The 72089-nt window shown below is 42.1% G+C and overlaps 2 protein-coding genes and 1 long non-coding RNA gene across 4 annotated transcripts in view; 1 reads left to right on the top strand and 2 right to left on the bottom strand.

Annotated features, from left to right (window-relative positions):
* Positions 1–9400: 9400 nt before the first annotated feature.
* On the bottom strand, positions 9401–22824 carry LOC115914900. The gene is made up of 5 exons (XR_004061459.1): positions 22709–22824; positions 16287–16388; positions 14235–14308; positions 10304–10430; positions 9401–9802 (listed from the first exon to the last, which is right to left on the bottom strand). It is a non-coding gene; the product is annotated as an uncharacterized LOC115914900 (long non-coding RNA).
* Positions 22825–48235: 25411 nt separating this feature from the next.
* On the bottom strand, positions 48236–57269 carry IDS (iduronate 2-sulfatase). 2 transcript variants are annotated; one of them, XM_030967611.1, is made up of 9 exons: positions 57117–57269; positions 56276–56412; positions 54713–54890; positions 53727–53815; positions 52391–52591; positions 51622–51792; positions 50920–51046; positions 49244–49417; positions 48236–48844 (listed from the first exon to the last, which is right to left on the bottom strand). In XM_030967611.1, exons 1-9 carry the CDS (start codon positions 57229–57231, stop codon positions 48342–48344), a joined length of 1695 nt encoding a protein of 564 aa, XP_030823471.1. In that variant the 5' UTR covers positions 57232–57269; the 3' UTR covers positions 48236–48341. The 2 variants fall into 2 exon arrangements, with proteins under 2 accessions (XP_030823471.1, XP_030823473.1); XM_030967613.1 differs by having other exon boundaries at positions 49244–49330.
* Positions 57270–67333: 10064 nt separating this feature from the next.
* Positions 67334–72089, top strand: part of TMEM185A (transmembrane protein 185A) — a 9383-nt gene continuing 4627 nt past the window's right edge. The window contains exons 1-3 of the mRNA XM_030967309.1: positions 67334–67506; positions 69714–69890; positions 70686–70893. Of these exons, the coding sequence (XP_030823169.1) occupies positions 67469–67506; positions 69714–69890; positions 70686–70893 (423 nt within the window). The 5' untranslated portion in view covers positions 67334–67468. The remainder of the gene's footprint in view (positions 67507–69713; positions 69891–70685; positions 70894–72089) is intronic.

Raw genomic sequence — 72089 nt, 5'->3', positions numbered from 1 at the left:
TAAAGAGTAAGGAAAACTCCACAGATTTTACAGCAATAACGAGTCCTGCTTCAGGGCATATAAAAAGCAAGAATAATAGATTTTCCTTTTCTTATAAGAGGCCTATTTTATCATTTTTTTGCATCAGTCTGTTGATTGATGTATCAGTCAATGAAGGAAAAAAGCACTATTTTTGAGAAATACTAATTGCTGTCATTTAGGGTGTTGTCAGAACTGTGACTTATAACTTCCAGCTTAATGTACATACAAGTCTAAAATGCTTAGCCTTCCTTCAGTGGTCAGGGCTGGTTAAGAACGGGGCAGAAGAAATGAGCCTTCTGACAGTTTGACAAGTGCATTTCTTACCTGGCACAGCTGTGTGGTATGGACTGGCCCTGGGCATTGATTGACATGCTTACCATAATCCAAGAGAAAGCAAAATAAGATTGCCTCTTGTATGGCTCAAATGAAATCAGCTGTCTTCTATAGCTGGGTAAATTCAGAGCAACTTGCTGAATTTATACCAGAGGGGGGAAAAGGAGGATTTTAGTACTGAATTTTTATGATTTGAAACAGCCATCACATTGTGAACTCCTTTGGGTGTGGAAGGAAAGCCACATCTGAGAGATTCAATGGCCAGTTTGTGTAACATTCCATGTTCTGCCTTCAGTTTGCTGAGCTCTTTCTCTTCTACAGCAACAACTTTGATTTCTTTTCATACAAATCTATGTGGAAAAAAGTATTATTCATCATGCTGCCCAGCCTGTAAGCAACAACCCCTTCACTGGAGATGTGGCTTCTTCAGGACCCAGAAGCAAGTTGACTGAATAGCCTCTCTTCCCAGGCAGGGGTGGAGGAGAAACGATGTATTAGGGAACAATAAATCAACACCCAGCTGGGGAGAGGAGAAAAAGGGGGAAGAAAATAGGAAAATTGAAAAGAAAAGAAGAAATGGATGGAAGAGAGAAAGAGAAAGGCAGAGAGAAATATAATATAGTATATAGTATATAGTATATAATATATAATATATAATATATTATATATTATATATTATATATTATATATTATATATTATATATTATATATTATATATTATATATTATATATTATATATTATATATTATATATTATATATTATATATTATATGATATATGATATATGATATATTATATATTATATATTATATATTATATATTATATATTATATATTATATATTATATATAATATACACAACATATAATTGTATAAAATATATAATATAATTGTAAAAAAATATAATTGACTTCAAAACTCCCAGCCTTTGTTAGACTTAAAGGGAAACCATTTGTGCTTCTCAGATTTCCCTTTTTAGATGATGAACGTATGGGGTGAGAAGAAGCCTGCAGAGGAAAACCCAGCACTCTTACCTTTGTGCACAGGTTCTGCAGGGCTGCTCTTTGTTGCCTTATGCTACAACACACTGTTACAGTGACCAGCATTGCTGACACTATTCCAGGTGGGATCCAATGCCTTTGCCAACCACAGACATATTGTCTCTTTTGGTTTTTTATCCTGTCCCTCCATTAATACAGCTTTGTTTCGTGCTTGCCCTTTTGCCGCAGATGTAATCTAGGCAGAGAGTTCCAAGGGTTTTTGCCAAGTAAACTAACACCAAACACATAAAATCCCCCTCTTCATCCCTCTGCTGAACGTTTGCTCTTTTCAGGCATATTCCCCAGACTGATCCCCCCCTTCAAGGTTAATTATTCTACATTTCTCCACACTGAACTCCATTTTAATTTGTTAGCAGAGTCATTGTAGAGATTGTGGCTCTGGTGAATCTGCTTAGGCTGTGCCCAGTCATGGGGAGAGTTTACACCAAATTATCTCCTCCCTCAGCCCCCTGCAAAGCCAGAGTAGCTCCTCAGACAGCAGCAGTGCATATGCACACAGTGCTCCTGAGGAGCAGGCTCCTCTTTGCAAGGTGCAGCAAACCCAGGCTGCTCTGACACACGTGGCAGCACAGCGAGGCTGGCAGCCCCTTGCACAGCCCCAGGGCACCCAGGACTCCTGACCTGGCTGACAGCTGCTCCCACCAGCAGAGACATGAAAGGACTCTGGGCTGGTCAGGCTGCGAAGTCAGAAGGGGGTCTTAGGATGCTTTGCTGCTGGTGGTGCCAAATCTGGGCTGCCTTAGAGACATAAGCATGGTGGGGTGCCTTCGTGCTGCCAGGATTATGCATCACAGAGATCCTGAAACAGTCCCAAGAACAGCCTTCTGCCAGCTTGAAAAGTTTTCATCTGTGCTTATTGTCTCATACCTGCCCTCGAGCTGGTTTTGATCCAACAGCCTCTATTACCTCCTCTTCCTTTACCTTTTGCCTTAGCTATTAATCTCTGATGTGGAACTTTGTGAAATGCTCTTTGAAACTCTAAGCACACTGCTGAATTCCCCTTATCTAGCCTGGCAGTAATATCTTCAAAGAACTCCAGGAGGTTAGTTAAGTATGACCTCCTCCAGCTTCAAGCTCAGCTTCCCAGCAAGCCCTTCACTCCTTTGCTAGAGATGAGAGGAAGAGGACAGGGAACTCTGGGACAAAGAGGCACATCACTGTCACAATGCCGCCAGCAGCAGACACAGCACCACTCCTGCTGCCCAGCACATTTTTAAATTACCTTGGTGACACCAGGCTCTCTGACTGCACCTTCTGTTCTGCCAGGACCCAATGCAAATCATGTCTCAAAGGCAAGCTGCCACTACCCACACAGGGGGAACTTCCAAAGGGGCACCAGGGATTTCTGCAATTAAGCTGAGGACCCAGCTGCACATTCTGCACCTTTGGGCATGGCTTCAAGTCCCTTTAATTTCTGCCTATTGTTCTCATCTTTCATGCCCTCCAACCATGGTGCCATTTCAGACTTATGTAATGTTACAGCAAATGTCTTCACCATGAAGTTGCCCAAATGCTAAAACAAGCCTTCCAAGAGAGCTATCTCCCTCCTTGAAGACAACTGAAAATCAGACTAAGTCCTGAGCAACACTGCCTAACTTGAAAGCCAGCCCTGATTTGAGCAGAGAGGTAGACCACAGGATTTATCACAATAAGGCTTATTGGGGATTTTTATCTTCCCTTTGGACACAGGTGCCATCTTCCAGCTCCTGACTAGTAAACTCAGGCACCCAAGCCTGACTGCAACCCAACCACTGCCCTGCCAGAACACTGGGTGGAGTTAGATATAGCTTGGCAAGTTCCCTCCCTTCTGCATCAGCCCAAGCAGTATTTAATGTTTATCTCTACAATGAAGTGAGTCCACGGTTTAATTTCACCTCCACTTGAAATGTGCAGAATTTCCCCTTGCACTGTGCTTCCTGCTCCCTCAGAGCACCTTGCTGTGTTTCCATTCACACATCATCTCTTGCTGGTTTCTCATTTACATCATAATACTGGAGTTGCTGTTTACACTGAGCTGCACAAAGGTATGTTTTACATCTTACTGTGGTGTGATCATTAACATCACACTGCTGGCCCCAGGGAGTTTCATGACTGGATTCAGATCCATCTGTCCTGTGTTCCCAACAGGGGTTCCCGCTGCAGGCCTGAATATTTGGCAGGAGACAATTCAAAATGTGCAAAACACTTCATGTCAGGCAGAATATGTTACCTTAAATGATGATCTATTATATGAATGCTCTTGTTGTTTTGTATCTCTCTTTAAAGAGCAGCCTCTTCAGAAATCATGGTGCAGTCTATGCTCCATCACAATAAAAGTGCTAGGTACACCTGCAGTGAGGTAAACTCCCTTAACATTCTCAATCTATAGATAAAATCCCCTCAAAAGAATAAAAAATACATGACATACCATTCCTTATTTACAACTGATACAAGGTTACAAGATTTTGGTGTATTCCCTTTATAGGTGTGCATCTCAAAGGTGTATATATAAAGTTTCTGCCACGTGTATCTGCATAGCTTGTCTGGAAACTAAAATACAGGCACACATGGCAATGCTGCAGATTTCACCCACAGAGCCACAGACAGCTCTGAGCATTAACCATGGGGGAGCCAGGTGTTTGAGAGTGCCAGCAGCCACGCTGCCCACAGGCAGTGGGATCCAGGCTGCGGGAAGGAGATATCTGCTTTGGAGGTAAACATCCACCTGGCAGCCTAGGTGAAAGCATGAGCCATAGAGAAAAATGAGAGGGTGAACATGTCTTTTCCTTTTAGAAGGTCCTGTGAGGTTCTGTCACTTTGAGGGTTGCCTTCATTGGGACATTGTCTTTTTTTCGTTTCTCTTCAGTTGTATTTACACCTAGGGCTTACTGCAGCTGCCCTTGAACTCGTCCCACCACATCTATCTACTGTTTGCTCAAGTACATTAGAAAAGATACCTCAAGATTAGATTTTAAGGAACATGTGTGTCTGGAGAAAATCTGACAAATTTTTATCTATAAGTGTGAGAACAGAATTTAGTTCACTTTGTGCCCTCTTCTCCTCTATATCCTTGAAGGGAAGCAATACTTTCATCTGCATTGGTGGGAAATGTCTCCTCAGCACTGAGGACAAAAAGTCATTCCTGACACTTAGCACAGAGTAAAACTACAGCCTGAAAGTGACTGGGTTCTCTGAAGAAAATATGAAAAAAAATTACTAACTGAATAATAAATATGACAGAACTTATCCTAAACAACAGCAATCTCTGTAGGCTTCTCAGAAGTTGCAAGGCACACATTTGCAAACAGAGGTGCCCTCAGGAGAGATCCACAACACAAACTGGGCCCCTAGGCTGGCTTTGGGCTGCACCCTTTCATCTGTAATACACAGCTCAGGCTGACCTTTAACTAGGAAAAATAAAAAAGGGAGGTGACTGTTACTGAGTCACAGAGAGGAGAAAGAAATAAGGTGTGAATTACGATGGGAACGAATGGAGAATATTCAGAAAATCCTAGGAGGCAGAGTATTTTGAAAAGGCTTCTGGATAGGGCAGACACACTGGCAGCACTGGCTTTGCAGAAGTAGTTACTTTGGTACAGGTTTGACAGTGGGTTTCCTTAGGTTTTCTCAGGATAGATCCCTGAAGTCTGAGATTTCAAAATCCACAGACACTTTTGAAAATCTTGGTCCCTTATGTGTAGCCTTGAATTTCCATAGCACTGAGTGCTAGAGTACAAGAGTCAAGACAGGTATTGCTGGGCCAAATCTAGCAGATTCAGCCCCAGGATATGGCAGGGGAAACTCCATCTCACTCTCTCTCCCCCACTGCAAGTAACAAGCCCAAAGAAAAGGAGGATCTTGAGCATTTTTCCCATGCTCACAGACAAAGAAGAATTTTAAAAATCTCCAAATCAATCTTTTTTCTTCAGTGTAGAACCACAAAGTCAATATAACCATATTGCATGGACACGCAGCCTGACTAGCACAAGCTGTGGTACAGCCAGCAGCACAGTGATGATGGAAGCACATTATCCACCAGAGGCTGGATAATAATCACCACCAATTCATCCACTTGCTTGGGAGAGCTTTGCAGCCAGTGGTGGCCACTGTCTAACCTGCACTTCTTTGCTCACCCTGCACAGGGTCCGTGGCTTGAAGTGACTTAAGCCACACTTGTATCTACTTATGGCTACAGGAGGAACAGAAGAACCCTCTCAGCTGGCTTATCTCCACATGTACCACCCACTTGGCCAACTCAGACAAGGCTCCAGGATCTTTGACCTCGCCAACCAGCCCAAAGCTGCCTTTACTTGGGCCAGCAGGGCAGAGCCCAGAGACTGAGCTGGCTGCAGTGTAACTTCGTGCCACTCAAAAGAGTCATGTGGAGGAAGATGGAGAAAAAAAATAACCTGAAAATTAATCAAGCCATCATCAGTGGCTCCAGGTGCAATAGCTGTACAAGAAAAACAAATAAATCAACCCATGGTTAAAAATAGCCTTTTTGATTACTGTCTTCAGTCTTCGTCTAAAGACAGAGTAACAACATAACATTCTCTCAGGAACTAACCCTTGGCCAATATTTTACGGCTCCTTCCCTTAGAGCAAGTCAATATGTGCAGAGGATAGTGAGGCAGATTGATGAGAGGTAAAAGATACCTGTACTGTACCGTGCACGTTTGCTCCTGCTGGGCCCAGGACACTGCCCATGGGGCACAGGACAAAGGTCCAGCGCCTCGATGGCCGTGCACAAGCCTCCATGGCCAAAAAGCCACATCAAGCGAGTTGAGCATCAGCCAAAGGCTGGGAGTGCTCGCTTTGGGGCACCAACCTCTTAGGAAATGTTTGTATGGACGCCGTGTCTCAAACAGGGGCTGCAGCCCCTCTGGGCACTCCCGGATCTTCCCTCAGCCCGGGTGTGTCCCTCCCTCCGGGACAGCCCTCGCTCCCAGCTGGCGCTGGGGGTCCTAACGGCGTTCATAAAATGGGACAGACATCAAAGATACACAGCAAGAGTACAAGTAACACATTGTTTATTTTAACTCCTTTATATGAATTGTTAAATGTCACCCTCAATAGAAAACCCACTGTCAGAGCGCTGGCGTTTGCAGCAGGTTCTCACTAAGGGTTCTATAGCCGCAGCTGAAAATCTGCCCTCAAAGCTCAATAAGGAACCGCCCCGCTCCCGGGATCCGCCCCCCGGGTCTCAGGATCGGCCCCGCGGCTCCCGGCCGCTCCTGGGATCGGGCCCACAGCTCCCGGCAGCTCCCGGGATCGGCCCCACGGCTCTCGGGATCGGTCCCGCGGCTCCCGGCCGCTCCTGGGAACGGGCCCACAGCTCCCGGGCCGTTCCCAGATCGGCCCCGCAGCTCCCACATCGGCTCCGCGGCTCCCGGCGCCCTCAGCCCGCGGGCGGCCCCGCGGCGGCACCGGCGGGGGACAGCGCCACCTGCTGACCGCGCGGCGCGCTGCAGCCGCGGCCCGCGGCCCGGAGCGAGTGCCGGGGCCTGTGTGAAATCGCCGGGGCCTGCCTCAAGCTGCCGGGCCTGAGCTCATCGGAGCCGCGGCAGCTTTCCCTGTCAGTGCCTCCTGGAGAAAGGGCAAACAGGAGTAACCACCGCCCGCATCTGTCTGGATGGTCCCTATTGTGATACAGTCCCTGTTGTATTTCCTTTCTTGATGATCATCTCAGTTAACAGTCATGGAATCATAGGACATCCTGAGCTGGAAGAGCCTGACAGGGATAATCAAGTCTGACTCCTGGCTCTGCACAGCACAGCCCCGAGAATCCCACTGTGTGCTTGAACTCTTTGAGGCTGGTGCTGTGACCACTTTCCTGGGAAGCCTGTTCCAGTGTCCAGGCACACTGTGGGTGAAGAATCTGCTCCTAATATGCAACGCCAACCTTCCCTGACACAGCTTCATGCCATTCCCTCGGGTCCTGTCACTGGACACCAGAGAGATCAGTGGCTACCCCTCCACATCTCCTTTTGAGACCATGATGAGGTTTCCCCTCAGTCTCTTCAACTATCCCAGACTTTTCAGTCTCTCCTCACACTAAAGTTTTCTCCTGAGCTTCTATTTAGAGAGGGAAAATCACTCTGATTATGCTTCTTGCTTTCAGTTTGTGTTTGATTGCTCTGGCATTCATCTGCAGCTCTGTGTTTACATGGGATATACAACCTGTAAGTCTAAGATTTAGTTATACAGAAAGATGTTCCAGGAATGTTACACATAAATACATGGACTCAGTGTAGTCTGATTCATTCAGATTAATTTTTTCAGAGTTTGACCTCACATCATTTGCCCAAGAATGTTCTCATTTGACCAAGAAGCACCATCATTGACAGCAAGAAGCCCTCATCCCATAATGATGGGCCCTCCTGCTGGCATCTGGCTCAATGAGTCTCCAACAATTATGAAGAATGAGAGCTGAAGCATTTCTGAGCCTGCAGGGAGAAGGTACGTGGACCTCAGTGGAAAATCCTGAAAACTGGGTAGCTCTTCTGAAATCATACTCCAAAACAGGTCCTCTGACTCACTGCATGTGAGTCACTGACCTGGCTCCACAGGAGGAGCCACAATGCTGCTCTGTCCAGAGCTTCTTCACTGGCTCAACACACCACAGCCACCCAACATCAGCAGCCACATCCAGCCAGAAGCTCACTGCCCAAAGGTCTCAGGACCTGTGCAGTGCAGTCTCCTCCCTTAGACCAGGTGGGTCATGGTTATAGGTGGTTCTGTGCTTCCGTCCATCCTCCATCCAGTGAGGACAGGGCAGTCTCCTGGGAAAAGTGCTGAATTCAGTGGGAGGGTAAGGGGAAAAAAATAAGTAACATTTGGATATTTCCACAACATAACAATTAATAGTGATTGTGTATCTCAACCATCTTGTGAACAAACAGCAATAAACATGCAGTTTGACCTGAGCATGTCAAAAAAGTCCCATCTCTGGTTACTTCTTGCTTTTTAATATATGCAGGTTCATATAATCCACCTCTGCTGTAAAAATCCACCAAGATGGCACATCCGTCTAGGGACTGACATCTCTACACACTTCTACTGTTGAAATAAAGACAGGAAAGAAAAGCATTTGGAAACATGTCTCAAATCTCAAACATAACTTGACAACTAGTGGGCAAAAGATAACAGGGTGACATTTCCAGAAACTTATACATGATGCAGGTGTATATGAGTCAAACCAGAAAAGGGACATTGTGGCAGCAGCTCTCTGGCCACAGAGAGCAACATATAAATTTCCCAGGCCTTTCTGGGAAGGGCTGTGAGAAGATCAGAGAAAAGAATGAGAAAAAATTCTTATCTTACCTTGCTGCACCTGTTATTGCGAACATGTGGAATGTGTTATGGAGATTTGTGTACCAAAGGATGGTTTCTTAATTAGCCAATGCTGATGGTGTTTGGATTGGAGGTCCAGGTGTATTGTAACTAAAAAAGCAATGGGTTTCTTAGTACTGTTATATTATAATAAAGATATTGATTAGCCTTCTGTGAATCATGGAGTCAAGCCTAGTTATTACCCAGCCAGGGGCCCATTGCAATGACAGGACATGGCTCAGCTCTTTTGTGTTCTCCTAGAAGACTTTGATGTCATTTAATGGGCCATGCTCCACCCACAAACCCATTTTCATAAGCCTGTGGTAGCTTTTACATTTTGTATATCTTAATTTAAGAGTTAGGCCCTCATGAAGGACCCAAGTGGTGCACAGACTGAAGCGCCTCTTCATTTCTGGAGGCAAATGACTCAGAGGTGACCTGCACACAACAGCCCCACTGGGCTTTGCCAAGCTGGATGCATGTCTTGCAGCAGCCTTCCCTCGCCTGGCTCTTCTGCCACACCTGCAGCAACACACTGCTTCCAGGGGCACTCCCATCTTCCTCACATTCAGATAACTTTGCTTCAACAGGAGAGGGTGAAGCCTGGGGATCAATGGCCTCAGCTGGCAGTTAATTCCTTCTAGCAAAGGCTTGATCATTCCCCATGGTGTCCATCTGTGGGTGGCACAGCAGCCCCCAAATGCTGATGTCACTGCCTGAGAGCGTGGGCCTCATTGAAAAGTGTGGGCCAACAGTGAGAAATGTAACCACAGCCTTGCAAAAGGCTGCTTAAAAACCATTGTCTGCTAAGTGGAGCTGGTGTGTTGCTGGGAAGGCCTTAGACTCCAGAGTTTTCTTGTAGTCAATGGTGCAGCTATGCACCACCTGGAATTTGTGAAAGTATTAAGGAAGTTGTTAGAAAAAATATACATTTCTTCTCAGAGGCTGTGTTCTCAAATTGTAAAATCCAGAAAGACTTCATTCTGCCTCACTAGGCTGCTGGGAAGAGAGATTCACTGAAATCTGTGATGCCATGGTAATGATTTTTGGCTACTTCCTTCATTAATGGGCTTATTACTGTAAAAAAATTAAAGAGAAAAAGAAAATACAAATATTTATAAGTGTTTCATTAAAAATTCAGAATATTACCAATATTTTTAACTATGTTAAAAACAGCATATATTTTAGAGAGGGATCACTTATCCATCTTTATTAATAATTCCCTATTGTGAACAGAAGAGTATCATTTTCCTTACACCTTTAGGGAACAAACAATTTTCCCATTTTCTACGACACTAATACACTTTTAATGGCTGTAAATTGTGCGCACATAAGAAGTGAAAGATTCGTATCATTTCAATCTACATGAAAATTTCAGCTGCAGCATTTACCTTATTCTGACTCACTGATTTTAAAATTACACTAATGCCCCCACCGATCTTTTGAATTAAAATAAGATACAGTTTCTGGTTTAGAGTGTGAAGTTAGCCTCCTGAGGTAGGCAAAGTAATACTGTACAAATCCCAATTCTAGCATTTTTTCCACAGCATTTCTTGAGAAAATCTGACTGATACTCACCCACAGCCCACAGGTATCAAATGACCTGATCTGGAACAGAACATTGATTCATCACCACATCAGGAAACAAATTTCCTTGGGCCACACCAGCAGCAAGGGTAGCTGAAACAGGGTCAGTTGAATGAACCTATCAACCAGTAGAAAGGAGAAAGCAGCAGCTTTGATCAGATTCAAGACTACACCAGTTTCTCTTAAGACCATTCACGCTGCAAAATAAAATCCACACTTTTCATCAGAATTTATATGGTAGTCAGAGGCCAGTTTAGTGTTAGCTTGTGAGAATAGATCTGCTGCTGCAGTCTGCAATCCACCATTAGCACATTTCTCTCTTTGCTGGCTTTCTGCAACCTAATCGTGAGACACCAACTGTCACTAATCAAATTATTAGTAGCTGGAATAAATGCACAGCAATGGCCCTCTTAAAATCTTTCTGTTAGACAGACCTTGCTGAAGATGAGAATAGGCAGCTGTGTGAGAAATTACAACAGCATGGACAAAGTGTCACTACTGAGTCTCAAACTTATGGTTTCCAAAGCTTCTTCCAACACCCTTTTTCAGCCTCCACATTGTGGAGTAAGAGGCACCTGAGATGTAGGAAGCAGGCATGGGATATTTGCACTCAGTGCTCAAGGAATGTGCCTCCACAGTGAACCTGTATCCTTTTATTAAAGGTCATTCATCAGGTGCAATGTCAAAACACAACTTGTCTTCTTTGTACTGGTGGTACAAAATGTCTCAGAGGTACCTGTGAAACCTCCCAGTAACTGGGGAGGAAGAGCACTTTCCATTTTGGGGGTTGGGAGAGGAGGAAGAGAGAGAGACAGAGCCAGATGTCACCACAGAGCAGATAAACTCAGAAGGTGCAGCTTCTGGAGGAGAACAACACATTGGTAATACAATTATGGCAGAATGGGTAAAAGACTGATAAACTAAATAGCCTTAACTCACTCCCCGAGTTCTAAGTGGTGATGTGTTCACTGGTTTAACTTTCCACCAAGATTGCAGCTGTGTGACATTGGAGCCTATGAATTTAGATAGCTCATTGGTTGTAGGAGACTAAACACGTACCCATATCAAGTATGTTTTCAGATCCTTCAGACATGAGGAGAATTAGGTAGGGTATCATGTGCTGCTGCTGCCTTGAGTCCCTGACACAACTCTGAATTTCTATTACAGCTTTTATACATAACTTTCAGACTTCATTAATTCTGGTGGAATTATGATTCGTCTTTCACTTTTTTTAAGGTTATGTGTGACAAAAAAATTATGCTTTCAATTTGTAAAACCAAATACCTACGTGGGACCTGTCGCCACCAACAGAAGCTCCAAACAATCACACTTATGGGGTTAATTGGCATTTTAAAATAAATCACTGCCTCCAGATTGATTTATCTTCCCCCCTCTCTTTACACAACATTACAGCATTTCTCTATAATTATTCAATGCTAAGTTCATGGGTTTGAGGCAGACGACTGCAGACTTAGGAAATGGTGTTTGATTTGTTGCCATGGAAACATCTTGCTGTAGATGTACTCTAATCCCATGACAACTCTGTCTCTCAAGAACCATTTTTTCTGACATAATAAAAATCTGATCAAGGTCAGATTTAATAACAATCTCAGTTCCCAGACTTTATTTCGTAAAGCTGTAGCAGAGGTGGTTTTTTTTTCTGAAGGGATTTTCTGGAAACTTTGTTTATTTTCATAGCCAGACTGGAATTTATGCCCTAAAATACATAAACCTGGTGTGGTGTCATGTTAATTTACAGTGCACCTTTTGTTATGGTTTAATTGCATCATTAAAAGAAAGTTACTTATAATTGTTTATATTGTCTTGACAGATGTTAACATTTTACCTAACATCGTTCCCACTAATACATACATTTGGGATATCAATAATGCTTATTGTTTCCTAACAACTGGTGTTTACATAGTAGCAAATGCCAATGTAGCTTAACTTTTTGTTGAGATACACTTTTCATACTATAACGTTTTTTCTTAACTATTTATCATGGGCACATTCAAACCTGCAGGACTGGAGACAAGCACCAGTGCTTTATGTGTTCCACCAAAAAATAAAACCAACATACACACAGGAGAGTCATATTAACATGAAAGAAAATGTGACTTGGCAGAGGGGAACTTGTCAAGAACTCAGGCATGAGTCTGGGAATGTTTTCCCCCTTTGCCACAACTGCATTTGTCCTTTGGCAGTTGGGTACCACTGACACCTTTGAGCAGTTACAGCTTCCTGGGAAGAGAGACTCAGCTAAAGCAGCTCAGCCTCACACTCAAGTCTGGGCTTCCAGAAGACTGGAAATGCTGAAAAACAAAAATGTCTCAGAAACACCTTTTTATCAGCTTCAGTCCAGCCTCTAGGCAGCTGGGTCCTGAGGATTATATGGTCCCAACAGGTGGGGGAGGAACCAAACTTGGACTGCCAGTGGGGACTTCTCCATTCATGCTACTTGTCCAGTATGACTTTATAGCCCCTAGAGAGAAAGACCCTCTGTCCCAGAAGCATTGCCTGCAAACCAGATCTGAGACAGTAAAGAGAATTTTTAGAAAAAATACATCCTTCCTACAGCAAAAATTTATTTTGCCATGTCTATGTAGTCTTACACTTATCAATGGTTGTATCAAAGAAAATTTATAATTGACTTCACTCTGTCAATGTAAATAGAGATCCTGGGATTCCTTAATACAATGCATCATAATATTTTGCATCACAAATACCCATATTTTTCTTATTAATCCAAGCACAACTTCACACATATAGATGCCTTTTTTTGATCTGTAACTTTTTAGCCATCCAGCAGTGGACTGTTTGATCTGCTCTGGAAATCAGAATCCCATCCCTGTGACAGGCATTCACCTGTGTCATAGCCCTGCTTTGGATCCACAGTGGATTATACAAGGTACTCTACAAGACATCACAGAAGGTCCAGCAAAAAAAGGATGGGTGATGGTCTCTGCCAGGTGTGGTGTCTGGAATTTAAGTTCAACCAGCAACCAGTATCATGGCAAAGACAATTCCTGGGACCAATGTAAAAATGTAAGTATTTTGTTCAGAAAAGCTTTATACTGTCATGCACTACAACCACAAAGATACATGAAACCAGAGAAACCATAATTTAACATAAGGATTGTAACAAATTTTGTATATTATTAACTTGCTCAAAACCAACAGCTTTTCCATATTGATTTTCAAGTGTGGCACCACAGGAAGGATATAAACCCTTCTTATAGCTTAGAAAAAACTGAGCTACATCTGTTCTTTGACATTACAGGTGATAAAGCATCACTTTGATGGCTCAGCTGAGATCAGAGCATATCCTAGGTACCACATAGACACACACTAAGATACAGCATCTGCCCTGCAGAGCTTTCATTTTAAGTACTGCAAGATGCAGTGAAAAAGGAATTATTCATATTCCTGCACTATAGGTCAGAAAGCTGAACTTTGGGCTTTAAGTACAAGATTGTCCTTCTTTTTTGCATTATCAGTATAAACAAGGATTATTGTCAGTATTATTGTGACCAAATAAGAAAATCTGAGGCAGCTTCAGTGAAGATTATATTGTGGTATACAAACCATTTAAAGCATTCATGGCTGGCCCTCAGGCATGGAGACAGAAAATACTGACGTTACTGCTGTCAAACTTTAGGTGCTGATCAGAAACCCTGTGCCCTTGCTGCAGATGTTGTACATCAGACACTTACGCACACCAAAAGATGGTTTCTGCTCTGGAAAGCAAAGGGTCCTGTGAGGGCAGAGCTGCAAGAGCTGTGTGTCAGTAAACACAGCAGCACCAGGCTGTCACTCTCAGTGCTCAATCTGCAGGTGAAAATGCAATATAACAGAAAAGGCCACCCAGCAGGACAAGTCAGGCAGGCACTCTGCAGCAAAGGGAACAGCAAATCCCACTCACCCAGGCTGCCCTGCCACCCTCTTCAGTAGAGTCAGCTAAAGGATTTTTGCTCTTCTCCACGCTTACCTTCAAGCCTAAAGAAAGAGGTTTTTAGTGACACTTATCCCAGGGAGTGGACCAAGATTGTACAAGAGCTGAGTGGTGTGCAAACACAGAACAAAAGGATACTATTGAAACTAAAGAGCTCAGAAGTTGCTTTTACATTAAAGATTATCAATGTCTATTTTTCTTCTCCACATACTCCAAGCAGGATCCCAAATCCACCCTGTTAAACACTAGACCTTAATCACTAACTACCAAGAACAAGTTACAGAGAGAAATATCAATTCCAAATATTGGCTGATTTTTCATTATTTTATCTTGGAAAGAATGTCAATTTTCAGCTATTTTTACCCAAGGTTTTTCTGTGGAAAAATATAAATTATCCAAAGAAATCTATGTGGGTTGTTCTTGGGTTTTGGGTTGGGTCTGGGGTCTTTTTTGGGGTGGGGAAAGAGGGGGAGGTGCAGGGAAGGAAGGGATTTCAGAGCCCATATTTGGAGCACTCATAAAAGCAAAGTTGCCTTGACAACTGTAGCCATCTTTACATAGTAATTCCCTTTGAAGAGTAGAAGGCTGTTTTAATTCCTCATTTTTCCTCTCTGTCTACAAGGAGATCCCCTCCCACTCCCAGGTATGATTCTGTTGTCATACACAAGTTTTACTTCAGTGTATACCCAGAGTACAGACTGTTCTCATTTACTAAATCTGGAGTTTTAATAGATGTTATTTGACTTTTAAAAGCATTTCATATTAAGATTTTCAGATTTAATTGACAGATATTCAATTTCAAAGTCCTACTCTCCTCTTCATAAATTGCTAATAGCATTTTATCCTAAACAGAGCTAACCTAATAAACAGATGAAACTTTGTTGTCATTTCAGCTGCTTGGGGCTCTGGGCTGTGTATAATTGCTCTCTTCATTTTACAGTTCTTCTGCTTCAGATTAAACTTTTTCAGGATGTTGCAATGCCAAAACACACGTTCTGACAGGAAACTAGCATCAAAGGTAAAGGGCTCACAGACATCTTTGGTGCTTTGAAACTGTAGGAAGAGAAGTAACTGCTTAATTTACAACAGTTATTGCAGGGGAACAGAGGAGGGGAAGAAACAAAGCTCTGGGACTGAGGGATTCCAAGATGCTCAGCACTGGCAGTCAGTGCCACATGAACAGGCTGCCAGGAGAGGTGCTGGATGCCCCATGCATGGGACCACTGAAGGTCAGGTGGGACAGGGATCTCAGCAACAAGATCTACATGAAGGTGATGGACTAGGTGGCTTTAAAGGTCCCTTCCAACCCAAGCTGTTGTGTGATTCTCCCCGTGGTATTCTGAATATTCTTCAGATTGAAATAAACCAGTTAGGGAGGGAAATTCTTTTCTGTAACAAAATAAAGATAAGCCAAATAAAATAATTCATAGTGATAAAAATTGCTCCGTGCTGGAGGTTGGGAGGGGTATGTGTGTGTGGCTTCCAATAAGGAATTTGAATTTTTCAAGCAGAACAGACATTTTTCACCAAACCTTTGATGCAGTTTTCCACTCAGTAAAAAACACTTTTCACAGATTGTCTTTCAATAGCTCTAGTTATAACAACAGCGCCCACACATCTTCATGCTCACCTTTACAGGAATGGAGGTATACATTTATAACAGAGGAATAGTGGAGATGTATGCTATACCACTCAGACCCAGCCCTTCCTGCAGCTCTCCCCAAGGAATCAGCAATGGCAGCTCTTGTTGACACACACAGGTGCCTCAAACACAGAGCCAGATGCTGCATTATGGGATGTGGGTACGCCCTTCTTTCTCCTCCACCTCCAACACCAGGGGCAGCACTGTCAGAACACATTCATGCTAAACCTGGCCCTTTTCACCTCAATATGCAGAACTGGAAATTCAGTTTCCTCAGATTGGAGGCTTAAGGCAGACCCTTGTGGGTCAGTCGAGGGAATTGGGTGGCAAATATTGTTAAGAAGGGATGTTCTCACCACTGGCACTGCAGCCAAACTCACCCTGTAGGGCACTGCTGGATCCCCACGTATTGTTGGAAAAAAACAGTGCAGCACCAGTTCAGAATGAAGCCAAGGTAGGTTTATGAGTGTGTGTTCACATGCCTAAACACAGACAGAAAAGCAAACATAATGATCAAGCACATGAACTTGAAATACAATTTTAAAATTATCAAGAAGAATTGTAAAATGTCTTGGTTAAATACTGTTTTTGTTCAATGAAATATTTTGTTGCCATCAGATTTTTAATAAGCAGAAATTTATTTGTGCCTTTTTTTTCTCCACAGTTCAGAAATTCATGGGCAAATATTCCCATTTTTCCATATTCAAAAATATGGACTCTATTTTAATTGAAAATTATGAATACTACAGAAGTATATTTATATTTTGGTAATCATTTTTAACCACACTTTAAAATGCTTGAATGAAGAGTGATCCCTAATGAACTGGATACCAATATAATTTTTTTTTTTTAATAGGCTCTTTTCTAAGACCAATTCTTTGGTCAAGTGGAAAGGGAATCTTTGGATGGCCTAAGACATTGTGATCCACTGGGCTTTGACTTGGACATGTTGAGTAACTACTACAAGACCCCAATCACTCTGAGCCTCAGTTTCCTTCATTGTAAAAGGCTGCAATGAGTCTGTCTTTAAAAAGCACTCAGAGGTCTGCAGATGAAGCAAACCATACGATAATTGCCATCAATCAGAGCAGCATCCAAGCAATCAACAGCAAAATGTGGCTCATCTCCCAGATTAGTATCTGGATAAACAAAGATAGAAACAAATAATTAGACAGGAGAAACCTGTTTTCATAGGAATCACGTGTAATAATAAGGATATTTATTATACTTTTGGGAAGATAAAAGGAAATAAAGATGAGTGGACACACATCTAGAGCTTTTCTTATAGAGTTGTATCTTGTTTGTAAAATCAACTGGCCCTATTCCTCCTATTCAGAAGAGTCTTTGATGATTCACATGTGAAATTAAAGGCATCTTATTTATTCAGTTATTTATTATTCTCTGTAAAATTAGTTAGGAATTTGTCCCTGTGAATAATGTTAGCCATAATAGTTAATTTACTCCTATTCATTGGCAGTAATAAAAATGTACAAGGGGATGCAGAAACATTATTATTTCTTGCTTGAAGTGCAATTTCATGTGGTGAGAAAAACATGCTAATATGCTGCAAAGTGCTACAGGAATTTAGTTCTCAAAGGAATGGTGGTATTAAATGTATTCTGACAAGAAGGGGCTTCGGAAGGGAAACATTTATCTTCATAGAGTCATTAAATTTACTGAGCAGCACCGCATTCTTACTGCAATCTGCTCACTCCATTAAAGGCAGAGCTGTGGAACAGTCTCTTCTGTATTTGGAACATTTAGGAAATATCTACATTTTTGAAAATTGTAATAATGGAGGGAAAGAAGACTCAAGGAGGAGGAAATAATATGTCCTTATTTTAAAAAAACCTTCTGCATTAAAAAAAAAAAACCCAAAACCAAAACATCAAAAAAAAATCCCAAATACCAAAAACTACAAACCCGTGAAAAGCCTCAGAAATCAACACTCAAATAAACCAAGTTTCACTGCCTGCCTCTGGAAAGAAACATATTATGGGAGAACTTTGAAAGATAAGACTTAAAAACACTGCAATGAGGGCTAATGGCTTTCAAGGCATTAGCACCACATAACTGGCATGTGAGGGATGCTCAAAATAAAGGGATGGGAAGAGCAGCTTTGCACATTCATATTTGGCCTGTAACTACCTGCTCATGTCCACACTTATGGCAGTGAAATGGAATTGGAGCAAGGAGACAACTCCTGAAACTGGAGGTGCTCTTCTCAGTGACATTTCCCATGCATTTGGTTACTTAATTTCTCTTTGTCCTTGATAGTTAGATGTATTTTAAGTAAAAAGATAAAATCCCTGTGCACATTGCAGTATTTCATTAACATTTTGGATGAAGCACAATGTTCAGACAATCCAATCCAAAAGCTTGGGTCAAAGTCACACCACAATAATTTGCACAACTGAATAAGCCAGTCCTTCTTCCAGAGGAAGCAGGGGACTTTCTCTGGACAGGAGAAATCTAGAAAGGGGTGTTTTGAGAGAGACTTCAACACACTAACTCCAAAATGAACACAGTCCTGAAATTAGCTATGCCTTAGGTGTGGAAATGGTTGCATAAAAGGCACCATAACCAGGACACACACATTATTCTTTTTCTAGTGCCCTCATAACCTCATTAATGACCTCCAATGCACCCACAGGAGAAGGAAACTACCTGTGCATGTTCTGACTGCGGCAAACATCAGGAACAGAAAGTTAATTAAATACCAGTCAAATATGACAGTAATCCTGTAAAACCATATTTCTGAACAACAGCCAGAGCCATCATTACTGCAGGCTTCATGCATCAATATCACAGAGTGCCAAAGCTCTCTGGGAATTCATTCAGAAACAAAGCAGCACAAAACCATAACAGAAACACCACAAACCCACCTGCCCTCCTAACCACAGAACGACATGGCACAGAGAAACACCTCCACAAGAACAAATGCACAAGCTCAGTACAATTGAACCTAAAACCAAGGAAGATCAACATTCTTAATACCTTTACTCACTACAATGGGGATTATTATATCCCCCTTAACTGAATTTGTTATTATCACACCCACAGTTTCTCTCAAAAACTCAGACATTTTTTTGCCTTGCTTGTGAAAGAAAACCAAGATGTTGACAGAACCAGTCAATCCCATTTTCACAGAGATTGAATGCAAAAGGTTTCAAGTGGTGCAAGTAAACCCCTCCTCAAACTTTTCTTTTGTGAGGAGACAATCATGATCAGGGCCCAGCAGTCCAAGTAGTAACTTATTTCTGGATTTAGTAGGTCTGAAGAATGACTTTCTAATGGCTTTACACCACAGTTCTGCAGATTAGTATTCTTCCACACTTAACAACACCTGGGTTAAAGGCCTGAAGCTCCTGGCTTTGTTCTGTCTCTAAATGTGCCAGATAAATATAGTGGACAGAAGTCAGACAGCCTGCAGAATAATTCTACAACCATACCAATTTCTAATATACTTGCAGCCAGTTGCAACCTTGCTGTAACACAGGAGGGGAGAAAAAAAACTACATCAGGAAACCACAGACTTCCCTAATGGGTTACAGTGCATAATTGAGTATAAAGAATAGTTATTGCCTGAACTACAGTTGAACTGAGATTTCCAGCTTCCCTAGCAATTGTTCTGCTACTGCTGCTAAGCTATAGCAATAATTTCTAATTGTGTGGGTTTTAAGTGAAAAGAGGAAGAAATGCTGTTCGATTGGTTGCCGTAAACTATACCTGCCAACAGCAGCAGGTCACTGGAACAAGCCCTGGAAATCAGAGGTCTGTTACCCAAATAACAGCAGCAGAAGCTGGAAACTAATGAAGCAGTGCTGCAGCAGCATCATGCCCATTACACGATTAGAGGGACAGCATTGGACACCATGAGATTGTCACACACCTTGCTAATGAACCATGTTTTACACACATTTAATTAATTAATTATGGCTGAAGTCATTCACTGCCAGCCAGCAACTGCTTTAATATACACAAACCTGACCACCTTACCGGAGTGCTAATGAGCTATTAAGTGGGACTGCACGTTACCAGCAATTTTGTGGGAAATCAAGTAATAAGAGATCAAATATCAAATAAAAGAGCTTTTAATCCAAGTGAGATAATTAATTGCGCCTCCTGTCTCACAGCTTTCCTAGTACTTTACAAGAAAAAAGAGCTTTCTCATCAAGTTAATTTGATCCTATTGCCAAAAACTTTTTTTAAATTATGAGTGCCATTTAGCAAGTATGACAGGAATTATTATTATTTACATAGCAGCTTCTCCTTGGAATTCCAATATACTCCACAGCCATCACTCCAACACACATGGAAAGAAGTTCAGCAAAGCCCAAGAAATGAATTAGGTGTGTGAGGATGCAAAAAGGGGAAGGTTACTGTTTCTGCATGGGAGCCAATAATGCTTCGCTCCTCTCCCAGATCTCATTCATTTCTCAGCTATCCATCCGCTTCTCAAAGCCATGGAGAAAATAAAGGTGCAAAGAACTTGCAGTGCACTCTGCCAAAGGCCAGGAAGAGCTGCAGTCCCTACAAGTCAGGCAGCTCCCAGGGCCAGGGGCTCCCCCAGCCGTGGGGCTTGCTGGGCTCTGCTCAGGCTGCAGCCACCTCTGTGTCCCCTGCATCCCCAGCACCTGCTGCCCCTGCACACTCCAGCCGGGAACAAGAAGGCATTTAAGAATACATTTCCTTATGCACCAGTTGGGTTTAAACAAAACAAAACAAAACAAAACAAAACAAAACAAAACAAAAAAAACAAAACAAAACAGCCACTCTCAACACCTCCCAAATTTCTTTTGGGTGCTCCCAATTTAATAAAGAATAAATTCTGATCTGACTTCATTTTCCCCTTTATCATAAATGTCATAAGACAGTATGGAAGATGATCAGGACATTTGAAGAGATTTAAAGCAAGCTGGATTTTTTGGAGAAAATCAATAACGAAGAAGGCCCCAGCTCAGTTTTGGAGCCTACACAGCATTCTTCTTGGGCTTATATGTGCCAGTGGGATATAAATCCCTGAGGCCTTGACAGAGCTTTTTTTCCTGCAGTTTCAGTCAAATATAGGCTGGCCATGACTTCCACAACATCCATAAACTCCCAAAAGCAATGTGATGAAAGCATACTTTACTTTCCCCTGGATCCAAAATTAAATGTTCACTATGCTTAAAAGTCTTATTATGTTTTAGTCCAGTGGCTCATACCTTCATCTCTGTTATCCATTTCCTTTCTACATCTTGGGTTTTTTCCCCTTAAACCTTTCAGCATTCTACAGCCCATGACTAGTTAATTCCTGTTGAATTTTATCATTTGAACTGTCCCTAATTGCTTTGTCACATTCATATTTCTTCCTCAACCCTTTCCATTTTCCTACATTCTAGCTTCCTCATATTTATTTTCCTCCTACACAAACAATGATATTTATTGATGCTGAATTCAGCCTGCAGGCCAAAAATAATAGTCAGTCCAAAACCAAGTGGTGGCAGTTCTTCAGTTTTTCACATATTAATTTCAGAAAAGAGGTTCGATTTGGCTAAATTCCCTCTTCTATATTTCTAGCTACTGAAGAAGCTGCACATACAATAAATATTTAATAGGAAATCCCCTCCAGCTGAATTCAGGCCCCACAGCATCTCATTACCATGTCTTGGAATAGCATCCTCATTGTCACTTGCTTAATTATGCTAAGAAAGAGTTGAATTGTGTGGCTGTTAGGATCAGAAAGTGATTAAATTCACTTGGCAATACTTTGGATATCTCATTATGGTCCTCATTTAGCATTTCTAATTGAGTCCATTTTTAATTTTTTTTTTTTAGTTTTCTAGAATCACGATTTGGAAAACATATTCCCAACAACAAAAGAAAATACTTCCTTAACTTTTCCTTATTTAATACAAATTTCTGCCATGAAGAAGAATCATTTAAAGATTAAAAGCAATTTGATGGCCTACTGCATCACTAATCCTTTTGAAAGACTCATATCCCCACTGAAAAGGGGACTGGAACTCCCTAGAGTAGACACCTACTTTCAGATGGAGCTCTCTTTCCTACCCATTACCACTTCCTGAGGATCTTGCCGTCTATAAAAGACCACAAATGACAGCTTGCTCCCAAGCAATCCCCCTGACCCCTATTCTTCAACAGATTTTTGAGAGCTGGTCTCCTTATTTCAGGTGGGAGCATCAGCACTCTGAAGGTGAAGATGAGGATGCTTCTAGGAAGGAGATGATTTCTGTATGAGAGCTGCTACCTAGCTTGCAGGAAATTCAATTCTCTGAAGTAAACCAGTAGAAGTATTAGGTATCATTTCAATCACAATTAACATGTCAAAAGGCAAGTCAAGTGATGCACAAGTGCCAGATATCTGCACAGGGGGTTAATTTCATCCTGAGAAGTCAGATGACAAGAGAGTGCTCTATTAAAATCAACACACACACAGATTACCAGCAGAGAGATACAGTTCTCATGTTAGTATTGGGAAAGCCTCTTAATAGCATCATAAAACAAATTCTCATTGCTATTGTTACCTACAGTCAGAAATAGGTTGTTCACAGACTCTGATTTGTATGAAACTTTCCAAAAGCAGCATCAAGAAACCACACCTTTGCAGGCAATGTCTGTGCTGAGTCTGATGAAAGTCTCTCCCTCACAGTGAGATATAAATACCATACCTATAACCTCTGAAATTAACCATAATCAAAGAATAAAAGACTTCAAAAGTCAAAAACAAGGACTGTGTATCTTAGGACTTCTCCCTCCAAAAGAAAACAAAGGAAATACTTCCTACAAACATCCTTACCTGTCTTTACAACCAACAGCCCTTGGTGTTGAACTGTGGCTGCTACAACTTCATTTTGCAGAGATGTAGGCAAACAAAGGAAGGTACTTTAAGAAAGCCTGGAGCAATACTTCTGCAAGAATAACAAAAATAAGTGATAAAAATGAAACATATGCTGATATCCAATAAGGCTTACACATTTCTATTTTGTAGATGCAAAAAAAACAGAGAGGGGAAAAGTTTATGTGACTTTGCTGAAGCTTACACCAAGAGGCCAATATGGGCATAGAAACAGGCCTTTAATGAAGCCCTGGTACATGCAGAGCCCTATTGCAAGGCACAAGCTCTGCTTCAGCATAGCACCATCACTTTTATCCTGCTCCAAAATCTGCAGTGCTAAAATGGCCAACACCCCCCTCCCAAGCCTCAACCAGAGAATTACACAGAGCAAGGATACTTAATTTCCCAAAATCTAGTAATTTCTTTCTTATCCTTGTAGAAAGACTTCCTTTTTTTTTTTTTTTTTGTACAGAATATCCCAAGCACATGATCTCTTTTTCAACAAAACAAGAAACTTTACAGTTTCCTTCTTTGTGGGTATGAACTCATCCCAAGAGGGTCAATGTCTGTCCAGCATTTCTGGGGATTTGACCCTGTACTTGTAGCACAATTGCCACAGAAATGTTTCTCTTCTACAGTACCCTAACAGTGTCCTACAGACATTCTTAGCTACTGCAAGGCCTGTGGTTTGGTAATCTTACCTAGTTTTGTGAACTGTGAAATATTTACCAGGCATAAACCTCTCTTCTACCGGCTCTTTAAAGTCTATTCAGAGAAACAAAGGAAGAAAAGAAATGGCAGAGAAAAGCTGAAAGCCTCAAGGCCACCATCAGCCCAAGGATTTGTGGTTCTCCTGAGTGCATTTTTTTAGTCTCTCCTCAAGCTGGTACAGGAGATTGACTTTTAAGGTTGATGGTATTGATCTAATTCACAGCCCTATACTCATTTATCATGATTCTTTAATCAATAGCCCAGCTACTTAAGATACTAGGAGTTTGGGTCCTTATTTATCTAGATGACATTTTGATAGCACCTGTCTCCTCGGGGGCTCTTGTCTTTTAGGTCAGCGCTTCATTACACCTCATCTTCCCCCAAGGTGTGTGAGCAGTGGGAAGACATTAATGCCTCCCATCCCAGCCCATGTTTGGGTGTGGCAGGAGCAGGTTTTGGATCCCTCAGCAGGTTTTGTCATTGTAAGGGCAGATGGATCAGGTGCTGACCTGGTCAAAGTTGGCATTCTCTTAGCAGAGTCATTCTGATTTTCACCAGTCTGAGCTCTCTGTCTCACAATTCACGCAGGTGCCTTTGCTTCTAACACAAAAGGAGCTGTTGAAGTTTAACCAAAAGACGCTCCCAAGTACAGCAGGTCTCATTGTTTCATCTCTTCACCTTTTCCTCCCTTAGCATCAAGAGTAAGCTTCAAGAGAGAGCTCACTGTCAGACTCTTCAATGAGAGCTTCAGTTCTCCAGAATGAAGCAGCCTACCTGGAGCACTCAAATGTCCCTGCTTTACACAGATCCTCTCCACCATGAAGTTCTATCAAAATACATTCTGGCAATAAGATTGTGACAAAACCACACTTGTTTGTTTAAGCACAAGTTCCTGGTTCAGTTATTCATTTTAAAGATCATTGCTATGTTGATGTTTTCTGTTAGGATGGAGGATTTTTGCTTTTCTTCCAGGAGGAGGCAAAGGTTATTCGGCTTTCATTGTAAAAGCAATGCACCTGAACTGCAAAAGACAGCTGAATACTTCAGTGAAAGTAAGCTAAGAATAAACAGAAACCTTCTGGTCCTTCATGCTGAGAAATAAACTCTCTCAAGCTCTGAGTCTTCAAAGAGTTGTGTGCTGCAGCTCAGTCCCAGTGTGCAGCACTGCATCTTCAGCTGATGGGAAAGCAGGGAAGCAAGTGCAGTTTCACAGAACACCTGGTTCCTCAAACAGGGTTTGCATGCCCCTGGCTGCATCTCCCTCAGCTCCTGCAGCATGCAAGGCAAACAGCACAAGGAACAGAAGTTTGAGCCCTGAATGTGGCTGTGTCATGAGCCCCCTCAAAATTTCCCCATTTCAAAACTGAATTTAACTTTGCACATCTCAGACTAACAGAGCTACAAATATCCTGCAACTTTTCCCCCAGCTCAGGCCAGCCTCACCAGCTGCTATATAAGCAATTCTCTGATTGGATGCAGACCAGTGTCAACGCTTCTTGTCTCCAATCTCTTCCAAGATCAGCTTGGAAGGGAACTGCTTTCCCCCAAAATTAAGCTTCACAAGCTTTCAAGAAATGGAAAAAATTCTGTAAGTTGCAAGGGAAAGTTTCTGGGGAGAAGGCAAGAGAGCAGAGACAATGAGTTTTCACAATTTTCTCTAAGAAAATTGCCTTTATAAGCTTTTACTATTGCTCATGAGAAACCATTGCTCTACAAAAGAATCCCAAACTTCCAAAAGCTTCCTTTGATTGGATAAGTGTTAAATAATTATAACTTATAAATGTAAATGCATACACAAGGATTAAAATGCTGTCAGTGGTGCTGCTGTCATTCTCAGCATTGTTTTGTAAGTAATTCCACTTGTCGCAGTGAGGTTCCTCAGGAAGCCCAGTGTTACTGCAATCCAGAGCTGAGGGATTCCTGCCTCTCCCCATCTCCCCTGCTGCAGACAAGTTTTCTCTCCAGTGTGGTGGCTGTAGAGTGTGTGTCTGTGTGGCTGCTGCTGAGTTTTCAATCTGTTACTATAATGGCTGTGTGCCATCACAAGGCTCACTCAGGACCAAGTGTCCACACTGCTCCCTTGTCACTCTGAAGCCTTCCTATCCCATAAACTTCCTTGTCCAGCCTCTCTGTTAATTGTAATCTCACAGCACTGGAAGGCAGGATTATGTCCACCAAGGTCTGTAAAGTGGCACAGTCTGGTTGTGCTGCATCTAATCCACATGTACCTATGAACTTCAGGTCTATTACACCCAAAAAACAGATCTATTGCCTTAGACAGAAGAGAAAATATAGTCAGTACCCACCAAGAGAGTTTCCCTAAACTCACCACCATGCTGTGGATGAAATCTAATCCTGTACACAAGGTATTCACAATCCCTTCCATCATTTAAATGGGTTTATCTGTGAGGGAAGTGGTGCCTGAGTTTCTCTACAGAGGGGTGAATTTCACCAGACTCTTTACCCAAAGCCATTGCTTCCCAAATCAGTCTAAGTACAGCTGCTCCCTGACATGCAGGGAAGTGCTGTATTTCAGAAGGGCTGCTGCAGCTTGTATCTCAAAGGCAGAATAAGTAATGTGGGGTGACAGATGCTTTCAGAGCTGTTTTTGCATTGTAGAACTTACACAGCACATACATAAATATATCTACCACGCATGCAAGAAAGACTTTATTTACACATTTCCTTCTTGTCATATTTAATTCATACCCGCACACACTCAGTCTGCTGTGTTCCAACTTGGCCAAATCCTTGTTCACCAAACTATCTTCCCTCAGCACTGCAACATCCTAGGGGCACACAACTGAGAGAAGAGGGAAAGCCTATTAAGTGATGAGGATGCAGTGTTTATAAAAATTAAAATGTGAACTGGGTGTTTGGGAAAGAATGAAAAAAAATTCAAGAGCAGTATTGAAGTATGCTGAATAAATTTAAAATATTAAATCAGAGCCTTAATTACTATGTCTCTAATCTCATACAGTCACACTTCACTTTGAGGCAATTTGTGATTAAATAATAATACTTTAAGGCAAATAACAACACTTGGCACTTTTATAGTGCCTTTTGCCTAATTAGTTTGGGATTAGTTCCTTCGCATTGGGTATGGGGCTTTGAAGATATAAAGTGCTAAGTATCATTATGACCTGAGGATCTCAAAGCATTTTACCCTACGCATTAATTAAGCCTCAGAGCACTCCTGTAAGGTAGGTAAGTATTATTGTATCCTTCTGCATTTGGCAGGCCCAAATGGAGAGAGCCTTGGCCAGTGTTTTCAAACGTGCAGGCACATTCTGGAAGCAATTCTGTGCCCCAGCTGAGTTCCTGGGCTGGGCATTCCCATGGCCCTCAGCCAGAGCAGTGCCCCCATGAGCATCATCCTCACATCTCCCTGCAGGGCTCTCAGTCAGAGCAGTGCCCCCATGAGCATCATCCTCACATCTCCCTGCAGGACTCAGTCCCCATGAGCATCATCCTCACATCTCCCTGCAGGACTCTCAGTCCCCATGAGCATCATCCTCACATCTCCCTGCAGGACTCTCAGTCCCCATGAGCATCATCCTCACATCTCCCTGCAGGACTCTCAGTCCCCATGAGCATCATCCTCACATCTCCCTGCAGGACTCTCAGTCCCCATGAGCATCATCCTCACATCTCACTGCAAGGCTCTCAGTCAGAGCAGTGCCCCCATGAGCATCATCCTCACATCTCCCTGCAGGACTCTCAGTCCCCATGAGCCCCATGGGCATCCTCACCTCTCACTGCAAGGCTCCTGTAGCACACAGCTCTGCAGGGATGGCTGGGCAGGCTCAGAACTGCTGGGAAATCAGATCACTGCATAGGAAAAAGCCATCTAATGGTTCATTCCCACCTGCACAGTGAGAAAGCTATCCTCAATTTCTTGGTCCAAACAGTGAAACTGAAATATTGCAACAACTCAAATCCAAGGACTTCTGTGGTGGAGTCAGACACAAAGTCGTGGTTCCCACTGTAGGTCATACAGCCCTCAGACCCTCTCAAGAAACCAGTTCCTTTCCTTTTGTTTGTTTCCTCCAAACACCAAAACCCAGAGATCACAGACTGTTAGCAAAGCAAAAAAAGGCAACTTTTTTTTTTAGTTCACCCATTATGAAAACATAAATCAGCAATAAGAAGCTACAAAATCTTCATTCTATTTATAATTTATATTGTACCTGAAGCACTCACCTGCAGAAGAAAGAGGTTTGAAAGGATTTCAACGTACTTTGATAATTAAGGGTATTTAGTGTCCTTTAAACATAAAGTTTAAAAAAGAGGAAATCCACAATCTGCCTGAATGTTCTTAGTTCAACAAAGTCTTTGAGTTGACAGCTAATAATTAATTAACAATGAATGGTGTCTTTCAGGCTGTCACGGTGATTGACACTATCATCTTCTGAAAAGTGAAAGATTTGTTAATGTGGCAGACTACAGTCTGGGAAACATTAAACCTTCACAATTCCCACTGCTTTCAGCTAAACGCTTGACATGACAGGTTACCAGCTTGAGAAGAGGAGGAGGTGAAGAGAACAGCAGCAACCTCTGCCGGTGGAAGCTCGGTTTCCAAGCACTCATTTCCTTCAGAGAGACAGGAGAAATGAGGGATAAAATCCAACGTGCTGGATCGGCAGGGCTGGGGCAGCAGCAGCTCCCCCTCGCTGTGCTGGCGCTGCCCTGGTCCTGCCCAGCAGCCGGGCAGGGTCTGCGGGGACCCTGCAGATCCACTGCAGGGGCTGCTCCAACCACCTGCTCCCCACTGGGGTTACTGCGCCAGCAATGGACAGTGTGACTCCAGGTTTATCTCTATATCACCAAATAAACACCAAACAGCTAGTTTAGTTAGTAACTGAGAGCTCATTTTCAATTATATGTATTTGTGGGTTTTTTAAAATCCTACTTTTACCGATACTGCCAAAAACTATGAAATATGTGCTCTAACTCAAAACAACTGATTATTAAGCAGCAAAGAGATATTTAATTTTAGTAAACAAGGAGTCCTGCCATCTCTTCTCCTCACTGTTGCTGTTGGCTACCTTAAATCCAGCTCCATCATCCACCTTCCTCTGTCACTGACTCTTGGCTTTCCTTCAGCTTAATTCAAGGACAACTTCTGTACCAATGAGCTATCTGTGCTTATTGTCACCCATCTCCTTGGTCTCACACCTGCACATGTGGCTTGACCCTCCTGCTGCAGAGCCCTTGTTCCACAATGCCTTTATTAGCACTATCTGCTTTCTCCACCTCTCTCCCACTTCATGACTGTCAGCTTTTTCACAATTCAATTGCTTCATGTGTCCAGTACACAGGAAAAACTTTTGTTTGCTTTCAGCCTCCTCCTCACTGCCTTCCTTTCCATTTATAAGAACTCTCTCACTCTTTCTCACTTAACAAGATTTCATTTTCCAAGCTTCCATCCCAGATCACCTCCATTTACACCACATCAGCTCAGTTCAGAAAAGAAAGCAGTTCCAGTGGAATCGTGGAGACCAGAATTACCTGCTCCATCAGTTTCTCTGGCACGTCTCTAACAAAGTCTGCTTTTCTGATAAAAATAAATCCACCTCCACAATTTATTCTTTATCCATACAGGATTTTGCCAACTAGCTACCAAAAAAAAGAAAGGACACCAGACTTTTAGACATTTGAATGTCTTGCTCTTTCTTCTTCCTTCTCTTTTCCCATGAGACATAGAAATTACTTTGCTGCTGCCAGCTTTTAGTTCTTCAGGAATTGTTCTCATCTTCACCTCATTTCCTATTTTCCTCTGTGTCTCCTTACACTCAGCACTACCACATTCAGTTTGTCCCTGCTCAGGAAATCTCCACTGTGATTCTGCTTGCTTCTCCACCTGTTGGTTCTCCCTACTCAATCTTCTTTTGCTGATTCTGCCTGCATCATGCTGGGAGTTTCCCCCCTGCTTTTTCACACAGGAACCAGTCAGTCCTGTCACATAAACATTCTTCTCTCTGGCCTTCCTAAAATGATTGCTCCCCCATACGCTTCCCTCCCAAATCTTGTGACAAATACCTTTTTTTGAGTTCAAATCTTGCTGGTTTCCCCTTCCTCCTTCAGCTCTCCCTTCTCTGTTATTTATGAATTGCTTGCCTTGAGTTTTAAGGCTGTTCATAATTTACTGACACATCCCATTTCCTCTCATCTGCTCTCAAGATGTCAGTCCTTGCCTCCAATCAGCCCTTGGCACCAAACTTCTCCATTTGCTGCTTTTTAAAATCAGGCCTTTTTTTGCTTTCTTTCCTTTGTCCCCTCACTCGGGAAACAATCTAAAAATTAATTCATTCTGGTTTTCAAAAATTTTCCTTTCCATTAATACCTACAGAAAATATGACAACAATAGATCATTTTTTGCTCAGCTCTCTTCACCTAAAATATTGCTTCCTTATACTATTTACACTGCTGCCTACCAGGAATGGTCAAAATCCCTAAGTGGATTTTCTAGTTGCTATAGAAATAGAAATACTAAATAACAAAAAGAATTTGGAACTAGAGTAGGCAAAGTACACACAATTTATACCAGTTGCTCCTTGCAGAGAAAACTCCAGAGAGCACCTGCAAATAAACTAACAGCCCCACATGCCTGGCAGGCTTACATGCCAATATTGATGATGGAGATGCCCAAGCTCTATACATTAGTTTACCATCCTCCTTCAGGTGTTATTTTCTTTCTTATTTCGAAGAAAGAAGTGAAGGGGAGAGAGAGGGGAGAATGTTACAAGACACCCCCCCAAGACACAGCCTGTCTGAGGATGAAACTTGGGGAGCCTTGCATTAAGCACATTCAAACCACTGTGAGCTAACAGATGCACAAGAGCACAACTTGACTTCTGTGGGACTCCTGCAAGCACAGTCTGCTTAGTAAAGGCCTTAATTAACAACTTTGCAAAGGACAATGAGATTATAACAATTATTCACTGCAGGCAGCCTGTTTTTTCCTCCTCCAGTCTCCAGCATTTGCTTTAGCCTGCATTCCAGATAAATATTTTATTCTGTGCAGGCAGAAGGTTCATTATGTAAGTGACAAAGAGAAAGCATCAATTGCCATGCACACAGATCCTAATGCACCTGGTTAATGTAGTTATAATATGTCACTGCAAAACATCTTGTCAGCATTTTGTAATTAAAAAAGAAAAGCTACTACAATAATAAAGGCAATGTATTTAACAGAGACAAATATCACATGTAAGATGATCTTTCAGAGCAAAAATAGACATTACCAAAGCAAAGCCTTGATAACCTTGCCCTACATACTCCAGTACCCTCGAATGCTCTTTGGCCCATAAAGAATCCTTTTCCTCTCTACAATAGCACTATTCAGATAAGTAACACTGACCAATCTAGAGGGCTGCAACATTTTTCAAAGGACAAAAAGCGTTTCTTTCCCATTGAGTCAGCAGGATATTTATTTCCTTGTAACAAAGAGTTTTCTGAACTGCTGAGAGATTTGTCAAAACGGAATTACAAGTGATACATTAAACAACCAGAGGGAAGAACTTATTATTAGGCATTAAGATAGAAAGCTGCAAGTTTACAAATAAGAATAGGACTGTGTACTTGACTTTGTAAATTCTCAGTTAATGAGAAATCAAACATGAAAGGCAAACATTTAATCTAGAGTAAATTTAGTCATTTAAATCACAGCCACTCACAATCCTGCTGTCTTACACTTCATAATACACAGAAAAGGGCAACTGGCAGGGCATAAACACGTGCCTGCTCAGTGCTCTGGAATATGCTGCAGTTATTTAAATATCAGTTATCAAACCAGCAGAATAGACTGTCTAGATTTTCTATTATGAAAATGCCAGGTCTCTGCATTGCAATCCAGTCCCCCATAAAAGGCAGGCCACAGCACTGGCATCAGCACTTCCTGTGGCAAGGCAGCCCCTTTCCTTGTCCAAGGACATGCCTGGCTCACAAGGTGGGAAAGTCTCATTGCCTTCCTCCAGCATGATGACTCCTGGGTGGGGAACTGCAAACGCCCAGCCAGCCACAGCACACTCAGTGGAATTAAAGACTTACTCAGGAAAGAAGAAAAGGTGGGTTTATCTTGTCACAAGCCAACAACCACATCAAGTCTACACTCCAGATTGCAGCCATGAAGAGGGAAAGGCACAATAAGTTTAGTTTCCTCCATCAGAGTATCACCTACTGTATTTTAGCAGGGCACAGCACGATGCAGGCAAGGCTTCACTGTACCCACTGCTCTGACACTGCTGCTTTCTTGCTGCACAACTCCAGAGAAACAGAATTAAGATTTGCTCATTCTTGAGCTTTTCCCACTAGCTAAATGAAGTACCTCCCTGCTCAGCCAGCCCTGTATCCAGGGCCCACGGGGAGACATGAAGCTTTTCCTGCCCATGCTGAGCCCCCAGGGGTCTGCTCAGGATTGCACCCCCGAGCCGAGCGTCTCCGTGATCATCCTGACCTTCCTTACTGACAGCACAGCACTGGGAAAGGCCTCCTGGGTCACAAGCTTTCAAAATCATAGTCCTGGAACACACCCCAGAAGGCCATTTAGTTCATCTTTCTATTCATGGTGAGATGAACTGTAAATATGGTATTTGCTCTTAAAGGTCTCCAGTGATGCACACATCACGATTTCCCTGTGAGTCTCTCCCCTTTTCGCTGTCCTTTCCATCAGTGAGGGTTTGGTTTTTTCCTTACTATCTAGCTGGAAGGTTTAGCTTCAGTTTAAGAGTGTTACTTCTTGCCCTCTCTTCAAGGACAAGAGATACTTTTTTGAAAATACAAGCTTAAGGACAATAGTGCACTTCTTATATAGAGTAAACAGTTTGCATAAGCAAAAACCATAGACCTACCTTCTGCCAAATTTCACCTATTAGTCTGACACAAATGAAAGAGTTTTTTAGAGTTAAAACTCTTAAACTCTTTTTTGTTTTTAAAACAAGCACTACGTGATATGAGAACAGGATAAGGATCTGAGTGCAGAGAGAGGAAATACAAAAGTGATTCTAACTTTGTCCTCATATTTCCAAATGCCTAGAGATGGCAAAGACACATGCATATCTTAATGATGGAGAGGAAGATTAACAATAACACACCATTATTGATTTGAACAGTTTCTTTTATTCAACATTAAAAAGGGACTCATCTCACCAATTCAGAGTTTCTGTCTCTGTAGCTGGACCATGCCCTCGATTATCACACAGTAACACAATTATCCTGCAGGCAGTCAAATTTAAGCCTTGCTCTCCTTGCCTGTTCATTCTCATGTACATCCATGAGCACACAGGGTGTTCCTCTCTAATCTAGTACCCCCCAGCACAAACAGTTCTTCATCTGTTTCTGCAATCAAGGCTGGAGGATAAAACAAAGAGGAAAACCAGTACTGGAGCTTGGGGAGAACCAGTCTGTGCCATGAACATTGAATGACAATCCAAGAAGGAGGGTATGGGTATTTATTGCAATCTGCCCATGGCCAGAACAGCTGAATAGTCCCTAACATATGTATATTTTAAGTGTTTTATGATTTTAAAAGGGCATTGAATATATAGGCTATTCCAGAAAAGATTCATCTAATACAGTATTATCATGTGGCAGCTGGAAACATTTCCCTGCTAGGGACTCCCTCTATCCTAGAGGTTGTAATTGCTCCAAGAATATTTCCTAAATGGAACACTTGTGGCTTTGTTTTGGTTTTATTGGGGTTTCTTTTGGTTTATTGGGGTTTCTTTTCTTCTTTCTTTCTGTTTTGGGTTGGGGTTTTTTGTTGTTGGTTGGGGATTTTTGGGTGGGGGGTAATGGTTTGTTTTAATTTTTTTATTCTGTCATGTCCCCACAGCAGCAGAAAGTTAATCTTTATTTGACAAATGCAAAAGCTTAGACAAATCACAAACACACTATTCAGCACGTCAGGCTTACAAAGAAAGTTCTGGTTCTATCAGGTTTCCACACCACATACAGCTGCAACATTGCCTTATATTACTAATCATTTGCAGTGTTTGTGTCTTGGGTTGTAACAGATGGTGTTTGTGAAGCATGCAAAAGCTTCAGATAGCCAAATGGTACAGCAGTTGAGATAAGGAAAAAATCCTCAAAACAAAATACCCATCCCTACTGTGGAGGCAGGAATGTGAGCAGTGTTTAAATTATTCCTGGTCTCTGCAAGCACAGTGGATTTACAGACTCTTAACCCTAAACAGGACTAGAGTCAATCTTTCATATTTCATTACCCCAGTAAATCCACACAAGCTCGTAGATGTGATGCACAGCAACACAAAATAAACCACAACACAGGAAAGGTCTGTTCTTGACACTTCCTAGGCCTGGGCTCCAGATCACACCAGTACATCTCAGGTGTAGCACACAGATGTTTATGTGGCATCTCAGTTCTGGCGGCAAAATGCAGTGCCCCACATGCTAGGGCACCTCAAAATTCATCAGGGATGCACTGTTAATGCAATCCACTCCTGGGCAGAGAGTGTAGTCATCTGTTCCACAGTGACCCAGTAAGCCATAATTCTCAGTGCTGAGGTGTTGGCAGGTAATTTTTAGGGGACTTGTATAAGCCTCCACCTCTGGGGAACTATTTTCAGCCATGAGCTTTTTTGTCTGTTTGCTGACCTGGCTTAACAGACATGGAATGGATGAAGGACACAGGGCACATCTTCACAGCAGCACTTAGCTTCCTGACATCTCAGGAGACCTCTTGGCAGCTTCTCTTGTTTAACAAAGAAAGAAGGATGCTAAAGCCCAGGGCAGCTGCCAGTCAAGACCACCTAGGCTTGTTTTGAGATGAAATAAAGACAACAGAACTAATTTCTGTGAATGCTTCCCTGCATTCAAGGCCTTTCTAATAGCATTCTCAGATAATATGGTTAAAAAATTATGACTGCCTGTTGCCTGGGGTTAATAATCATTCAGCAACATAGTATGAGTATTAGATGGCGGGGGGAAGCATGCTTCTTAACTAAAAATTGTGGCTGAGACAGGATCTTTTTGGACAACAAAAAAGCCCTCCCCCAGTTTTTATTGTGCATTCTTTCTCTTTCTTTTGCACTAAAAATATAGGAAAAAGACAAAGATTACTTTCTCTTCATTTAATAAAAGAGAATGTTTCTAAAAATAATTTGGAAGAAATGTTCTTTTTATAAATAAAACTTTTAGAGATACTCTGACTACTGCTCAATACCATTATGCACAATTGACTCACATTATATTGAACCCAGCTGGAATCACTTATTTCTTTATTTCTGAGGGTTTTTAGCACTGAAAAACCATCCTGCATTGCTTTTAGAACTCTTCCAACATACAGGCTTCAGATTCTCTCCCCACTGGCTAGTGGGCTTAATTTTATGGTGATATTCATGCTGCCTTTCCTTTTAGAGCTGCCTAGTTTTGTTTAAATGATGATAGTATTTAAGCACAATGCCAGCCTGAACAGCCCTTACTGGAGGTTTTTATGACCTTGACATGCAGCAGCACTGACATTTATTATCAGTGACACCTGGATGATACTTTTGATGTCTCACTATCAAATTTGGAAGCACTGAAGAGAAAAAGATCTTACTATTACACTTAATTGAAGCAGGACTTGTTCCACAGAGGGATGCCCAAGAACACCACTACAGAATCTTGTTACTGCAGAACTCGAGGCACAGAAAATAAATATAGTATTAAAAAACAGAAAAATGTGCTTGACTGGGACACTTCAGATGGTGCAGAGCTGGAAGTGGAACACAATATTCAGGAAGGATTCATTTGAGCACCCAAAAATCACCTTAAAAGGGCATTGAATGTATGCTGTTTAGCTCTGTGGTAGCAAAACGGTAGTCACCTGCCCAGCTAATCAGCACTTGCCTTTCTTTCTCTGCATGTCAGGCCCACAAAGCAATCAGTCATTTGATGCTTCTCTGAGTGCTTTCAAAGACCCTGATCCTGAAAGCAACGTCTCCTCTCCCACAGGCCAGAACAGAGTTGAGATAAACCTCAGCCCTGCACAGGCTGGGACGTGATGCAGCTCTATTTTCTTCTGCTGCGCCACAAAATAATGGAGGAAGTCCATGGGAGTGGGAAAAGGTGGCTCAACATATACAGCCCACAGGGAGGCTCTCAATAATGTCAGTACCCACTCCTGCAACAGCCAGAATCATCAGGCAGCACTTCTGTCAGTCATGTCCTCCACTGCTACCCTCAGTGACTGAGTGGGCATATCAAATTCGGGTTGAAAATCTCTCTACTTGCAGAGCTGAATGTGGAAATAACCTTTTGCCTTAGACTCACCAAATATTGGCCAGAGGTTGTTGGCAGATCTGAACTGGAGGCTTTCCTGCGTGGCAGAATCTTGCAATAGACATATCAGCATCTTGGGAGCACCAAGCACTAGAGATGTAAAATCACATGCTATGGGAACACAAGCTACATTCTTAGTATTATTAGGCAAAATCCTGGATAATTTGATCTCTGTTAATGGTTAAAGAAGGAAACAGCTTCTCAAAGAGGCAATCAGTCTTGCTAAAGTACATGAGCATAAATTGAATCAGAGCTTCAGAAACTCACTTTACATTTTATGTAAAAATAGAAAAAGTAATATATGCAATAGAGCCATTAAAATGCATGTGCATTTGTGTGCAAGTTCTCTTTCTTCTCTTCCTTTCCTCCCCAGCTTGATAGCTATATTGTTGATAGGAATAAAATATCAGCCTTTACTTGTACACATACCCGAGATCTTGTAAGTCATTACAACGTGTTTTTGAGATTTGCCACTTCACTGCTCTATAAAAAGCTTCCTGAAAAAGTATTAACAGATGGCCTCTTACTCTCTGAGACTGTTCGCAATACACCAGATGGCAACCTGAAAGAGAAAATCCAACTTACATTTTCAAAACTGAAAGAAATGTGACAATATCCTCACAATAAATATACAGCATGAAGGTAGCAATAAATGATCCGTTTGAAGCAAACTGGCTTTCTTTATTTAAGCAGTGAATCCAGCCCTCACTTTAAAACATATTGCAGAATGCTTCATATCCAGCGCTGGAAGTAATTTCTGATGCAAGCAGAAAGTTTGCTTTAAATGAGCAACAGATTTATGAGAGGCAAGGTTATTTGAAAGAGTGAAAAAATGGCCCAATAGCCTTGGGCATTAAGACTTTCTTTACTAGATCCCTGGTCTCTGGTTTGTGTCTGAGAACTAGTCTGTAAATGGCAGCATTTTTGCTATTAATGTTGGAAGTATTAAACCAAACTTACTGGTCAGAGTCTTGTTAGGGAAGGCAGTAACTCTTCCAGATCCTCACTGCTCTCAAGCTTTCTGATTCACCTGCCAGACAGAGCTTAGCTCAGCTCACGGAGAGCTCTGCTCAATACCATCAGCCTTTCTCACTGCCAGGGGCTGCTCTCAGGGACTGGGACTGCCACTGGTGAACCAGGGCATCCTTCAGATAGAGACAGCAATCCCTTCCCCACAGCAAGTCCCACTAAAATACAAGGACCACTGATGGGGTTAGACATGTCTGCCAGCACACGTCAGGAAACCAAACAAACAGAGGTCTTTGTACTTCCACAGTAACAGCATGATGTGGCTTCTTTTCTGGATAAACTTTTGAGTTGTTGCTGCAATTTCATTAACATTGATCCAAACTGTGATCCTATTCCTAACGCCAAAGACACAAGGTATTCTGAATTGATTAAAACAATTCTTAAGGGAAGGGTGGGTAACTTTCCAGCTCTCTCACACTGTGGATCATTGTAATTGTTCCTAGAAAGTTCACCTTTCACATGCAGGACACACCTGGAAATCCCACTGATTCTCTAAAGCCTCTCCACAGAGGCACCCAGGGATCTGGCAGAGGGAACACAAATGCCTACACCTGCCTTCATGGAAATGGAGTGAGCAGGTTTAAAGCAGAATTCCCTATTGAAGTCAATATGCCATAAGCACAAAATTGCCTGTAGGACAAATTATAAAACTACAAGCTAGGAAGCTGTCCTACCATTGCCCATAAAAGGGAACCAATTCTATAAAACTGCTATTTATTATTAATAATATAAAATATTTATCATTATACCAGATGTATGAAAATTGTCAGAGAGAGAGTTTTGCTCTTTGCTTTCACATTGGCAATAAGCCTGTTCTCAAAAGCTGTAAACAATAACGAAATGAGTCTATGGAGATAAGACAATTATAGGACTAAAGCTGGGCTTTCTGAGACAGTGTACTACCACAGAGCTAAAGGACCTCGTTTGTTAGTCCAAGACAGTGAATTGTAAGAGCAGATTGTAGAGTTTCAGGGAGAAGGAGAAGAAATCTGCTAAGTTCCCACCTACAGATTCCACCTGGAGCTGGAACAACTCATTCACCCTAAAGCAAACATTGGCTTAGTTGTCTGCTAATATTATACATCTTTATCATTTTCTGATTAAACTGTAGATCCACAATGGTAAAAACCATACTGTACAAAAACTAATCTTCAGAACAACACAGGATAAAGCAACATATTCCAATGGGAATAGTATTGATTTTTTCTTCAGTTGTTGTCCAAGCCACCAGTAATATGCTAAAGCAGCAGTGTTTAAATGGTCTTTTATACCTGACAAAAAAAAGTCTGGTTTTGGATCTTGATACTGCCCACTTTGGAAAGTGATAGTATCACTGTATGAATAGCTCATCCAGTGCCCACCTGGTGCTCATCCCCTTCTGAATTCTGGCCAGGCTACCACCTTCACCCTGGCAAGAAAATACTGATGCACATCCCAATTGCACTGCTGCCTCCATACAGCCACCACACTCCTTGCCAAGACCCTGGAAAAGTTCAGACACGTTACTAGGAAAAGGAAGGCAATTGCATTGCTCTTTTTCACAAAGGTGCCAAGTCCTGCAAGGCAGGAGATGTGTCTTAGGCCACTCACTCCTCCCTGCTCCAGCTCTGCTCCTACTCTGACTTGCTGGTGAGCTAAAGCAACAGGAGGAAGGGGAAGAAAGAAGTGTTTCTTGGTGGGTTATCAAGCTGAACAGGTTTCCAGGGAATCAGACCTGAACCAAAAAAGGGCAGAGCCAGCCAGCTGTGAGCAGCAGCTCAGAGGTGGGACTGTCCCTGCTGCTGGCAGCTGGCTCAGCCACCGCTCAGACCTTCCCCTTCAATGGTTTGTACAGTGTCTGGCGCTGCAAACAGGAGATCTGAAACACTGAACATTTTCTAGGAAAAAGCCCAAACCAGAGCACCACTTAGACTAGAAATCTACCTCTGCCATTTGAGTGAAACAATGCAAATCTGCAATCCCAGTGCCTTTCATGCAGTCACACAAGCAGAGAACTTGATTTACTTTATGAAGAGGCTAAAAAGCAGAGTTCCCATTCTATTTCATTTCCCCAACTCATTCAATGACCAAACGTGTGAGAGTCCTGGATCGTACCCCACAGCTCAGGGTTCCACTTTAAACCCCATGGAATGACAGGGTGTAACAGATGATGATGCTGATGGTGAAAATGGCCTGTCACCTTTCACTGTGGAGCTGGCAGGCTGGAGGGAGCACTCTGCCAATGTGCAAGCTCAAGAAACAGGGGTGCCAGACCTGAAGGGATGGCTGCCCTGGGCTTTTAAAAGCACTTAAACCATTCAGCCCCCAGTCAGTGACTGCTGCCTGTGAAGATCTTTTCGCTTTGCTGGTGCTAAACAGGGAGGTGCTGGTATTGCACCAAGTGGGTCAGGGTTACTGCCCAGGACATAGAGATCATGGAAGGGCAAGCTGGCCACAGCAGTGAAGGTGCTGTGCAGCCCCAAGACTGCCTGAGAAGAGAAATGAAGGAAAGGACACATCTTTACACCCTGATCCCCATTCTAAATATAACTATTATTAATAACATCCTTAGAAAGCTAAATACCATCCCTCAAACTCATCTTCATGTCCTGTACGTAACATTTCCAAGGCATAATCATTTCTTAAAACCAGACACTGTTAGACTAATGTATTTTGCTGCTCCAGCCCAAGAGGTACCCGTGTTTTCAGTTCACAACAGGAACCCCACTCACCTGGTTTTATTTCTTTAAATTTTCAGTTCAAGATACGCTGGGAGTTTTTTAATGCAAACATGACTTTATATTCTCACTATTCAACAAGTTCCCTATGAGCTTATCTGTACAGATAGTACTTTTTGGAATACTACATTTGGTTCCACTCTTACCAACTGCAGCATAAATCATAATGTATCATGCAAGTGTAAAAGTGGTGTGAGGGGAGGAAATAGGACTTGAGTAACAAAACTATCCAAATGCCTTGGTCTAGGCTTCTGTCTGCAGGGAAAAAAACAACCGACACAAAAATGCTGGAAACAGGGATGTCTCCTTCATAAAGACTTAGAGCACATCTCCTAGGGGTGCAGTATTCAAACAGGAATCAGCATTTTAGCTGGAGACAAATGCACTAATCACAGTCATGAACACAGCTGAACTAAATGCCTCAGCAAAACCACTCAGTAATGGCACTAGTCATGATAAAGGAAATGAGTATTTTCAGGATAGGATGCACTCAAAGAATACAAACAGAATCCTTTGTGCCTGCTTTTATGAGGAAATAATTCAGAGTATATATTTGACCAGCTTGCTATTAAAATGGCAGCACAGCTCAAGGCTGTGCTTTAAAGAAATGTGTCTGGATGAGAAAGAGATACTCCATAAATTGCTTTTAATTGTCCAGATGACCAATTCCTATACCACTGAGTACAAACAGTTCAGCAGGAAAAAACCCCAGAATTAAATTATTACAGAACAATAAAAGTTATTTTTAAAGTAAATTGAAACAAACAAATCTTTTATCTTTATGCATTCCTAAACCTGTCCTTTATTATTACTGATCTATTCTACATTTGAAGCTGTAAAGACACAACAAATAGGACTCTGAGCCTATCTATAATCTACTTTTAACCACCTCTGCTTCAGACACTGGTTTTCTCTTCCAAGTTAATTAGCTAGCCCTGTCAGGAGAAAATGCCAATGCAGCTAAAGTGACTATATAAAGAATTAGCAATGAAAATTTCTGAAAATCAGATTTATTTTCTAAACTACATATCAAGTCAAAATGTCCAACTTACTACATAAGACCAAGTGATATTAAAAGGGTGATAATTTTTCTTATTGTTTAAAATTTAGAAGCACTACTAACAACATGCATCTAATACCAAAAAAGTATTTAAGAAATAGATAACAGAAGCACTCCACTACTCTTATCCCATAGCTGTAAGACTTACATAGCTGTAAGACTTATAGCTGCTGCTGATTAACCAAATCACAAGCCTTTATTTCAAATGCAAAATGAAATGTTTAGTGGCAGCTCATATCCCAGAGTTTCTGGTTTTCAGGCTGCTGTTCTTTGATGTGTTACTGACCTCTAGTCGAGAAGCTCTGGAATTACAGAGCAGAGCCGCTCCCACATTGCGGATGGCATGCAAGGAAGAGCTCGTTCAAACCTGACAAAGGCGGGCACAGCCAGGGGAACCCTGCCCCTAAACCCTGACAAACAAAGCCGGGCACAGCCAGGGGAATCCTGCCCCTAAACCCTGACAAACAAAGCCGGGCACAGCCAGGGGAACCCTGCCCCTAAACCCTGACAAACAAAGCCGGGCACAGCCAGGGGAACCCTGCCCCTAAACCCTGACAAACAAAGGCGGGCACAGCCAGGGGAATCCTGCCCCTCCCAGCTGGGATCCAGAAGAGGCGATGCACAGCAGAGCCGGGCACTCTCTGCAGGCAGAGGGAAGCTTTACACCGGGTTTGTGGGGGAGAGTTTATGTAGAATATTGTGTGTTTGCGTTTCCTAGTTTTTAGCTTTAATGTCTTGTGATTTATTTAAACCTCTCAGGAAAAGTACTACTGAACTGTAATCAAAGATACAGGAAATTGTGAGAAATCCAGAGCTGGCTCTTCTTTTAAACTAAAAACTATGAGCAAGTTGGAAGGGAGATGTATGTGGGAGCCTTATGAAGCCTAACTAGCACAGAAATTCCATCCTGTGCTCCCAAAGCCCTGCTACATTTACCCTACACCTTCCTCAAAAGTGAACAACTGACCTGAAAACACAGAGTGCCAAGAGAGTTTTTCCTAGCAGAAGTGAAACCCTGCTGATTAACACTCAGTCCCCCACTCATGCAGGCTCTTTGGTGGCACTAGCACTGGCATGGCTGTGCCAAAGACTGTGACCCATCAGAGCATTTCAAACACAAACTCAGCCAACACATGTCACTGTTTTACTGACTAGGAACGTACTGAAGTGCCTGGCTTAATGCTTCACCAGGTCAGGCCCTCGCTGTGTTTGATAAAGGTAAATGAAGGTCAGTGCTTATTTCTTTCACAAAGTGAATCCTAAGAGTCCTTAGACAAACCATCCCTTATTAAGGCAGTGAAATATTCACATCTCATTTGCATGGCTTTATATCAGAAAGAACATTGTTGCTTTAACTGAGCAAAATGGAACAAATACAGAAGAAACTTGGGTATTTTCTTGGAAAAGAGCAACTCCAGGCAAGAGTAGCAGTTACAGAAACAAACAACCCTCAAAAGAAATGAAAATTTGCAAATGTGTAAAATATGAAGATCTTTTTAAAGAAAAACTCCTCACAGCTTCCCTGACCAGGATGCTATACCTCCAAAATAAATAGCTTTAATCTCTGCTAATCTTATTTCGGCAAAGAAAAGATAAAGCTGGCGACAAGAAAATTATTATTCCATCAAATTCAATAAGTCAATCTATTTTTAACATCTCTGATCTTGAGTAAAACAAGGTATCCAAGTTTTCCAGCAGAGCAGATAAAGGAAAAAGATGAGTATCCCACAGCTGCACATAATGAGGGCTCCTGAAGTAATGGATCACATCCTTCTTACTGTGAAATATTCAAGAGGGCTCAAGTAAAGAGAATCATTTCCTTCAGCACAAGATCAAACTCACTTTGAAACCAGGAAAATGTGGGAAGTATTAGGCTAGGCTGTAAGTTCAGTCAAGGACAGGTATTATACACTTCATACCTGCCAAGATTTGTCTTCTAGGAATTATGTCCTAATTCTATTACCAGGAAACTGTTTCAGAAAAGGCTCTGTTCTTTAAAGCTGGAATAGCAGACACAGAGATCAAAACAAACTTTTTCCAGACATGTGATTAATATTTGCCCTCTTATTAGGCAATTTGTCGCGGGGAAAACAAAAAAAAAGCCCTGCTTAAAAGTCACCACAGATCTCTTGCCAGGGGAAGCATTTTTGGCGGTGCAGCGGCCGTGTAGCCTGGCTTTCCTGGAAGCAGGAGAAGTGTCTGACAGCAGCAGGGGCTGAGCTGTGAGGCACTGCAGGAGAGCTGGGTGGCAGTGAGATGGGAATTGGAAAAAGCTGCTGCTTCATTCCTCAGAGAAGAACAAGAAACATACAATGCCTGAGCTGGAAGGGAGCACAAGGAACACCCAGCCCAGCTCCTGGCCCACTCTGCACAGAGCACTGCACACAGAAATGGCCTAAACCCAATCCAGCCCTCAACACTCTGCTAATGTGAGTAATTATTTGTGAAGCCAGATGAGAATTGGCATTTTAATACCATAAGGAGATACATGAATTGGGATTTTCCATCACTTTCTTGCTGACAAAACTTCAAAGATTTCCCACAAGACAAAAATTACCAAAAAAATCCAGTTCAGAAAGTTGAATTGACACTTGTGAACAGAGTGGCTTCATTTTGATGCAGATGAACACTTTCCTTCAGAGATCAAAATTTTTTGTTTTGACTTTATTATTCTTACAAAGTAATTACATTCTCATTTGTTATAATACCCTTTTAAATTATGTCAAAATTATGCAATATAATAAAAATTGAAATAAAATTGAAGCAAAGGTCCTTGATCTTATCAAAGCAAAACTTTTCAATATAGCTGTCACCAAAGCAATATCTCTACATAAGACAGTTTGATTTAATCAAATCAACACTTCCCTGCCAAAAAAAAAAAAGAAAAAGGCTGCAGTCAGACAATACTAGGCAGATCTTACAAAGCCTGCAGAAGGTGCACAAGCAGGACTTTGTTGATGAGATGTGCAGCCACACTTGCAGCCAACACTGCACTGCAGCATGACCACCCTGATGCCATTTGTCCCCACCTTACCCAGCAGCCTCAGCAGAATCCAACCCCAAGGCCTGCCAGACATCCAGTGCAGGGTGCCCATGGACCACAAACCAGGATGGGTTTGCAACCCACAGGTAACTGCTCCTCAGTCAGACACCACACAGGGAATCTCCAGCACAAGTGTAAATATGTATACATACTAGAAAGTACAGACTTTGATTCTACTGTGGCATTGGGACCAAAAGAAAAGGGCAAGTGTTTTAATGCATGGATAATGCCAGATTTGACATTGGGACAAAAGTCACAAGATACTAAAGCAGATTTTTGTACTTGGGACAAAAGTCACAAGATACTAAAGCAGATTTTCAAAAGTGCTTCAGAGATAAAGGGAAAGAACTTGTGCAAACACAACATTTACAAAGCTCATAGATTTTAAACTCAGGAGAAAATTAGAGCAGAAAGAGGAAGATCTGAGTTCCCCTAAATGTCTGCAGAAACTAAAACCAGAGTTATAAATATTTCCACTCCCAATCTTGTTCTCTTTAGATTTCTGTTCTGTTTTCTTGCTGGACCCTAATCTTCCAGGTCATGACTTACATCTGATTTCACTGTTCATTGCATGCTACTGTTCTTTTCCCTCCTACTTCTCTATTATCCCGCTCTCTGTCCAACTGCACCTACAGAAACATCTCAGACTTTGCCATTTCCTCCTGCTTAGTCAAAGCTCCATTATAGCTGGTGCCTTCACACACTGCTGGATAGAAATGTTCTTCTGCTACTCAGCACTGAGACATGTTTAACAGATAGAGGGCAAAAAGCTCTTTTTGCTGCTTCATATGGTAGATCTTGACATTGGTAGTCTATCTTTCATAAGCAGAGCTCCCACAGACTTTAAAAGGAGACCTGTACATTTAGGCAGAGAAGAATATTGGAGTCAAGATCCACCCATGCAGATCTGAAGATAATTTTCATTAGCTAGGAAGTCAAACACAGAGACATAAAAAGTTTTGACACAGAGTCAACTTGGTTGGGAGTTTCTGATGTGAAAAGCAAGAAGTTCTATAGCCTAGAAAACTGTAAAGTGCTGGAAAACCTAGTTACCAGGAGGGCAATTTCATTCTTTATGTAGCGTTTCACATTTGAATGCTAAGTAACCACTGGAGGAAAAAAAAAATTATACATTCAACAAAGGAACTCAGCTGCAACTACCAGGCACTTCCCAAGTATATGAAACATAAGCTGTGCACAGTGCCCTGCAAGTCTGGGTGCCAGCCATGACATTATGGTCCTTTTGCCACTGGTGATATTGCTGCCTATCACAGAAAATACACATTAGCACCAGGAATTCAGAAATATCCCTGATACTGAACCATCACACCCGCATCCCATCCTTCATGCTGTGGAACACTCGTTCCAGCAGGGGACTCCACTTGACCAAGACAACATAGCAGCAAGTCACTAATACATAATTAACATGCAAAGGTGATTAATTAGGTAACATCTGACCAATAGCTGGGACTCTCAGCTGCCTTTGCCTGCCTCAGCACACAAACACACTTGCAGCTCTCACATTAATCCAAAATGTTACCCCATTTCCCCCAGCAAGCACAGGCCAAAGGGGGGATTCCAATCTGTTGCACAGCACAGTGTGGAGCTACAGCATTTCCATCTACTCCAGTGTGCACAGCATGCCTGAAATTAGACCCAAATCGTTGCTTTGCAAACTGCATGCCATAAACATTCCCGTAGTGCTACAAAGAATACCCAAACACAGCCGCCTCCATTTTTTTTTTTTTTAGATTCCCACTGCTTCTGCTTTGTACATAGTGTTTATTTCACTTTCCTTCAAAAAGTTTGATTTTAGGGTTCTGTGCATCTGTACACTTGAAAAAACATCATGAGTTATGACTGACTGATGTACAGCTGTTTAGGGACCAAAATCTCAATTCCATTGCTTAATCACTGCTGTACATTAGCTTATTAACAGAGCTCTGTTTATTGACTCTGCTTTGTGCCAAGTGCTTACAGAGGCTACTCTGCAGTCCCTGGTGGAGGCTCTCCATCCATGTACCACAGGTAACAATTCCTGCTGAGGCAGCATCCTGCTGTTCTTCCAGCTGTTCTGGTGCCATCCTGAGAAATAGGGTCAACACTGGCATCTCATTTATTTCCTGATGCTTGGCTTGCAACCTCTTCCCTCTAGAGACAGCGCTGCTCGCAAGAGCACTTTACTTTTATTGCTCCTGTTAAGCTCTTTTGTTCTTCAGGGGAGGTTGATCAGCCCAGCAAGACCCACAGCTCAGGCTCTCCAGCAGCAGCAGTGTTTTGGTTTGCTTGAAAAAATGGGCATTCTCCGTTTGTCACTGCTGCATTTGCACCTCGCTCACCCAGTTCCACAACAAAACTAACACAGCACTTGCAAGGGCAGAGATTTTTTAACTGCTGTGCCTCTTTCATCCCCAGAAACACTCTGCCCCACCTCAGCAGCAGGCAGAAGGGCCCAGCTCTCCAGGTGCTCTGTAGAACCCTGCTCAGGGACTTCTGCAATTCCTCAGGAACGTCCTTGCCCTGAGCCTGCAGATACATCTTGATTCACTGGCTGTCAGAGACAATTCTGTTTCATGTCTCCCCAAAAGATTACTGGATTTTGATTAAGAAAGGTCAAGGGCAGCTTTTCCCTTTCAATATAAAGAGAATGACTTGAGGAAAAAAATACTCATCATCTAGCACCAGGACTCTTATCTCCACTTGAAAAATTAAATTGCCTGAAGTGATGGAAGGCTTAGGGCAGGGTATGCACAGAAATGTTTCCATGCAAATAAAATCCTAAATAATTCATCTACATACTCTAATTTTACATCCCCCAAAAACTGTGGGTTGTTTTTTTTTTGCAGATGTCTTAGTAGGAGAACAAAACACAAAGCTCACGTTGCCAAGTCTCAGATAATACCCATTTGCCAGAACAATTTTAAATGCACATTGTATTACTGACCCAGCATACCAGAGATTTAGATTAATCCTTAACGCTTCAATACATTCCCCAAAATAACTTCCCCAATATTTGATTTTCCTTTGAAGGAAATTGTGTCAGAGATATAATTAGCTCTAGCTGCAGACTCCAAATCTCTGCCTGGCACTGCTCTCAGTAAAACACACCTTCAGCAGTGTGAAATTGGTATAGCTACATTGAATCTGCTACATGCAACTGAAGTACTTCACACCAGCTGAGGATCTAAGTATATAGGCATAAGTGAGGGAAAAATACATTTTTACCTGGAATAATAATGCTGCAGAACACACAGGATCTCGGGCTGAGTAAAACAAATGATGAGCTCATAAGAAATACATTCTTGTAATTGAGTTTAAGGCACTAAATAACCACTGTCTTCTAACAGAGAATCAGATGCATGGTGGGTATCCCTACATTAATTAGGAATAAGACTGTCACATGGATTTTAATGAAATAAAGTTATATCTATGGCTTCTTCAGGATATTAAAGTCAATTTATCTGAGGAAGACAAGTAATGGCCAGCTTTTTGTAGAAATTGGAGCAGTTCATTAAGGAGGGTAGCAGGAGTTAACACCATCTGAACAAGCTCTTATTTTTTAAGGTACAAATTCCAAGACTCTTGATTACCAAGACAGAACTGCAGAAATCCAGCAGGCTGATAGAAAACAACACAAATTACTGCCCTCACACTAAAGCACCATGTACCTTGAGGCTGTGAGCACAAAGTACAGACAGCACTTACATAAAATACTCAGCAAAACCATTTTTCTCAGATACAAGCTCCCAAACATATTTACCTTAATGCATTTGGCCATCTGGACATTATCTATAGTATAGCTCAGGACAACTAATGCTCCGTATCTTGTGTGGCTAAATGCCACACTAAAAATTTAAATGGGAGGCTTTTAGCTCTCTTAGTCCAGAACAGAGAATGCCAAGCCCATTAACATCTAGGAAGGCAAACATCCAGGTCTGTCACTGGATGTGACAACCTCAAGTACATTGAGCAGTTCTGCAAAGCCAGCTCCAAAAGCTGAAGGTTTCCATCTCCTCTCACCTGTGGAGACTCATTAGACCAATCCTCAGGAAAATCCACAGAAGACCATGTTGGTGTTACCTTAACCCCCCAGTCTTATTTAGTGTTTCAGTGATGAAAACACTCTTTCACACGCATTAACTAATTAAATATTCAGATTCTCCTGCTGTATCATAAGCAGCATGAATTCCAAATTAAAACTTTTATTTAAAATAATTAAATTTTGGATAGAACACATGAAGTTTCTCTTTGGGCAACAGTAAGAGGTAAGGATAATGAGGGCAAACACCTCAGCCCTTCCCACTACCAACTGTCTGCTCGACCACTCCAGCCCCAAGGCTCCTGGGTAAAGGGGACAGGCCCTGTGTCATGACTCACATTCTCCATATGGCCACTCAAACATATAAGTTTCTGGTTTTCCACCTTTCACACCAACAGCTTCAGCACAGATAATGAAATTTAATTCTTCACTTGCTACAGAAGACCACTGAGATGTTTCAGAGTATGGGCCTGATGCTCTGTGTGGCCTTTTCAGAAGTGTCACAAGCTTGTGTTTGAAAACAGCTACAGAAGTCCCCTCTGACTCCTTCAGTGCAGTAAGGGCTGTAACAAGACAAAGGCAATAGCTTGTTTTGATACAGGCAGGATTTTTATTCAATCCAAATGTTTTCTGTACAACAGAAAGGTTCTATACAAGAGAAGGAAGCATTAATTCAGTTGCAAGAACAGGCACAAAGAAGTTTCTGAACCCTAGTGCTTCAGAAAGTCAATAATTTTTTTGAAAAACCAACCATGTGAAGTATTGTTATAGATGTTATAATCCTGGTTTGGGTCATTGTCCATCATGTACAACTCTCCTGCATGGACATTCTTGAAGTCAGCACTGAAGTTGCTGGGGTCAAACTGAACCCACAGAGTGTACCTGTAGTGAAAGGCACGCATGGAATAGCCCATGATCCTGATGTCCTTCAGCCTTGGCTTGTCAGAGTTCCACTGGGGAGTGTCTGCAGGCCGGGGATATTGGCTGAGAGCAACAGGTTCTTCATTAAAACACCTCTCAGTGTCATCACACCCTTCCTTGCCTTGCTCCACCTTTCCTTCAGAGATGTTAAAATAGTGGGCAATGCTTCTCCCCTCAGTGCACAGCACAAAACCAAATGACATCTCTGGGCATGCAGGAGGGACCTGCAGGCCAGCAAGCTCTGCAAGTGTTGGAAACAGAGACACCAGCTCCACCACTTTTTTACTTTGCCCTAGAAGAAATAATATCAAAATATAAGTTATGGAACAGGGTAGTTGGACAACAACTTTTTCTAATAATTCAGCTGGTATTTTATTCAAAGTTTTACTATTTTCTAATAATTCAGATGGTGTTTTATTCAAAGTACTCTGTACAGGATTTTTGGGGGTACTGAAATCAAGGCAATTAAGGAGTGGCAGTTAGCTGTGAAGATGCCAGTCCATGCACTTGTGATGTTCTTTTAACAAGAAAACTTCTGCATTTATGTTTCTCCATTAGCCTTGGAGATAATTATATCCATTAGTTTGAAAAAGTGCTCTTCAGAAAGATAAATCAAATTCTCAAGGTGCCTGGAGACACATAACCACCTCTATCTACCCACTGCAAACAAAAATAAGCACGGGAAATTTACCTTGAGGTACTGAGCCTCCAATATGACTAAAAGGGTCGAGGAAGGGGAAGACTCTTGCTCCTCGACTGACAGGGGAAGTTGTCATTCCTGGGACATAAAACATCAGTGGCACTCGGGTAGCAACATCAAAATTGCTGTATTTTGCCCATTCACCATGTTCTCCCAGGGACCACCCTAGGTGACAAAGAACACAATTCAGAGCAGACATTGGTTTGTAATCTAGTAGTGATTTCTTCTTCATTGTAAATTGACTCTGACTATTGAGGCCACTAGTCTGTTATAAAGGTTATATGAAAAGGTAAATAATCTGTATTTAGATGTAACAAGGCTTTCCTCTAATATGAAAATTATTTCAACAGTCACCTAAATCTTGCAACTTGATACTCTTTCATAAAGGAAAGAATTACATCTTTCCTTATTTCTAGATTCTCAAGATTAGAATTAGGAAATCAGCATTAAAACAGCAGAAAAGAGGAATTGGGGTGTGTGACAGTGCCTGCAAGAGTCTCCAGATCAATTCCACAAAGCATTCATTTAAGTTTTGGGCAGCTGCCAGCTCTCCAGTGCTCCTGTTAACACTGTAGCTGAACATCCCTTGGAGCCAAGGCTGCTCTCTACGCCAGACTGCCACATCAGGATGCTACCCCTGAGGAAGCAATAGAGACAAAACTTTTCAGCTCTCCTCTTCCTCTTGGAAGGGATGCCAACATGACTTCCTTCCAGGCAGACACACTGCCAACTTCCCTTTGGGGGAAGACAAAGGAACTCTGTGACAGCTATGTTAACACATGTTTTTTCTTGATCACTTTGCCAGCCATGGTACTGGAAACACCAACTGTTTACAGTTATCCAAGGCAAGGAAAAGAAAAATTCAGTTTACAAACAAGTCAGAAGAAACATCTAGAGTCACTTTAGTACCAAAAGTATTAATCCCATTGCACTGCAACTTGTAAGAGCTTTTTATACACACATGCTCACAGAAGTCAACCCAATTTAACTATATATGTGACTTTAAATTGATGTAGTTAATTCACATCCTAACTGGTTTAAATCAGCTAAGCCATCCCACAATCAAATGGATCATGACAGGGTTATTTTAATGAATATTAGAGTATTGAAACAAGCATTAAATGCTTGAGGCATTTGTCTCACAGCTCCAATTAAGTTTTTTACGATGAGGCTCCAGAGTGTGCAGGATCTCAGTTATGAGAGGGAACCATATCTTTATCAGTTTAGATGCTCTGCAAGCAGCAATGACAAGTGAAAGAAAACACACTTGAGCAGTTAATGAGAAAGCCTGTCACCCACTGTACCAGATGGCTTTCTACAAATGCTAAGGGGGGAGGAGTGGTGGCTGTACTCTTAGAGCACAGTTCCCAGCAAGAGTCACTCCTTGGGTAGGGGATGGCAACACAGCAAGCTCAGCCCCATGTCCTGGCAGGCAGCCTCATCCCTCACCAGCAAATCCTCAACCTGATTAAAAGCGCCTGTGGGGACAGAACTGTGCAGCCACAGAAGCCAGAGCCAGTCCCCTCAATCTGGCTCAGACAAGCCAGAGGGACAAGGTGTGACAGCTCTGCTTGACACTACAGAAACACACACTGGATTAATAAGCCAGCACTGAGTTGCACAATGAAGTTCTTAACAGTAAGCTCAAGAAAGATTTAAATGCTTACCATGATCAGCAGTAAAAACTACAATTGTGTTATTTGAGAGCCCTGCATCATCCAAAGCACTCAGAAGCAGGCCAACTTGCACATCCAGGTAGGAAACTGCTGCATAGTAACTCTGACGAATCCGCCGCTGCAGGTCAAGAAAACAGGAGAGGAAAAAATTCTTTCCCACACACATACAGCAGAACCAGGGGGTGGCTGTGGAAAAGAACTAAAGGACTCTACTTGTAAAGCTTTAATTTGAATTGTCTGTAGCCCAATTAATGTCCCAGAAAAGGTAAACTGGGAGGGGGCAACTAGAAAATTCCACCTCCAAGAAGTGCTTTCAAGCAAAACACTGCAAACCAACCCATTCTGCATCTCTTGGTCTAGTCAGTGCACCTAATTTTGGCATAAGGACTGGAGAGTAATGAAAATCTTGCAAAAAAGGATACACTGTGTGCTGGCTTGAAACAGATAAAGAGACTCAGATAATGAACACAAACCCAGCACTGGTAGCTGCTACATACATTCCCTCACATGCAACCTTCAGGGACAGTAAGGGTTTGCCTACAGAGCTAGAGGTGACAGTATACAAGGCAGGGAATTCATAACTGCAAATGGTCAGTTGCTGAATAACTGTGAGCATCCAAGAGCAGCTGACTCCTCCCTTGCATTGAACAAGTGAAAGCAGTTTGACTTCAGAGCACTGTATTGACAGCTTACCTGGAAATCATCTGGAAGTGGTCCATAAGGGAAACTAACATTCAATGCTTCCACATCATCCCTCTGCCTGATATCCATCCAGGGGTTGTATGCCACAGAAGGGAGCTTCTTAGGCACCCAGGGATCTGGGGCCAATGTAATATTTTCCAAGGGGTACAACTTGAGAAATTCCTTTACAAGACAAAACACATATAATGACTGTCCTCACCTCCAACATATACTGTGAATTTTGTGTTTAAACAGCAACCACTTTCCCTTTCAGGACCCTTTAACATTACAGTTTACAAGGCTTCACTCCCCTTCTACCAGAGTGTGAAACACAGCAATACTAGATATCCCCAACCAATTCCTGAAAAATACTGAGTTAGTAAATACCTAAACCCAGCTTCCTGCATCTCAAAACAACACTGCAATGAAAGGTCCAACCCTACTTTGAAATCAGTAGTTTTGCCACCAAGTCAAACAGAGAATGAAATACAAGTTCTTGTAAGGCCTCATTATGTCATACTCCATCAAGTTGAAGCCCATCTCCATGCAATAGCAGTCACCATAAGGGTGGCAGAAGCCTGGCTTTTGGCTGAGGAGTCACAATTCATTCCCATTAAAGGTTCTGAAATACATCACAGGTGACTCCTGAAATTACACCAAATCAAGGCTGGTTTCCAACTTGCTTTCAGGAAACAGCAATAAAGCATTTGTGGGAACAGCTTTTAAAAACAAAAGCAACATTTGTCTAAGTTCCCTTTCCTGCAGGTTTCAGTCTCCTCACCTGTGGGTACCTCAGAGGGATGTGTGGCTTGTGGTAACCAACAGCCAGGAAGAACTTCTGCCTGGTGGTTTTCATGACATTCAGTAAGTGTATGGCCTCCTCAGTGCTCTGAATATCAGGCAGAGTCCCTCCAGGCATTTCTGTCACATTCACTGGGCACACCAAGTTTGCATGAAGTTTTCCATCTTTTCCCCTACAAGTCTTCACAAAAAAAAAAAATAGTTCAGTAACTTCTGGTAAATACAAAGACAAAATCTTCTGTTCTGTAACTTCAAAACCAATTTGTTTCTACCAACAAAAGAATGCAACTTCCATGCCTATGAAAATGCAGAAATCCTCTCTAAAGCTGGGTAGAAGATTAAATGTAGTCACATGGGTCAAAAGCCCACAGCTTCTAAGATGAATAGAATCTCTGATCTAGTGGAGATGCAGCAGCATTTGGCTCTCCTGTATATACACACATTTTAGTTCCTTCTTTAGATCCCAAGAGTTCAGAGAAAGCTGTCTGGAAGCTACTGACTTAGTTTCTGAGCAAAGGCCAGCAGTGGCTGACGTGTAATCAGTGAAGAGAGATAAATCAGACTAAACAGTGGCCAGGGAAAGGTGGCCTCAGCAAGGTGTTTGGGAGGGTTGCTAAATGAACCTACTTCTCTTTATGTCATGGATGCAAATGCTGCTATTATTAAAACCAGTCTTCAAGACCAAAGCACTGCCAAGGCTAGCTGTACCTCCATGACTGCAGCTCCTGCTGGGCAGTGTACAGACTCCAACACACAATGCCAATGCAATGTTTGCATAAAGATAAACCAGACTCTTTTGTGTCACACTTAAAAGTAACAAACATTCTAGAAAACTGGATCAGACTATAAAGTTTTGGATTATTTAAACATCATTTTAATTATGGCCCCTACTTAGTCCTGAGCTCTTTATCACATTAAGTTTACCAAGACTACTGACAATGTTTTGTCACTAACTAAAGCAAAGCCAGATCAGCTACAGGTGCAAGTTGACAACCACACTTTTCAGATAAAGGAATTCATGAACTAGACACAAATAAGGATCATTCTTGCTTATATCTCAGTAAGTGAAGTATACCAAATTACCAAATACCAATTTAGAAATACTTAAAACATCTGCAGGATGGGCACATTGATTGACAAAACACACATCTGATAATCTTGGCCTTCTTTTGGAAAGCACAGAAACAAAGCATTGCAGTGGTTACTTGTTTTCCTGCGCAAGGGTGCAGCCCAGAGGGCACAGCCTGTCCTTGATACAAAGACCTTGGTTATATCTTGAACACCTTGTCTGTTAGAATGTCCCAAATCACACTTACCTTATCATTCTCATGCTTTTCAGCTGAAGGATGAAAGGGTGGAATGGACCAACTGTAGGGATAGTCATCACTGTAATTGGATGAAACCCCTGGAATGGATAAAGATATTAAAAATCCTCTAATAGTTCACCGAACCAGGAAAAGCTCATACACAAGTTTAACTTGTCTTCAAATGGGTTTTTTTTCAAATATGTTAAATGAAGAAATGTTTCCAATGAACCTTTGACAACTGAGGAAAAGATAACCAAGAAATAAATGTCAAAAAGTTTAAGACAGATATTTTTCCCCAAAATACACCTTGTACTACTGAGGGAGAGTCAAGCTGTGGAAGAACCTTACTTCAGGGAACACTAATAAAAAAACCCAAAAACCAAAAATAACCAAAACAAAAAAACCACCCAGGATTAATAAATCTTCATGCACATCCTTGATTAGCTTTACTATAAACTGAAACACATACTGAAACTATCTACACAAGTTTATTTCTAGGATAAGGAACTGCCAAAATGAGGATCAGTTTTACAATATTTTTCAACTCAGTAGTGTTATTGCTTTTTAGCTAGTGAACTAATTTCCTACTGAACCTGAAGCATTAGTCATACATTCTACATGTCCTAATCCAGACTCACAGCCTATTCGGAAACATGAAGCATGTACAGGCAGAACTAAGCCAACAGGTAATTTCATTTTCAGCAGATACCTAACTTCCAGAAGTATTTTTAGAATATTAGACATTTATTCTCACAATTCCCAGACAAGACATGCAAACATCCATTAGATAAAAGTCATCTAATACATTCACCTCTAATACCTTAAGACTTAATGACAACCACTGTAAAATCTGCCTTATGATTATGATTTAGGTTCGTAATACAGACGGGAATCACACATCAATACTCATGTAAGTTTGAGAGACTATACACAACAAGCAAATATGTTAAGCAAATGTTAATTCTATGTTAAGCAAATGACAAATCAAACCATACCAGGATGAAAAACTTTCCCCACAGACATGGTCACATAGCCATTTTCCTTGAAATACTGGGGCATGGTGGAATAGTTTCCTGCATGGACTCTCCAGTAGGAGTAGAAATCGTAGAGCCGGGTGGTGTCAGGCCTGCGGCCGGTGAGAAACGAGACTCTGCTGGGAGCACACAGGGCTTGCTGGGGAGAAAGGCAGCCAAGGAGAGACATTTGGAACAAAAACCAAAACACACGCACAAATTAACTCAGGCACAGTGATGCCTTAAGTTTCAGCTTTCGTATTTTCCAGATTCTGTATTGCATTAGTATATAACTCTGAACTTCATGTAAGTGTTAGCAAGTTCTCTTCACAGTTCAGTCAGACAAAACAATCCTTTTCCAGCCTGAGAACCAAGGACACCATTGCAGCTCCAGCCTAAAAAGTATAAACAACAGTGAACTGAGGAGAGCAATCTAGGAGGATGGGACTTCATAACCTGAAGCTGTAATTGGACAATTAATCCCAATATGTAAATGGACCAAAACTTACAAAAGTGTGAAAACTCATGACCCATTGTCCATCTTGGGTGTAGCCTCACCTGGGCTCTTGTACTGCCCAAGGTGTATCCTTTGAATGCCTTTTTAATAAATACCTACTTTATTCCTTCAAAACTGTCTAGCCTCTGTTCCAGGGAGCTTCTCAAGGCATCAACAGCTGTGCAACAACCGTCTGAAAACTCGGGAATCACAGGGAATGAGTTTCACATCACCTCAGGCTGGAATGAACAGCATCCTTATTAAGCATATCAATTCCAAACTGCAAGCTTTTAAAAATGCAAGGCAAGTTCCATAAAGGCAGTGCTTTTGAAATCTGGTTGCTCACATCACACAGAATTAAGGAGCAGTGGCAGGTGGACTGTGCTGATAAAAGCCAAAAGTCTAGTTGATCTGGACTGCTTTAAGAATAAAGAAAGGATAAACACAGGAGGTCTGGGTTATGGTCCAAAGGTCTGGCAATTCTGCTTCAGACTGACAAAACCCAAAAGTTACTGCCTTGGGCTGGAATTAGACCCAAAGTTCTAATTTCTCAGCAGAGAGGAACTTGGGAATGTAGACATCCTATACAGAATATTCAAGTGAAAAGCAATTGGTGACATTTTCAGTCCTCTATTTTAGAGTGATGCTTACCACACAAAGTGCCCCTTTACAGCAGTCTATAGAAGTGATTCCCTCAAAAGATTAAAAAGTAAAACATAATCTTTTGTAAGCAGTAGAAAAAGAGAATTTTAATTTAGTAAAATGGCATTTTTAAGCAGCACTTGGCTGCAAACAGTGAAAGCGCTTGAGTGGCAATCTACTCCTCCAAGGGCTACACAAATACCATAATTTAAATGCCCTGTTTTCATTTTTCTCACCTTAGTAAAGATAGGTTCACACATTGCAGCTCAGCCCAATCATTTATTTTCTGCTGAAAATACTTCAAGTTAATAAATACTTGCCTTTTCCAGTGGCCTGCCTAACACCTACTGTGATAAAACCAGTAATTATTTTGCATAGAGAAAACATGTTTAAGTCATTTATCTCACCTGGGCATATGCATTGCTGAACACCATACTTTGGGAAGCAAGTTGATCAATGTTGGGAGATTTCACAAGCTTATCTCCATAACAGCCCAACACAGGGCGCAGATCATCCACAACTATAAACAAGACATTCATGCCATCTATGAAGAATCAGAATTAGAAATAAATTAACCTGAGTGGTTACTTTATGCTGATTTATCAGTTTTTAACCTTTAAACATATTTGAGGACAAAAATAAAATTAAATAAAAAGAGCAAGAATATATTTGTAACGGAATGTAAACAACGGGATTAATTCTTCAAAGACAAAAATTCTTATTTGGCCTAGACAGAAATATAGTGGTTTTCATTCCCTTCCTATTTCACTGCTTGCACCCATGGTATTTTCTCCAGGTACTGCAGAGGGCAACTCCTTGCAGCTGGCTAAAGCAGGGTGGTGCAAAATAAAGAGGTATTTTATAGGTATAACTACTACCGATTTCTACGGCCTGCAAGCTTCGAGAAAGGTGTTAAACTACGGTAAACAAAACTGCAGTCCTGTATAATTCTGCTCCTAACAGATAAAACTGTTTTCTTCAATTGATGACACACGTCTTTTTAGGACGCCCTCTCAAGGCGGCGGACTGCACTGGGGACTTGACGGGCGCAGGACCCGCTCGAAGCCGCAACCTCCCCAGGGACACAGCGGGACCCTGGGGACACACCGAGCCCCAGGGGACACACCGAGCCCCTGGGGACACACCGAGACCCAGGGACACACCGAGCCCCCCGGGACAGACCGAGCCCCTCGGCCCCTCGGTCCCGCCGGCCGCTCCCCCCAGCCCAGCCCCGCCGCCAGAACGAACCCCCGGGCCCGCGCCCAGCTCCGGGCCCCGCCGCCGCCGGGCCGGCCGCGAAGGCATCACGGGGCAGCCGCAGCAGGCACAGGAACAGGCACAGGCAGAGCCGCGCCGCCGCCATGGCCCACCGAGGCGGCGGGGCCGGGCCGAGGCGGCCCGGGGGCGGTGTCTGGAGCCATCGCCGGAGCCTGAACCAGGGCGGGAGCGGCGCTTCCCCTTCCCGGTCCTCCTCCCCTTCTCCGCACGAGGGCGCTGCGGCCCCGCGAGAGAGCGGCCCCGCGGTGCGGAGATGGGCCCGGCCGGAGCGGAGCGGGGCCGGAGCGGAGCGGGGCCGGAGCAGGCGGGGCCGGAGCGGAGCGGGGCCGGAGCGGAGCGGGGCCGGGCCGGAGCGGGGGGCCGGAGCGGGCGGGGCCGGAGCGGAGCGGGGCCGGAGCGGTGCGGGGCTCGGCCCGGCCCAGCCCGGCCGGAGCGGTGCGGGGCTGGAGCGGTGCGGGGCGGAGCGGTGCGGGGCTCGGCCCGGCCCAGCCCGGCCGGAGCGGTGCGGGGCTGGGCTCAGCCCTCAGCGGGATCCAGCGCCGGCACTGTGCGCGGCTGCTCAGGGCGCAGCGTTGCTCCTGCGGTTCCTGCCGACGCTCTTCAGCACCCGCCGCAGCTCCCGTGGAAAGGGAATGTCAGTGGCGTTCCCAACATTATTTTTTTCTGGTGGAAATACCATTGGGGAATGCGGAAATCAAGGTTTAGTATTGAGAGAAGCTCAGTGCTATTTGCACTTCAGCACTTCAGCGCTATTTGTGAATCTGTTAACACTCTGGTCTCTGTTCAGTGTTTCCGATTGTCCGGGGGCGCGCTCTGCAGAGCCAGGGAGTCGCCAATGTGTGAAAAGTTACATAAACTAAACAGCTCCCCATGACACTGAATGTTTCATTAAGAACTAGTTTTATTAAAAGCTCAGCAGGTCTTCATGGTTTCCATCTTGAATTGCAGTAAGATAACAGATTTATTGTCAGTATTCCTGTACAAAATAAACTCACTGTTAACTACACAAAACACTTCCCAATCAGCAACTGAAAGATTATCAAAGATTTATAATAAAGCAGCTCACAGGAAGATTAAAAGAATTAAAAGACTGTAACTATGTTGTCTTACACATTTAACAGACAGGTAAACTGATGACAAGTATACCAATATTGAAAATAGTCAACATGAACTCACTTGGATGTGGGAACCACTATGACAATAAAACATCTGATGGTTTGTGCGTTTTTCTACTTTAGCAAGTGATAGGTGCACTTTTGAATACAAATGAAAGTTTATTAGTGAATTGTACTGGTAAATACCATTGTCTTTGGGACCAAACTACTCAAACACCCCAAAAACAGCTTGAGAAGAAAGCCCCATTTACAGAAAACTAATGCAACTCTAATGGGAATCTACAATTTGATTCTTTGAGTGTCTCAGGACTGTATTGGTTGCTCTTTCTTATCAGAAGTAAAAGTTCTGAGACAGAAATGCTCTCATTTGTCGCTTTTTCATCACAGAGAATGTGATTGAAAATAATCTGCTTTTTTGCTCTGTAAAGATCCATACCTGAGGCCTCAAATATGCTGTGTGTGCACTCACCATAAGATTAGCAGGAATGATGGCTCCAGTGGTCTGTCACAATGCTATTGTTCAGTGAGATGTGTGACTCAGAAGTGCAGTACATTGTGTACTATACAGTGAGTGCATACATATTCAAGCACGTGTACTTCCTCTAAACTATTACAGTGAAGTTTATTTTGATGTGGATCTTACACTTCCTTCCTGCACACGCTAGAAAAGCTTGAATCAAATAAAGAACACTGTTACTAAAAGTTCAGCTACTACTGAGCACATGACATGCAATCACCTCATGAATATTATTCAGTATATTTGATGTTTGCATATTTTGGAATTAATGTTGTGTATAAGCAGTATATCTCACAGGTATCAGCAACTCTCCTAACATAGATCAGCTGCTGGAAATGTATTGAACATTGCATCCCCAAGTGACACTTCTCTTCATTTGGAGACTTTTTATGCAAAAAGCCAAGGAATTATTTCATTATTGCACATGCATTTAATTACCATAATGCTTGCCTCTTTCAAATGCAAATACACTAAGTGGTACTTGATATGAATTTCCTGGTTTACCTAACATGAGTATATAGCAATCTTTTAAAGTTCAGTCCAATAGAAGAACAAATTACAGAGGAAAAGTCTTTTTCAAACAGCACACAAGTTCTGGTGCTAAAAAGCAAGTTGGGATGCTGCCAATGAATAATTGCAGACACTGAAATCACACACCTTGGACAAACTGGTCTCACAGCTCAGATGTCCCCTCCACCCCGGATGTATGGGCCTTTGAGCAGCCTGTTGTTCAGCTCCTGGACTGAACCACTGCTGGATTCAGTGTGATGAGTTGGGAGTGTCACAGGAAGGGTTAAACCTAAACCTTGGCTGAAGTGGCAATACCCTGTACAGCACTCCTCTGTAGTCACTCTGCTGGAAGTCCCAGGAGCCTTCTCCACCTACCACCACCACTGAGGATCAAATTCATTTTTAGCTTAGCAATATGCCAAAGCACATACCAAAATTTTTGGGGGGTCTACCACAGTGCTTGCACAAGTGTTAATTATGTAGGTGAGGCCACCAACATAACAGCTAAATATCCTAAAATCAACTATTTTCTATTACACACATTAAGCCATGGTAAGAATTCAGCACAGCAATATTTTAGTGGGAAAAAATCCTATTCATAGGACTCTGAAAGAAATGGCTGTACTATCAGACCCACAGCAGATCTTATACAGTATCATTTCCATGCCTGGTACACTCTCCAGTAAAGTTTCCTCTGACAAGGAAGTGTGTTTTGAGACCCTGTGCATATGACCAGGCAATATATAATAGCCTGGTGTTGAGCTCTGCCTGGTAAGGACATCTTGACTCTTCACATATGAAACCTGCCCTTGCACATGTTCCCCAGTGATTTCACCAGCAGTGGCATTTGGCACAAAAGCAAGTCTAAGGAATTTTTATGCATCACTCAGTAATTCTAAGAAACCAGGTTTTCACAAATGGTGAAATGTGGTCAAGTTACTCAAACACCAAGACAGCAAAGCAGTTTTCAATTAATCAATATAAGTAATCACAAAGCGATTATCATTTAATCCTCATGCATTATAGAAAGTGACTAATCACTACAGGAAGCTTCTGGTTGGCAAATTTATTTATCCCTAACTTGATTCTTATCAAAAAAGCACTGTTTTCCTTTTCATTTTATAGACCGATGAAATTAATTTCTGTACAAGCTGCCATGAAGGAAATGAGAGAGAGATCTGTTAAAAGTATTAACACCTGCATTAATATCTGTATCCTCCTCTGGCACATACTGTGATGAAGTGAAATACTAATAGCAAACATGAACCCCTGAGAAATAATGTTGATATATCTCTAAACAGCATTTTTATCTTTGAAGAATTCCATAGCTGTACTTTTAGAATCAAACCAATCATACTTTTTAAGCCATCTGTGAACATTAGCACTCAAGGGTAAGGTACAAACATTGCATGAAAGGCATCTGCATAGAGTTTTAGTTTGTTAACATTCATATGATGAGATGCTATCATTGTAGTCCATCCTTGCAGCCTGAATTGCAAAGCTATGCACTAGGAAATACATTGGAGACTTTAATTATTAACATTCCTAATCCAGAAATACTCATTATAAGCCTTCATTTCGTATCCAGTCATTTCTCTACAGCTGAAGTGAGTCATGCAGATCTGTTCACCTGCAGCATGCTCCCTCCCTCCCCAGGCCCGGGTCAGTGATCTCACACCAGGAGTTTTCCCAAGGACATCAGAGCTCTTTCTAAAGTACTATTTAGGCTTCTGAGTGCTGGACAGCAGCTAAGGCAGATGCTGTTATCACCACCAGAAGCAATGGATTACAGGCACACCTCAGTGCCGGTTTCTCACATTTCCTGTTTGGGCCTATAAACATGGCAAATTAGACAGTGGCAGCTCCGGCTCTGATGTGTTGGCCAGAGAGCAGCTGGGTGGATTGAGGAACTGGAGTTCTTCCTGACCCTCCCTACTCCCATTTCAGGAAATGTGCCTACAGCTGCTGCTCAAAGAAATCACACTGTCCCAAGTGCTTAGTGAGGGCAGGCAAGCTGAGTGCAGAAATAATTTCCATGCACATAAGCCCTGACACAGACAATTTCTCAATTTACACGGTGAGTACAATAATAAGATAAGGCCCCCAAACAGGAAAGCCTGTGTAAACAAGATGTCATGGAAGGCTACTGAATTCTTTAATGTGGATAGCTGGCAAGGATTGGTCTATTATTTAAACATCTAAAAATTCTGTTTTGTTTGTTATTCAGGATTAATAGTTTCTGCAGATTTTAGAGGGTATTTTGAATGGCATCCTCTGCATAATAACAACATTGCAGTTGTTTAAAACCCCAAAATAACCTGTCCTCCATTTATTTTTAATAGCGAAATCTATTCCCTCTTATTCCTGTACACCCTCTCTTCCCCTTTCTACAGCTGCCTTAGAGGGGAAGTGAATAAGCTCATCAGTATTCAGGTATTGCTAACAGGGAGGTCACCTTCTGTTAAGCAACTCTCAATTTCAAACTTTAAAACCTTGCAATTAGTAATTTGACAAGGACACCAAAGTACATGACTACTTTGCTCTGACTCAGGTGATGTTTTCTGAGTGTAATTCTACTTACAAAGCATGGGAGGAGTGATTCCTGTGAAGGGGCAAATTCTGCCTCTCATATGTGCAAACTGTGGGATGCAAAGCAAATGTTATGAAAGTGGAAGCACAGGGGATGATAAACAGGGATCTGTACCTAAGCAGAGCAAGGTAGAAAAAAAATTGCTCAAGGTTAGGATAAAACCTTTTAGAAATTAGTAAGGACTTGCTAATGAGGATTCTTTTAATGACACATTCTATTATGCTTGACTAGAGCAACAGTAGTAAGAACAACAGACATAGAACTAACAATTGTAGTAGTACGTAACAGTGTCTTTTTGGTAAGATCAAATTCCTTCTTTCTCTACTATCATCTTTCTTCACAGTTCACCTTAGGAACAGAACTGTGAGGCAAAAGATTCAGAAGTACAAAAACATTTTTCTCACAACTGCTGCAGACATTTCCTGCACCGCTCTGAGTTTACTGTGTCCACAGTAGGACACTAGTTCTGTTACTACATTAGTATGTTCCAAACACTGATTTGTAAGAAGATACAAAGTGATCTACACCTACTCATGAGTAACACTGCTTCCTGTGCTGAAAATGGCCAACACCTCCCAGAGCATCCCATCAACACGCCCGGGATGACCCCAGTACACAGCCAGCCCCACGGGATGCTGTGTTCTCCTGGTTCTTCAGAAGCAGCACAGGAATGTTCCCAAATCAATATGTAACATACCAAGATATAATCCACAATGTATTCAGGAATTGGTGCTACTCTGTACAACTACAGGATGGAATAGCTTGTGTCTGGTTACTAAAATAATTATTCTGCATTTTATTCTTTTGTAAGTGCAAAAGCAGGAAAAAGTCAGAGATTATTTCTGTCTAACCTGCATCCTTGATCTCCTACCATAATAAGTGTAGTACTGGATCCAAAGGCCCCATGCTGAGCTTACTCTTTTAAGCATGATATGTCAGCAAAGTAACCTGTCTCTTCTGGATACCATCATTTTCCCTTCAGTCAGTGACACTCAAAGGTGTTTTGCAGGAGCTGTTTGATGAACACCTCAAACATCCTTTCCAAACACTCTTTTCCCTATAATTTGTCAATAGTATTCTACGGTTCAAAAGGTTCAGGTAAAAACCACAAAGGGACAAATGTGTTCTAGAACGTGTTAGTTCAAATGAATAATATCTCTGATCACTGTCTATGCAAAGGACTTTCATATGTACCATGAGATGGTACATAGTGGCAATAAGTTTTGGGCAACTTAAGATTTGCAGAGAGGAGGTAGCCATAGTGATGGCAAGGAGCAGCAGGGTATGAAAACTGCAAATATCCACAAGAAATGAAAAGAAAAACCAGAGGAGTTAGATAAAGACAAAGCCCCTGCACATCTTAAAATGTCAAACCAAATATAAATTATAACTTTACAAGCATTGGCAACCAAAAATAAGGATGGATCTTGCTGTCACCTTCCATGAAGGTGATAATCTTATGAACCTTCTTTTAAAAATAAATAAATAGAAACCACTTTTCACATGCTCAGCAGAAACTCCAGCCTCAGCTGAGCAAAATTTTCTGCGTCTCCCAGCAATTGCAAGAGAGGCACAGAACCAAGCTGCTAAGAAGTGAGCAGCTGTGATCTGGTCACCCCCTCTGCACTGCTGCCTCTGGGGCAGTGCTCCCATCTGCCTTTGGAGGCAGGCATGGGAGCGAGTAGGAGGCAACTGGAGGCTAAGCTATCCTGCTGTTGGAATGGAGCACAGAAATGTTCTTTCTTCACTAAGAGTATTTCATCCCTTTGATAAAAGGATGGAATTACAGAACAGAGAAAAACGAGAGACAAACAGATTTTGTCCCACTTATTTTGTCCATCTAGAACTTGATTTTACAAACTTCCTGCTGTTACATGATCCTGTAATACGGGTTTGAATGAGCATAAGTACTCATCACTACTGCAGGTGTGAGCGAAGTAGCTCCCAGGATCTCCATCACAGACACCCTGTGGGTAAGAAATGCAAAGGGGAAAAAAGGATCAGTGAAGCCTGGCTTGTACTCACATAGACACAATGTAAAATTCAATTGCCTTAGGGAAGATCATTCTTTCCTCCTGAAATTCCTTGACTCCTTCACAAGAACAATTTTCACCTTCAGCAGCAAACCATACCCAAGATGATGCTTCACTGGACAACTCCAACTTTCAGCAGGAATGTATGGGGGAAAACAGCATGTGATTTTGTTGTTGAAAGCTGCTTTGCACAGTTGGCTGTGTGAGAATACTTATACTTTAAAATACTTATTTTTTTAGGCTGTTTTTATTTTTTCCTTGTAAGATACACACATATTCACTAGAGTCCAAGTTAAAAACCAAAGGGCTGGTAGACTTTTGTAAAGCTGAAAGCCCAGGGAAGATTAATCACCTCATGCTGTCCTCTTACTGAGGTCATCCTTTGTGAGAGGTGGTAATCCAACACTCCTCTTTGGATCACTGAGCTGAAGCTTTCTGATTTTCCCTTATGTTTAAATTTGATAGCTGCTAGATGATTCCAAAATGTCATCTTGCTAGACTTCAGATCTGAAGTAAAGGTAAAAAAAAAAAGCTAATCTCCTTTAGTGTTGTTGACTTTCATTTCCTGTTTCCCATCCACTTTCATTAGCAATTCATCTCTTACTTCATGGCTGAAACATCAGAGACTTAAGTGAGCTGTATTATTTTTGGATATCTTTGTGTGTCTTTTCAATGTGGTGAGATGTAAGTAAGTCCTTGTCACAGAATAAAATGCAGCAAGTAGCTGGTGAAGTGTTTTATCTCTGTAAAAGCCACGTAAATATGCCACAATAATATTGATATTTAACCCAATGCTGCTTTCTCCTGAATGCATTGCAAAAGGAGCTATGACACATCCAAGTTCTGATAAGATGAAGCCTGATTTATCCTTTTCTAGCATCTCTGGCTGAAGTATGTGTTGCACAGTGTTAGTACATCAGAATGCCAGGGTTGTAACTCACATGCAACCCTGCTGCAAATGATTACAGTGCTGTGAGGTACCCTGAGTGGAACTCACCTCTTGTGTCCAACATCCAAAACCTCCTATTTAATTTGAAGGTATTTAAGCATTTATCTTGTTCTATCTCACTTGACTTCTGAGAGAAGCCCAGATGAGTCAGGAACAGAAATTGCATTTGAAGTGTGTGTTATCCAGACACACAGATCCTTGAGATTCTTGGAACACCTGATCTGTAACTTGCTTCACATCACAATCATAGTTGGCATCAGTATAAACTGCAACTTGCTGAACTGTTACAACTCTACAAAGAGGTTTTATTATTGCAGGAATTACTGAAATTTTCATTGAAACTGAACTCATTTCAGAACCAAGCAGCTGTGTGTATTGCCAATGACAATAACACATATGTACTTATTAGATCATTACTGTTCTTAACTGTGCAAAATTACTGGCTGGTATAAATACATTATTATAGATTGAACAATCTCTTCTTTGTCAATTATTGGCCAAACTCTGTTTATTCTGTGAATCAATGTTAACAGGAAGGCCTACAGAAAAATCAACTGAAATTCAAATGGGGATTTTCAAACCTGAAGATTTGTTTTTGTAAACAATTTGATGTTGTGTCATAGACCATGAAAAATTATTCTAGAAACAGTTCATGGCTGCTGTCAGCCACATCAGTCAGTTATTGCTGAACTGCTGTCCTCCCTTTAAATGCTGCAGCATTCCAGTCACCTAACAGTGGCACCTGGAGAAGTCTATAAAGCAAATAGGACATGTGAATTATATGGTATGCTAGGAAGGAGTCAAGGCTGACTGTCAACAGCAAAGCAAGCTTTTCAAATTAGAAGGCTGATTCAGGTTTTATTTCCTGCATTTAACTTTGGCCTGTCAAGGATAGGGATGCTCCTAGTTTATATTTTTTAAACAGAATAAGAATACAAGTAGATGGCTTATAAAAGCAGTAATGGCAGTGACTATAAAAGAAACTCTGTATCTCTTCTTGAACTAATTTGAGAAAATAGATAAATGGAGTAAAACCAGAAGTTGTGTTTGGTCTCCAACATAAACTGTCTCAGGGGATTCACTTCAGTTCCCAGCATTCAAGGCTCAATCAGCTGTAGACACAAAGACTTCACAGAAAGCAGATGACTTCCTGATTCCTTTATCTGCCATCCAAATTACCCTTCCTGCCCTTAAATTACAATAAAATGTAAACTTAAGAGAAATCTTTTAAGTCTTTAAGTTTAGACAGGAGCTTGGGTTTTCTCTGCTCTCCAGCTCTCCTTAACATCACCCTCACATGTGTAGGTAGTATCTCACCATAGTCATCAGGAAATCTGAGACCACCAAGAAAATCTAAGAAAGCTCCTAAAATTCACGATTATTTGACTTCAAACCAAAAAATTTAGCTCTGCTCTCCTGAGGTACCAGTACAAAAGTATGTTCCCTGAGCTTTCATTTCTGTAACCAGGGGTTTCTTTCCTAGTTCTTCATACCTCATAGGAACTGTTCTGGGCAGTCAGCCAAACTTTGTAACTGCAGAACAAATCTTTCTTGATTTACTTCTACAGAACTTCATGAATATTCTCAGAAATGCCAAGCTGCTTTATTAGCCTTCTGAATTATTAAAAGTTCTCAAGCTAATTCCTTGTTATTAATATTTTGACTTGTTTTATGATTGCATCTGGCTGCTTACAGGCCTTGTCTAGTAGCTTCTTTATGCATTGCAGTAGATGTATTTTACCTTGGACAAATACATCACACATAATTGTTCTCTCTTCCAAACCAATGCGGCTCAACTTTTTCAAAAGCATAACGAAAACCAAGGTTCTACTTTCCAGTTGTTTAAGGCTCTTAATTCTTTGGTTCCTTACAAGTTTTTGTACTGCTCTAGCACAGATCCTGTCATAGCCCTTTCCATCTTTCTGAAAAGTGTCCAGCCTTCATCCTTTCCTTGCCATTTTTTCCATTTGTGTTCTTGCTTCTCTCTTATCCTGATTTCTCCCCAGGCTCCTCACACCCTCCCCACTGCCATTCCTCATGCTGGCATGTCCTTGTCCTTGCTTTCTTGAAATGTCCCAGAACTACCCAGAGATTCTGAAACTGTCATCCGAATTCTGCTCGGTTTGGGGAAGAGAGGCTCCAGGGAGAGCTTAGGGCACCTTCCAGTACCTAACGGGCTCTGAGAGAACTGGAGAGGGACTTGTACGAGGTCATGCAGCACCAGGACCCGCACGACTGGCTTTGCACAGGCAGAAACCCAATTTGGGACACAAACGAGGAAGAAAGTCTTCGAGAGGCCGAAATGCTGGGGCGGGGCCGCCCCGCCCATATAAGCCCCGCCCACACTGACCACGCCCCTCCCATCTTAGCTCCGCCTTTTGGCCCCGCCCCACATTGGCCCCGCCCCCGTCTCCGCCCCGCTCCTCTGGCAGAGCCACCGCCCCGGCCGGCGCGCATGCGCAGCGCTCCTTGCGAAGCCCGGCAGAGTGGGCCGGCCCGGTTCCCGGCAGAAGCGGCGCGCATGCGCGGGGCGGCGGCGAGGCCCGGGCAGGCCAGGCCCTGGAGCGGTGGCGGGGCCGCGCCATGAGCGCCTGGTAGAGGGGCCGCGATGAACCTGCGCGGCTTCTTCCAGGACTTCAACCCCAGGTGAGTGCGGTACGTGCAGCGCCGGTCCGGCCGGGAGCAGCGCTGGGTGCAGGACCCGTCCGCTTTGGAGCGGAGCGCGGCCTCGGGGGGCCCTTCCGCGCCGCGAGCTCGGGCGGCGTTTGGAACACGCCGTTCCCGCTGGTTTCCTGCCCGGGATCACTGAATCAACCGGGCTGGAAAAGACCTCCGAGATGATCGAATCCAACCTTCCCATCCCCCGGGTGGCGGTGCGTGCTCTGCTCCTCGCGGCTGCTTCGCCGTCCGGGCTGGGAAGGCGAGCGCTGCACATCTGCTCTGCAGCCCCGCTTCCACTCGTCTGCTTTGTTATTGTGTAACTCTCACGTTGCTCCCAGGCTCTTTCTGGTGTTCCAATGTTGCACCGCGGTGCTCTGGCCCCGCACGCCCCAGCTCAGGCTGTGACCGAGCGGCGGAGGCTCAGTGTCCGCGGGTGTGAGCAGCCCTGGGCTGCGTGGGGAGCACCGGGGCAGGCGAGCGCTTCCCTCGGCCTCCTTAACATTAACACTGGGATGGTCACTGCAGCCCGGGGCTCTGCTGGCTCTCCAAGTACGGCCATGTAACTTTTAAAGAAACCGAGAGAATGAGTTAAATTTTACCGGGTTTTAATTTTAAGACCACAGACTAAGGACCTGCAAGGTGGCTTGAGATGCTGAGAGTCCTGGAAGAACTTTGCACAAGAAGGAGGCCTTACATGATGCCAGTTAGAGCAAGCTGTGTTCAGTCAGTTGTTTGGAGAAACAAAAGGGTAACCAGAGCTCCAGGAAGTGCATTGTAACAGAAGGTGAAACACACAATTGAAATATGTGTGGTCACAGTAATGGAAAAGTAGGAACAGAAGTCCTAAAAGCTTATAAAGTTTCGTTACTGCAGAGCGATGCTTGCAGCTTGTTTGGGTGCTGGGTGAATGAACAAGCCGAGTGTTGCACTTTTGCAGGTGTCTTTATGTTTTGGTGTGCCTGGAACACCCGGGGAGCAGTGGTGTTTCACTGCTGTGTTTATTGAGGAGTGAGGGAACGTGCAAATTACACAAATATTGAATGTCAAGAAAGGATGACTAGCCGAGGAGCTGAGACATCTCTTTGTTGCTGTGAGGTGTGACCGGTTGATATCATCCTATTCCGAGGTTGTTTCATCAAGCGTGCAGGGAGATGCTGACATAATAAATCTGTTGTTCATTATTAAGGTGCAGATGAGACACTTGTTCTGAGTAGAGACAAAACAGCTTGATTTAACGTAGGAATCTTGATCTGATTAACGCTTTGTTATTTGATGTGAGTGAAGGTGGGTACTTTGAGTTATGCTGTTGGAGAAATCGAAGTATTCCTGACTGTTGCTGCATTATTCTGTTCCTTAGGTTATCCATGTTTTAAAATACATACAATTACCTCACTGAAACAGTGTTGAAACCTATTTATATGTTTTATAAAGCACTCTGTGAGCTTCTGGTGGATGGGTGGGAGACTTTTCCCTTCCTGTCCTTTGAGGAAATTGCCTACTGTGTGATTATTTTGTCTGACTTCTGTGGTACAAGCAGTTGCTAAATTGACTCTGTTATAAACTGTATCAATGTAGCTATTTTAAATTTGTAAGCATTTATCCTCGATGTTCCAGTGAGAAACTTCAGTGTACAATGGGTAACTTTGCTAAACATTTAACCTGTTGGGTTTTTCTTTTCTATAATACATACTGGTTTTTTAATGGAATGTTAATATTAAGGAAAAAATTATCTGAAGTTGGCCATATTACAATTCATAATAACTTGGTGTGGATAAAATTTCATAAATTATGTAACTCAGTTTTGAATATCAAAAACTGCTTCATCTGATTGGTATGACAGAAGACATTTTTCTAAAAACATGTTCAGCTGGTATATTTGTGAGCCTCTAATAACAGAGCTCCTGACTGGATCCTTGTGGAAGGGAGCTATTTATCTCAGTCCATTGAGATTGTTTTGCAGAAATGCTTTTGCTGTGTTTCCTTGAAGCAGTGGTTTTGTAAGTGAAAGAGGTGACATATGCTATATCTATGATGAAATATTTGATTCTTTGCAAAGAAGCTTGACATATTTTCTATTAGGAAGTATCCCAGTGAAATTTCAGCTGTGACTGATTTTGTTGTCCTCTGCAAAGTTAATTTGAAGTTGCCTCCCTTGATTCCTGACTGGGTTGTTTTCTTTGTTTGTTCAATAGCAAATTCCTTATTTATGCCTGCCTGCTGCTCTTCTCTGTGTTGCTCTCTCTACGTCTGGATGACAAAATTCAGTGGAGTTACTGGGCTGTGTTTGCTCCAATATGGCTGTGGAAGTTAATGGTGATTGTTGGTGCCTCGGTGGGAACGGGAGTGTGGGCCCGAAACCCACAGTATCGGTAAGTGGCTGATGTTTGCTTGGCAGAACAGGGGAATGTCCTGGCCTGTCAGTCTAGGACAGAATAACTTTCATGTCTTTAATACATCAGTGTTGAGTTTTTTGGTAATTTGAGTAGAATGGGAATTTCAAGATCCCAGGGCAAAAGAAAAATGACTTTAAATGAATTGCAATAAATATTTTTTTCTGTCTGTGGTGAATATTAAATGAAAAATCTTGGGGCACAGGTCTCCTGATACACCCAATTTTGTGTGGTTCAGGTCTTGTTTGCTGCTTCTGATAATGGGTCTAGTGGTGTAGGGAGAAGCTCTGTGTGTTGTCATTTTACAAGCATTTTACTTTTGGTAACAGAAAATATCTGTTCCAATATTCTGGCTTGGGTAAATAAAGAAATTCTGGAGAAAGATGTTGATTCAATGAATGCTGGTGCAGAAATCAAGCAGGCCATTTTAAATTTAGCTTATTTTCTAACAGCCTTTGTGATGGCTGACTGTTGATATACTAGCAAAGAAATCCCATTTTATCTGCCCAGCTGTGGAATCCTTAAAAAATTTTCAGATTGTAAAAATCCCATGGCACCCTTTGAGTAAAATACTTCAAACATGCGGCTTTATGGGAAAAATCCTATTAGGTCATCAGCAGTGGAGTTTAATGGGTATAATGTGTATGTTTATTAAAAACAAATGTTTTTATCTTTATATTATATATATCTGAAGCTCAAGCAAATGTTCTGGGATGTTTGCAGGGTAATGTGCTTTCTTACACGCAAGTAAATTCTTCCTTATCCTCTCTTCAGAGCAGAAGGAGAAACCTGTGTGGAGTTCAAAGCTATGCTAATTGCAGTCGGCATCCACCTGCTCCTGCTGATGTTTGAAGTCCTGGTGTGTGACAGGATTGAAAGAGGAACCCATTTCTGGCTTCTGGTGTTCATGCCCCTGTTCTTTGTGTCTCCAGTCTCAGTTGCAGCGTGCGTGTGGGGATTCCGACACGACCGCTCTCTGGAGGTGAGGCTTCACTTCACATGGACTGCAGGGCTTGGGATCAGTTCTGGATCCTGCAGTTTGTCTCTTAGGAAAGCACAGTTCAGAAGACTACATCAGTCCAATTAATTTCACTCACCTGTAAATCCACTCATCTGCAAATGGGAGTGAAATCAGGGTCAGGAATAATATAACTTTTTCTAGTATCTTCTAGTTTTTTCAACTACCAAATGTTTTGAACCTGCTTTTTTATTATTTTGTGTTAAAATAACTTGCCAGGAACTCTGCAGTGTAGATCAATACCAAACACTTAAATGGAAATAACAGAAAGAAATTCCACTGATTGCAAGCCCTGTCTCTAGGCAGAATTGAGTTTCTAGAGCCCCATGTAATCAGGGCTGAAAAATGTCTTAATATCACAATCTACATGTTTAATCTTTAATTTGGGAATGTAAATGGTAGGTAGTAACATTAGGGTTTTATTTTCTGCCTCTATCTTATCTCTAACTCCCTTTGGTTTTGGAAGAACCTTGGAAGGATTCTCAAGGTGGTCTCACAATTGGGACATTTTACAATAAATTTAGAATTCATGCTGAATTTTTTTAAGGAGTTTTTCGTTTTGCTATGTCCTCAAACTACCCCATGACAATTTAAAATCTGATTTTTAGATGAGGCTCATCTTTTTCAGGTATTTTAATTTCAAGGGGCTATTTGTCTAACATTAGCATAAGATGAGTTTTTCACTAGAGAGAAACATTTTTGGGAAGTGATTGTTATAATGGCTGGTAAACTGATATCCTAAGTTCATTTTGAAACATTTGCCAATAGAAATTTATTTTTCAGGGTTCTATTACCAGTTAAGCATTGCTAAAAGTAAAATTTGTGTGGAAGTGCTTGCCATCTACTGGATGATGCTTGATTGCCCATTGATTTACAGATGACTGCACAGCTGCTAAGTGCTGGCAGAGGAAAGTGGAATCCATAAAAGGCAACAGCTGTCTCAACCCATTTTTATTATTTTGTTTTTTACTCTTAGTCATCTTCACCTAGTGCTGTTTTACTTTCTCTTCTTTTTACTCTGTGAAGATTTCATTATTTCCCTTTCATTTGCTAGAAATGTAAGGGATCTGCCTTACATCAGGACATCAATTTTCGACTTGAGTAATCAAAGCAGTTGTTAATCTGTTATTATTTTCATAAGTATTTAATCTGATACAATA

This window comes from Camarhynchus parvulus, chromosome 4A, assembly GCF_901933205.1.
Source record: "Camarhynchus parvulus chromosome 4A, STF_HiC, whole genome shotgun sequence".
NCBI classification, from domain to species: Eukaryota; Metazoa; Chordata; class Aves; order Passeriformes; family Thraupidae; genus Camarhynchus; species Camarhynchus parvulus.
Note: the sequence above shows the minus strand (reverse complement) of the source record. Positions and strands in the feature narration are given on the sequence as shown.

Bases quoted from the DNA above. Each gene is read 5' to 3' on its own strand.
- IDS (XM_030967611.1), bottom strand. From the start codon at position 57,231: ATGGCGGCGGCGCGGCTCTGCCTGTGCCTGTTCCTGTGCCTGCTGCGG. The intron at 52,592-53,726 runs GTAAGTGTGATT...TTTTTTGTGAAG, and splicing joins AAAAGCATGAGAATGATAAG to ACTTGTAGGGGAAAAGATGG. The intron at 51,793-52,390 runs GTGAGGAGACTG...TGTCTTGTAAAG, and splicing joins TCCCTCTGAGGTACCCACAG to GAATTTCTCAAGTTGTACCC.